Source organism: Thunnus thynnus, chromosome 19 (assembly GCF_963924715.1).
Source record: "Thunnus thynnus chromosome 19, fThuThy2.1, whole genome shotgun sequence".
NCBI classification, from domain to species: Eukaryota; Metazoa; Chordata; class Actinopteri; order Scombriformes; family Scombridae; genus Thunnus; species Thunnus thynnus.
In genome coordinates, this window is record NC_089535.1 from 8,721,748 (window position 1) to 8,793,836 (window position 72,089).

Below are 72,089 nucleotides of genomic sequence, written 5' to 3' on the forward strand. Positions count from 1 at the left end.
CCTGACACATTGACTTACATTCATTTCCTGGAGACACCGTGAAATTAAAGATTTACATTATGGCAACATGCTTTTTGTCCCCAAAAGGGGGGTGAAGCCCAACAATGTGACTGTGTAAACAGATTTATGTCCCACAACATGGATAATACCTGGTTCACACACACCCAACAGTAGCTCTATCTTTTAGAGGACCAAAAAGGTACCGTTTAACCCCAAAACCAAAACGGCCCTGCTAACCCCCACAGGTGTCTTCAATTATTCTAGCTGATGAGATCAGAAGGTTGGTGGAGCTTTGATGGGAATTACATGAGGTCACCGGACTCCATTTTCTGAGGGTGCATGGGCACAACAGGGCCACCACGTATAGCAACAGCATAGTAAACAATACACGCTGATAAACACTTATATGGCCTGTAGAGGCTGATTCAAAAATAGAGAAAGCACTGCACGGCCAACACTTAAAAAGCACCACTACCTGCTGCTGTTTGATTAGCTCATACCTGTCGCCTAATGACCTGCCTGCAGCAGTTTCCACCTCCCTGCTGCTGTGTAACAAGTGGCACACCTGCATCGGCAAATGGAGCGAAGCCCATTGATAAAGATGCAATTTGTCCTGCAACGAAGTTAAGAGGAGTGTCAGAGAAACATCCATCAAGCGCAGTCTGTAGACATCACACACAGTCCTGAGAAGAGGTCTAATCAGGCAAAATTATTAAAATGACCTCACTGTGTGGGTTTAGCTGAGCAGGGCCTTTAACCCTATTAGTCCCTTTTTACAGAATGATTAATATTATTAATTTAACCTGTGATTATCCTGCTTTAACAAGTCATAATCCCGTGAAAAGGGTCTATATGCTGGGTTTTTTATTTTTTTATTTTATTTTTTTGTATTTTTAAAATTATCCTCTTTTGGGAGGTCAGTGCTTATTAATTGTCCCTAAAATTTAAGCCTTTACAGGCAACTATATGTGGAACATGTACAGTAGAATAATTTGACAAACTAAAGTGAAAAGAAAGTAGATACTACTATATGGAAACATTTTTCCACTTACAGTAATGCATGAGCCATTATGGACTTAAATAGATTTAGAATCGGCCTATATATTACTGATTTATCCTGTAATTTCATCCAGCAAAGACTGTAAAATACTATTTTTTCCATCATGAAATAATGTAATCGAATCAATAATGGACTTGAATTGCTTTACATGAAAAACAAATCCAAACCTATATAGATTTTTTTTTCTACGATGACCTGAACTGACAGCGTATCATTTTGGAGAAGCATTTCCTTCTCTGTATTCTTGCCAATTTAAATCTCCCTCTCTCTGCGATGCAACTTCCGTTTTCAGCACCATGAACAGCGCCGTCACTCTCATTTTTTCATCGGGAGCTTATACGGCAGCTTGAGGCGGGGAGGTAAACTTTTGGCAATATCAGAGTGAAGGTTTATAGCCGTGTAGCTATAAGACAGGGTTTGCGCGTCTTGAGCCCAATGTTCACCACAGTCCGTCGCAGCGATAAATAAGTGCGGGCACGGAAGACCGAAGGGAGAGGCTCTGGAGATAGGCTCCCCGATATGAAATGAATATGCACAGAGACGATTCCGTGAAACAGATCGGTCGCTTTCTGCTACTGGGTTGCTGAGGGATTTTTTTTAAAAACCACAACAAAACAAAACATAAAGAATCGAGCGACTTGCAGCGCAAAAAAAAAAACAGAGACCCGGGAGGAAAGGACTGCTGTGCGGGGGGACGCAAAGGGACTCGATCTGCATGTGAGACCGCTGGTCCACACACACCGGAGGCAAGAGATGCAGCCTGCGAACAAGCTCCTGACTCTGATTCTCCTCATCTTCATGGGCACAGAACTCACCCAAGTAGGTTTTTTTTTTTTTTTTTTTAAACGCCATTTTCCACCTATTGTATTAAAAGCTAGAACCCGCGGTTAATTGGCTCCAGATCCACCGTGAGATTACCCGGTTACCTCGTATAAAGAGCCCCGGTGAATTAGCCCTCTACCCCGCTTAAACAGATTAACGGGTGGGATTACATGATGTGAATACATTGTGCTTGACGGGCGCGGATAGATCCAGCAGAGCTCTATTCAGTATCTTTACCTCCGGGGCTGACAAACGAGCCAGATATAGGGAGAATATTTGCATGATTTGTCAATTTCCTCGTCAGCAAATGGTCTGATTAACAAGTTCAGGGATATTTTGTATAAAATGTGCTAGCTTCCTCTAAAAAAAAAAGGTCCATTGTTCAATTATGGGCTGCTGCTGCTGCTCTTTGGTGTTTTAAAATCAGAGCTCCACAATCAAATGCAGTCTCTCTTAGAAGCTGTTTTGAGCATGCTCAATGACCACAATGTGACTTACTGTTGTGAGGGGAAGAGAACATTTAGTCCAGTAATATAAAGCCACCCAGTTTAGTAGTAGGACAAAATTACTGGTCAATAAAATGCATCTCTGTGATTCTTTATTGGGATTAGTAATTACTTCCTGCTATCTAAAAAGGCAATTTGCAGCAAAACACATAATAGTTACTGTTGCATTAAACTGTTGCCTTTATAAATTCTCACAAGCGGAGAGAGAAAGAGTGAGTGTTCTTATTTATTGCCAGGCCCTGCCACCACTGGTTGGAAGAATTTGATGATTTAATTGCCCTTGCTTGAAGAGAGTCATATTTCATGAGCTTCACTGTTGTGTGAATCCAATTGTGGTTGGTAATTGGAGACAAAAAAAAAAAAAAAGAAAAGAAAATGTGCCACCGAGGTACTATCAATAAATTAATCTGTGGTCCCAGTGTGTCCATGATATACTCTAGTCCAAGTGACAAACTTAATAAAATGTGCTGGAAGTAGGTTGCTACAAATCCAGTTGGCCCTGATAACTGACGTGTTAGAACAATATTGATGTAATATTGCCTTGACAGATATATGTCAGCCAATTGATTTCTGCAAATTTATGAGAAATGTCAGTGTGCTGTGAGTGGAGCATTTTTTTTTTTAATATTCACGGAGCAACAGCTTGCTTTTTGACATTCATGTGAAATGTGATTTGTAATTCGATCAATGCTGTAACCTTACAACACAGCTATCACTGGCAACGACTTCATCTCTCTACATTGATGCAGCAAGTTCTAAATGTGAAATGGGCATACAGTAGAGCGGCAGAGTGCACAAAAACGCTGACACAATCGAACAATGGGGCTATTTGCGCTGATTGATGGAAGCCATCAGTCAGAAAGGAGGGTGAGGGGGGGACAGAGGAAGAGAGAGTAGCGTGTTTCACTTCGGGTTTCGTGACAGTCGGTTCTGGACCTGCTCGGTGCAGGTCAGGGCCCACGTTACAGTGGCAGAGTCTCTGTCTCTGATGGCCTGAGAGAGTGTGTGTCCTCTGCTTGAAGGTAAGTCGATATTAGTCCTCAGCCTGCCTGTCCGCTTACTTCCAGGAGAACAGAAACACAAGATACACTGACAGGCTCTATTAATACAACCCCCTGCTATAGAAACCTACACTATATTTCAACGTAGGAAGGCCAGGACTCTTCACATCTCATCTCTGTTTGAAGACAAAAAGTGAGAGGTGTATCCAGAGATATGAAGATATAAAGCCTTTTATTACCAGATCACTCATAAAGAGAAAAAGCCATCCAGGCAGTACAGCTTCGACCTTTGATGTCGAACAATGATGCCCTTTTTAATGACCAGATTAACCACCTTGCTGCAAAAGTCTTACACGGTTTCAGACAGTGTGGGGGCCGCTGCTCTTTTCCTAACATGTGGCCAAAAGAGTGGGGAGACGCCTGATTAGTAGCACACTCTCCTCTGTAATTCTGCCTGCATTCCTTCACCTTTATCCTCCGCTGAAGGATTTGGCTACTGTCTGGTGTTCACACAGAGAAGAATAGTAAGCAGCCAGAGCGGCATCTGTTCCTCACCTAGTGGCTCCCCCATGGCTGCAGGCCCACATCCTACAGCATCTCACTGACACCTGACAAAACAGATGGCACTGCTATAGCAGCCCCTTTGACACCATGCAACCTACATACCATAACTAATGCTACAAACAGCCATCAATACAAAGAATTACTGTTAAGCACCAGCACACACACACACACGTATGCACACACAATTAATAATGTATGTTTTAAATCGATGTGTGGATTCTCACAGTTTAAAAAAAATAGCTTCTAATTGACATGAAACAACTGAATTTGAAGGACTGTCCACTTCTGCGCTGCTCAAGTTTAAAATAAGGATCCAACATGGGAACATTTTGAAACATTTAAAGGTTTTAATGCATGAAACCAAAAAAATCAATTTGGTTTTACGGGAGAAGCTGAGACGGAGTTGAGCTGAATTGCAATATGTGTGGTGTGATTGGCAGCTGGGGTTGAAGCTATTTATTATTCAGTATGGTTGGTTGAGCGACGAGGCAAAGGGGGGGTGGAGAGAGAAAGCGAGCAGAAGAGGAGTAGGTGGAGATATGGTGCATTTTGTAGTGCACTTGCGGGCTGGAAATGTGATTTTTTTTTTTTTTTTCCACTTTATGAACACTTTCTACTTTGTGTACTGAGCGTGTCAGTGTTGTTATCCTACTGTATACATACAATCTAACCACCTGTTCACTATAATACAATACAGTCCAATAGCACAGCTAAAAATATTGCTTTTTATGAATCTTTAATCCTCAGTTAATCATCATTTCCGACACTGCAGTTTGTTGGGATTCTTTTTATTAGATTGTAAGATGCTTGTCTTACATTCTTAAGTGCCTGCTTGTTCATCCATCCAGGTACATCTACAAATTACATCTACATTTGCGTCTTATATTGTAAAATGAAAAGTAAACAGCAGGTAGAGCACAACACCACAAGCCACATTCTCAATTTGATTAACACCTCTCTGACACAGTTTTATTCATGCAGGGAGCAGGGCTATTATATTAGACTGCATAACTGATAAGTGTGCAAGTGCTGCTTTCATTATGCATACACTCTTTATAAAAAAAACATTTGAGATCATGTAGACAATTATAAAGCCTCACTCCTTTGAGCCTTCCACAGTATAAGTACTGAAGTGCATTTCCAATGAAAGATTGTGGTTTTAACTCTGATTGACTGGCTGGTAACTGACTTGTTGATTGTCAGTGCACCTGTGTTCCTTATATCACTCTGTTATATACTGAGCACTTTATATTAGAGTTGGGACCTAAACTTTTGATTACTTGTGTCACCTATATTGAAACCGATTGGGATCGCTTAGAAAAACTCATTGTATCCATTCGAAAGCTGTGTCATCAGAGACCGCTGTGCTGCACTGAACTTCACACTATTACAGAACACTAGACTGGACCGGACAGAGGTGACCCCTGCTGATACTTCACAGTAATCTGTGGAGCCATCACTACTGTGAGCCCTCACCTCAAAGGTCAGAAAGAATTTGGAGAGATAAGAGAGACAGAGAGAGACAGAGAGAGAGAGAGAGGGGGGGAGAGAGAAATGTGAAGGAGCAGTAAGCGCAAACTTCTTCCTTCCATTTTTCAGTTTACCAGAAAAATGCATTATGGTGCTGACAGAAATAGCTGTGGACACCGTGGCACTCTTGCTATTCTGGGGACCTCATGTATCATGCAGTACTGCAGTTTTGCCTGTAGGCCTGTTGATGTGGACAGACAGATGAATAATTTGTCATTTCGGAACATTTAAAAAGAAATCCTATTTTATAACGTGCTATTCTTAACAAAAACATGCACCAAAAACTGCACTTGCTAATGCACCCACAATGTTATGTCCTGATTTAGTGCAATAACATCCCATGTGTATAATGTAAAGTAATTCTTTTTAATGGTGAGCTTTTTTAAAAAACTATTTTGTAAATATATATATTTTTTATAATATTATGTGCTCTCCCTTGCATTTTAATAGCCCTTACATTTTTATTTCAGCAACGCCAAAATCAGCTACACGATGGCGCCAGAGTCACGCGGATTAAACGCTCGCGCTCTGAGCTGAAGGCATCCAATAACCCATCAATAAGGCATATTCTGAACCCTATCAGCGCACTGTCATTGAAATGCGACATTTTGTGCAGGTTTAATTAGACACATGTGCTGTGCAGATCACTTTCAAAGGTTGTCTTAATTTATAGCCTATGAAAGCCTGATTTACCATGAGAGATCCGAGGAGGTTCGCTTCTATGTCAGCGAGCCCACCTCTCCTTTTGGAGCAGTGGAGAAAGAAATGTCACTGTCCGCTATAAATAATCCTTCAGCATCAGTGTCGACCGACCTCAGCCGCACTGCTCATGTCATTCCCTCTGGGGACAGTCAGTGTCGGGCAGCTTTTGGGCGAATCAGGCGCAATCCCAGATATTACCATGAACGAACCTCAACCTGGCTGACATCATTGCGTCTGGCGATATAGATAGATCCGTAGTACCTCCTCCTTCCTCCTCTCATCCATTTGGAGCAGCCTGTGTGTGTAGTCAGTTGCACTTAATCACAGAGCTCACCAAGGCAGGAGGCGGACCGTCGGGCGTGAACGAAATAGTAACGGGGCACCGGAGAGGCACCAGCGTGCGGGACAACGCAGACAGAGGAGCTATCCGGAGGACGCTTCCAACTCTCGGGGTTATCTCCCTTCCCTTTTTCCATCTTCCACTGGATCAAGTGTTGCAGTTCTATCCCGAAATTCCCGTTTCGGTCGACACTATCGAGTCCGACTCGTTCGCAGCCAGTGCTTCGTTGGAGATGTCCAAAAAAAGACCAGCCGAGCCGGAGTCCCGGGTGAAACAACAAGCTACTCTGGGCAACATGACTCGCCTTCCTTGTTTCTCCCCGGAGTCTGTAGAATGAAGACGGCTTGAATAAAGTCCAAGCAGCGCGCAAAGATGTCGGTGCCTTTGCTGAAGATCGGCGTCGTGCTCAGCACCATGGCGATGATTACCAACTGGATGTCGCAGACCCTCCCCTCTCTGGTGGGGCTCAATACCACCAAGCTCACGGCGGCACAGGGAGGGTACCCAGATCGGAGCACAGGAGTAAGTGCGCAAGTTTCGCATATTTCCTGAGGCTGGTTGTATTTTTTTTCTGAATGAATGACGACTGTTGCAATTAAATTACAATTCAGAGTTAAGCTGCGCAACATATGCGCTCTTTTGAGTTTTTGCTTCTTAATTATGAGGAGAATTTCTTTCAACGGGTGTTGCGCGTAAAGGCGCAAAAGTAAAAAAAGTCCTGGAGAGGCATCATATATCTTCCTCCTGGGTTTGATGTTGCTCCAGCTGCAAATGAGCTGCTGTCTCAGTCGACATGAGTAGCCTGCACTAAGTGGAAAGTTATCGGCTGGTTCTCTTCGCTGGCACCGATATAAATAAGGTGGAAAAATTGGGGGATTGACACGACAAATTTGAAGGCAGTCTTCTTTTTTTACCGCCAGAAACAGCGGGAGGGTGTGCGTAAATGAGAGAGGCGCACAAAGCCAAGGTGCTGTTACAGAGTCAGGATGAAGCGTTTCTTTGTTTCATGCTCCTGGCAGATTCAGGGCTGCTGTCATAACCGTCTCTTTGTCAGCAAAGATACACTGTGAGCGCTCTGTCAAGTGGATTTTTAGGCAGTTGGATTAAAAAATTCAGTGAGCTGATATTTACCCAGCTATCCTGTATGTTCTAGGTTTATTTCTTCTTTTTTGTCAGTTAGGTAGTTTTACATCAGTAGGACCTGAGATTTCTCTGAGATATCAAGACAGGTGCAGTGACAGTGGTTTTTGGCATGCGGTTGTCCGTGTCTGGCTGAGTAGCTGAGTGATGAAGTTACACCATTGTTCTTTGTCTTGTCAGCACGTCCTTTGGTAGAAAACTGTGCAGCTGAGTGACAGTCTGCATGCTCCTTTTAGATTTTGTAAACTCACTCCTTCACACTATAATTGAATCCATCAGCAGGTCTGTGCAGTGATTTTTATCGCTGATGCAGTGATGACTTATCTGTTTCAAAGTGTCAGTCTTATCTGATCAGCAGGTTAGAAACTGGAGTTCTCTTTCTCTCTCCCTCTCTAAAAAAAAAAAAAAAAGAAAAATCTTCCTGACACGTCACACTTAACACTTAGAACTTCCACACACCCAACCCACTGAATAATAGAAGTTGCTTCAGCTGACTCGATTGGCTACATCTTCCCTTTGTGTGGCTTTAAAATTATACAGTATGATGGTGCAAAAGGGGTGGAGCCTGGTGGTTGATGGTGTCCAGATGGTGATGCAAATGCAACACAGATTTAGCATCATATGGGCACAGTACACCAAAAGTGCAAATAGCTGCAAAGCATCCTCTTTGCTCTTATTGACCCGACCACCTACAGTGATGTATTTTTATGCTAAAGTGTCAGTCTTCTGTCTTTTTCTGTTTTTCTCTGAACTGTTTTTCTTCTCCTCCTCTCATGCTTTGCTCCTCTCTCCTCCAGAATCACTTTTCAACTGCCCTTTTTCCTCTCTATTTATCTTTATCTTTGTCCTCAGGTGTTGCCGGCAAACCCAGACGATGCGTGGCAGGTGTACAGTTCAGCCCAGGATAGTGAGGGAAGGTGTGTCTGCACCGTGGTGGCACCCCAGCAGTCCATGTGTTCAAGGGATGCCCGCACCAAACAACTGAGGCAGCTGTTAGAGAAGGTAATTACCACTTAACTCCTGTGCAACACGTGGCCCCCTAGCAATCAAAGTCATACATTTGCAAGAGCAACCACCTTTACTCCCTCTCTACCTACTTCACACACAAAGATATCATGATATCTTATATATATCATAGATGTCAGGCACACGCACAGGATTACCCAGGTTTGTGGTTTCCCAATCACCTCTCTGCCTGTGGGACAAGAGTAGGAATCATACTCTAATGAGCTCCCTGGAAACCCAACAGGCATCATGGGAGGCAGCAGTACATTTACTCTGTGCGAGTTTCTCTTGTACTGCACACATCCAACGCAACACATCTAATGATGCAACAGAGCTCAATACCCATAGACTAGAAGCTAAGAGTACCTCATTTACACAAAAGGAACATTTAAGCAAATTTATGGAAAAATACCCTTTATCCAAGGATGGAGATAATCCTAAATGTAGAATAGCCAGCTGATTCACATACGATGCCAAAAAAATACAGGCATCAACAGATCTCTACTGAATAAATAGAAAATGTGCCAAGTCTTTGGAGTTTCTGGACCAAAACAGTTTTGGGAAAAAAACAAATGTCTTAACAGTATGCATTCTACACTTGCACCGTGTGTGTGAGGCCCCTGACTAGTTGGCCCGATGTCAGAGTTTGTGAATCATTGCAAGAAGAAAGCCGAGCCAAAACAACATATTGAAAGTCTGTTGCGCTTTCTCTACATCTCATTGCTGTAATTACACCACGAGAGATAAGAGATTTGTTTCATTACTCAAGCCAATGTGTTCATATGGCACCTCAGGTCCAGAACATGACCCAGTCCATCCAGGTGCTGGACCAGCGGACCCAGAGGGACCTGCAGTACGTGGAGAAGATGGAGGTCCAGCTCCGCGGTCTGGAGTCCAAGTTCAGGCAGGTGGAGGAGAACCACAAGCAGAACATCGCCAAGCAATACAAGGTACGGAGTCCCTGATCTAAGAGCCAGTCGTCATGCCATCAACTCAACCGCCATTCTGTCATCGCTGTTCTGCAGCCCATCACACACTAGCTTACCCATTTTTTTGTTTGTGTGTTCCCACTGTGATGATGGTTCAGAACTGCCTGAACCACCACACATACCAATAAATTCATGATGCATGCATAATCAAAGAGGTTACATAATTGGATGCTTTGACTCAGCTGTGGTAATTCATATCCTTATTTCTCACCAGTTACAAACTTACGTTATAAAGCCGTGTGATGGCATCATACATCAACATGGAAATAAGGAGATTAAATAAGACATCTCGTGTTTATCATAATGACTATGTAATTGTGAAATGTTGTACACACTCAGAGTGTTAGCTTGAAGAGTGAATACAAATATTTCTGCACTTCCAGTATCTAGTGGGCACTAAATCATCTGTGAGTTTTTCTTAGAGGGCTTACTGTTAAATTAAAATAAAGTTATTTTGAATAAATCTTTTGCATATAGGGCAGGGTATCATTTTTAAAAATATTGCTGATATAATGTCTCTATTTAGGTTCAGATAATACTTTGGTTTCTTCATTTAACAAGGACAATAACAGTAATTTTAATTATATTATCTCAATTGATTAATTGGCCTATAAAATGTCAGGGAATAGTGTAAAACATGCACTATCACATGAACAATCCTAAAAAATACCTAAAAATATTGATTTTACTCAAGCCTTCAAAATGACTGACAGTGTGATAGGGTGTCATACTTTAAATCAGGATACACGACAAACATAAACTCATTAAATTGTTCCATCTATTAAAACTGCAGAGATGGAATTAGGTGCTTTTGATTGGGGTCCCACAGGACACCAATACATGAGTATTTTTAAAAAAGCACTAATTAAAACAGAAAATAATGACATGAAGTCATTAGGAACAAATTGATTGACAAAGTCATGAAAAATTTGAATGATAGAATAAAGCACCTGTGAGATATGACATAAAGTATATCTCTGGGGTCTACAGGTAACCCAGTCGATAGGATTAAGATTAATCTGGTGATTATTTTCTCAACTAATCGATTAGTCATTTTATCTTAAAAATGTCAGAAAACAGTGAAAAAGTCCAAGATGACATCCTTATATGTCTTGTTTTATTTGGCCAACACTGAGAAGCTGAAACCAACTAATGTTTGGCATTTTTGTGTAAAAAAGTTGCTTGATCGAATATTCAGTTGATTAATCATTGCAGCTCTAAACGCATCATTTCAGTGTAGACTACCTTTATCTTTGCATAGACACTGAGATCTAATAGCGGCGCTTTGTTTCAAAAGCAGCTTCAGTGTTCGCATCATCTTACCTGCACTGATACATCTGTGTGATCCTGTCACCTGCTTGCTCCAAAAACCTCACGCTAACCAAACGCCACATTCAGTGCATGCGTGCTATTTTCTGTAACGTGTCTTTAAGTGCGTATACTAAGTGTGTGTGCGTTTGTTTGTTTGTTTGTGTGTCTGTTAGAGAGGTTAGCAAGCTCCAGCCCCTGTCAACAGTTTGTCATTTTCTTGCTTGCAGGGCTAACTTTAAGACATGTAAAGAGAGCCACAGGGAAGAAGAGGCAGGTCAATTCCAGATTCCCCTGAACTGGGCCACAGTACTGAGAGCATTTGGGCGTCAAACAGTTAATTTACCTTTAGCACCATTAAGACTAAGAAACCCCACCCTTCTCCCAAACCAACCCACCACTGATCTCTTCCTGCATGTTACTGCTGTCAAAGTTTTCCATCTAAAAGCTTTTTTCAAACGTAAATACATTTATTATTATTATCATTATTATTATTATTACTATTATTATTATTAATTGCTGTTATTCATTTTATTTTCCTTTGGCTTTTGTCTATGCATATTTGGTTACTCAACAAATCTATACGTAAAACTATAGACGTAAAATTCGAGACACTTTGTTGTGTGTGACATGTAAAAGCATGTAACCCTTAATACGATGTTGCATTTTAAACGATGATGACCAATAAAGAGCTTTCCCAATTGTTGTCGGTGTACCGAGGGCTTGCTTTTTAACGGCTGGTCACTGCCAGGACGGAGCCACCTGCTCTGCTCGTCCAGCGGGCGGAGAATATTTTCCGGGTTTGTTTGCTCAGACACACACACATGCACAGACCAAACACAGCTGTTCACACACAAACACACACTGAAACATGGACACACTTGTCAGTAAAGAGGCAGGATAGAGTTAGAGTAGCCAGGTTCAGACAGATGTTTTTTTTTTTTTATTTCTTTTCTTTTCTTTTATGGACAGCGGGTCTTCCTTTTCTCGCGCATGACACTCAACCGAGCTTATTCTAATCCTTTCAGGCCATAAAAGCGAAAATGGAGGAGCTTAGACCGTTGATACCAGTGTTGGAGGAGTACAAAGCCGATGCCAAATTGGTATTGCAGTTTAAGGAGGAGGTCCAGAATCTGACGTCAGTTCTAAGCGAACTTCAGGAGGAGATGGGGGCCTATGACTACGAGGAGCTCCACAACAGAGTGTCAAATCTTGAGGAGAGACTCCGAGCATGCATGCAAAAATTAGGTAGGCACAGAAAGTTGTTGGCACACACCATGTTTCAAACATGTGCATGCACAAACACTCCCACTGACATACAGTTTTGTTTTGTGACTGGCCAGAAAGAGATTCTCAGGCATATTCACATGATACAGAACATCACAGGAACATTCTGTGTGGCTGCGATGCTCAACCACACGAAAAACACAGTCTTATAACACACTTGCCATTTATACTTTATGATTCTATTTTGTACATGCTAACCCTCTAATGGGCCATTTGTTTACCCTTACCTTGTTAGGATTAACAAATAATGAAGTCTGTTAGAGGGCTGTGCAGGTAGAACTATAGTTACATTCAGGTAACATCCATATCTTCTGTAAATTCTCCCTGAGAGAGAGAAACAAGGCACTAGTGCTGAAACCATTAGTCCATTGGCAGAAAATCAATCAACACCATTTTTTTTTAACTGATAAAAATATTTTCTGGGTTCCAGATCCTCAAATTTGAGGATTTTCTGCTTTTCTCTGTTTTATATGAGTGTAAACTAAATATTTTTGGGTACTGGGTAAAACAAACAATTAGGAGATGCCACCTTGAGCTTTGGAAAATTGTGACCGTTTTTTTTCACTTTCACATTTTACAAACTACATCATTAATCAAAAGAATAGTCTGTAATGAAAATAAGCATTAGTCGGAGCCCCAGAAGGCACAACCTTTAACTTTTAAGTTTAAGCTTTATGTGTTTTGACACTGAGACAAATTCCATTAAAATTCCATGGTAATGGTAAAATGAGTCAATGATATCTTCTCACAGAACTGACTTGCTGTCACAGAATAAATGGGATATTTAAATAACACATGAGGTGTTTTAGATGGTTACACACGCACACACACACACACACAATGTGGTGAGCAAACAGAGCAAGAGAGCTATTGCATCCTTCAGCTTACAAGCTCCCATCATAGTCTTATCTTAGCTTTTAGCCCCTGTCTCAGTCTCTTCACACCTCTGTCACAGCCCACAGTGCTAATAGATGCATACCCACACTATAGTGACTCAGATATAATGCAAGCGCAAAGACACTTACATGTTGCACATCACGGGTATATTGTGTCCCTATTTCAAATTATTCACTGTGCAAGACGACAGAGGGAAATTAGGAAAAGCTTTCGGTTACAATGCCGACTGTTCTTTTTTTTTGAAGGCTAGCGGAGACACTGATTGTATTTAAATTGAATATATATAGAATACGCAAAGCACACACCTAATCTCAGCTCCCCAGTGGCTTCTACTGTCATTCTTTCTCTTTATCCATGCACACACGGTTCTTTTTTTTTTTTTTTTAACTGGCCACCTCTGCTCTCACTACCTACCTGACTGGAGCAGGAGCCTTATCCATGTTTTCACTCTCAGTTCAGTGCACAAGCTGCTCCTCACATCTGGTGGTCAGACTGCCAAAGATAGGAGAGCAGGGAACTGCGGGGAGTTACTCCAGTGTGTGTGTGTGTTTGTGTGTGTATGTGTACGAGATCAGACCAGATAAAGGCGAGGTCACCCAGCAAGGGACTGGCTCAGACAGAACAGAGGGTAGCTATTCCTTTCATCTTCACACGATTGCAGGGGCACTCATGCATAGTGCACACAAACACACTCCAGCACACTCCTGTTATTAAGCTTAAACTTGGGAAGGTCACTAGTCAAATTTGCATCAGCAGCAAACAACAGGGTGGGAAAAAAAGGAAATATAGAGAGGGCAGGAGAAATTTGAGTGCTGAATAATAGATAGAGCAACAGGAGAAATTGATAGAAGGTGGTGAGGGAAATAAGAGAGAGGGTGATAGAGTGAGGGAGAGCAGAAAAAGTGAAAGAGAGTAACTAGGGTCCCTGCAGAGCTGTCCTTCAAGCTGTTTTGTGTTGGAGAGACTAACAGCCCAGCGGCTGCTGGGACACAATGGCCATCGATCAAGGGGACATGCCAGCTTGCTGGGCAATAATCAAATAAATAAATCACCCTGTGCTGTGTCCCAGCAATGTGGAGGCACAGAGAGCTTCAGGCAAATCCAGAGCCTTCACACCGAAATACTGATGAATGGAGCAGGAAGGTCATACCAGCACACATCGCCCTGATACTCTGCTCTGCTACCATCGTTATCCCCTTCCGTTTCCTCTGCAGAGAATAATATTACATAATATTACTGTATAGTGAGGTTCACATGTCAGTGAATCAGTCTTTCTCTTTTTTCTAAACAACCTCACTCTCTCTCTTGGTCTTAACCCTTACACATTCTTCAGGTCAAATTTGACAAATGTTTACATTTGAGAGAAGTGACAACACCCTAAACATCGTTCTTTTAGCCTGAAATATTAAAACTCTTCCTAAAGTGATCCACAATATACAAAAATGATTATTGATTATTGTGCAGCCGATGCATAAAGAGTGTTTCGGATTAAATTTGACCCGTATTTATTCAAAAACGCCAAAATCACCGTTGAAAAAAATTGTTGCATTCTTCACATTCAACAACAGTCATTGAAATCATGATGGCTGTTACGTTCTCCTGTTTTATGTAGCATTGGGTCATAATATAGTATGATTGTGAATGCTTTTTCTCCATAAACAAGTAGTGTAAAACTTAAAGAATACTCTCTCCCTTCTCTCTGAAAGCGTCATTAAGGATTAATCACCCATTTCTTAATGACTGATAAAGTGTTTATGAATGAAAAATAGATTTGTGATCAGAAGTTTAGAATAAAGACTATCTATGAGGAGATACAGTGAAGGGTCAGAATATAAACAGCATGTAAAGGTTAATTTTGCCTCTCTATTGTCTCTGTTGCAGAATAATTTGGTTTATTACAACTTGGGTGTTATTTTTGAGTATCGTTCCTGTTGATTAACTGCTAAGATCTGGGAAGACATTGCTAAAAAGAAGTCAGTTGGCAACAGTGACCAAACAACCCACTAATGACCTCCTCATTGGTGCAAAGAAATATGTGACATCCAATTTTTTCCAATTGAGCCAAGCCCCCTTCAAACCTATGAAAAGAAAACAGAAACAACCAAAACAGATCTAATTTTAGCAGAAAATAATGTGTTCATGTTGGACCCCATCACTCATCGTAAGAAGCTGGTTACTTCCAATTAAGGTGGATTAGATAATCATGTTTACAAGCTGTCTGATTGTTTAAGCACTGGTGGTGTTTCCAGGTCTCAGCAATTACTTTGGTTTGTATAACATCATCATTACGGATAGAATTGATGGCCAAAACTACAAAAATAAGACCCATGTTAAAATAAACAAAATTATCAATATTTCTCTTTCCTAGGAACTGAGTGTTTATTCAACAGTAGCCTATATCTGAATCCAGGGTAAAAGTTTATATTGTTTTTGTTATACCAGCGCCAGTTCCCATTAGGTTTTTTTTATTTGCTCTGCCCTCTGCTCCGTCGCCAGAAAATTCAGGCCAAAAGGGGATTAGACCCTGTGGTTGTCTCCAGAATTCAGATCCATCAGCTGGCTCCCCAGCAGCCTGCAACGGTAGTTGTCATCTAAAGATAGAGCCATGATTAGAGAAAAGAAATAAATAAATCAATGGACAGTGTATTACTGCAGTCTCTTAATCCCACTGAGGGTTATGTAAGGGACTCAACCCCGGCTAGGCATAGTAGATGCTGCTCATGTGACCATGTGTTTGTCTCTGAGCAGCCGCTGAGGTGTGATGCCCACACATATCCAACATATGTTGCACAAAGAGACACACAAACACATATGCAAACCCACAAGTTTCATTATATAAGTGAAGGAAATCTGGCAAGATGAGAAGATGGAGTGAGACTGATAAGCAGAGGAAACAAAAATGAAATCTGGATGTCATGCCTACAAGGTAAAATCTCATTTCACAACACTTAATGGCAGGAGAGATTATAGGGGTTATAAAGACAGAGGGAAGAAGAGTGTTATAATAAGGGGTTAATGGATGTAACACTTCACAGAGAAAGATGCTAATGAAAACCAAAAATGAGCCATTGTCACAGTCCCACTCGTTAAATTAGCATATCAGAACGACTCATTATATTCAGGGGGTAAAAATAACTCATCAAAACCATCTAATTAACCTTTGTCTTCCTGAAATACCCCCTGAAAAACGGTAAGCGTCTGAACGAATGGATGTACTGCAGCGGAGGTGAGAAGTATTGTTATTTGGGCACATTAGTCTGACCATCTCTCAGTCACAAAGGGACACAGAGCCCAGTGTTTGTGTTGTCAAATTCACATTAACACCTCAATCAGCACTAATTAACACTACAGCAGCTTACAAGCAGAATACACAGGAGCAGAATACACAGAGGCTCTCTCTTTCCTATTCCCTCTCACTTTCTCACACATCCACACAGGGGGAGTAAAACAGGCATTAGCAGGTGTGAATGGAATAATAAGCGTCTTTGTACATTACATCATGCAAAGAGAAAGGCATTAAAGACATAGCAACAAGCTGGACGTCAACTCCCTCATCCTCCAGGCAAGCTAATTTGGATTTAAAGTAAATGAAAATGAATCCCTTGTAATAAATTTTGAATTAGTCTAAATACCAAAATGGGCTTTGCTCTAGATGTTCCCATCTCACTTCTTTCCTTGCAGCATGCGGCAAACTGACGGGCATCAGTGATCCCATCACCATCAAGACATCCGGATCCAGGTTTGGCTCCTGGATGACTGACCCTCTGGCACCTGAAGGAGATACACGGGTATGTACCGCTGCACATGGTCACACAAAACGGAGGTGAATCATCTCTCCCTGATATGAAAATTGTATTAATTTCCCTACTCTTCTTGTTCTTTCTTTGATTTAATTAATCCTAATTTTGCAAATGTTAGTCTTTTACTTAATTGAGGCAAAGCTGTTGTATGGCTGCTTGTGTTCAAACATTTAACATTTCAGATTTGGCTTCTTTAGCCATGGAAAAAAGGGGTTTTGCAGAGAAATATGCTCATTTTCTCAAAGTACCAGAGGTCAGGCATTGTATCAGCACTATTTTTGGAAAGTTAAAACAGGAGTTTGACAACTTGGGAAATGTGCTTATTCACTTTCTTGCTGAGAGTTAGATGACAAGATCGATACCACTCATGATTGCATGCTGAATGAAGCTATACCCAGTAGACGGTTAGCTTGGCTTAGCATAAAGACTAGCAGGGGGAAACAGATAGCCTGGCTCTGTTTGAAGATAACAATATCTGTCGGAGGTGCTGGTAGGCAGGTTTGTAACTTTTGGAGAGATCCAAGCTAGTTGTTTCCCCATGCTAGTCTTTATGCTAAGCCAAGCTAACTGGCTACAGCTTCATATTTAATGGACAGATAAGACAGTGGAATAAATGTCTGTATCTAACTCATGGCAAAAAAGTGAATATTTCCCAAAATTTCCAACTATTGTTTTAAGGTGTTCAATCACAATGTGTTGTGATACTCATATAATAATTTGACTATGTATAGCATTTTTTGTGTAAATTATAGATACTTAGTTACTTAACTTCTGAAAATAATACAACCACTCTGCTGTAAACCAGTGCTGATACACCCCTTACCCTTTTTTATCTCTTTTTTTTAGAGTTGACCTTGATTGTAGATGAAGGTCAACTCTCGCTGTGAAATTTAATAACAGTCTGTGTTCATTTGTCACGGTTCCTCTTATCAGCTGATTGCATCTGATTTCGCTTTGTGGAGCAGGGCTTCTGTTGGCTCAGTAAATGGTTCTGCTTTCATTACTAAAACACATTAAAATGAAAATGCGGGGGATAAATCTATATGGTTTTTAACGGGAGGCAGCCTAGCAGACAAGGGAGGGTGGGCGCTGGAAATAAAGAAAGTTTATTTGGCTGCTAAACATGAGCTAGCTCTTCGTGCACACACTTTATGGGACACGTTAATAAAAGATAGAACTCTCAATGTCACAAAGGAGGGAAAAGGATAAAGAGCAGACAGTACAGTAGCTGTGTAATTTGTTGTGACAACACAGGCTGCATAATATGTATATTAAAAAAGTCTTACTGCTGACTAAGATTATATTTAGCATACTGTAAAGGCAACTTTTTTTAGAAACTAATACACTTTGAACAGGAAAAATGAAAGATGTGCTGTGTTATCAAAGGGCAGAAAGAGGAAGAATGAGTGTAATTGATGGGAGCAGACAAGCCTGCTTCTGTTCTTTTTTATGTCTTGGTTTCCTTACCTTGGTTTTTTGCCGTGCCCGTGGAGACCCGCTTCCTTGATGTGAATCATTTTTTAAGTCAATCACAGCAGCACATGGAAGCAGATAGGGGAAGGGCTTCAGGTGTCTCAGTCCCACTGAGACTGTGGAAGTGTTTGAGCCTCTAGCGGCTCCGGCATGAGAGCTCTCTGCCCACCACTGCAGGGGCCTGCAGGAAGCTGGGTCGAAGCAGCTGAGACAAGCCTTTTATCTGGAATGATGGGCATTATCCCTGCGGGGCCCGGCTCATGCCACCCCGCGGCTGTCATCCTGACTGTTTGTATTCAGAAGCTGCCGTATCTAAGCTTCGTCTGCTCCTTGAGGAAGTCTCAGTGCTAACTTAATTGGGATCCTTTTTGACGGTGTGATTTGATTTATTCTGTGTGTGATCTGCCTACAAGATTCAGATATTCACAAAGGCACGCTGATGAATGGTGACGGTAGGGGTTTTTAGCTCTGAAGTATCACCGCGTTTGATCCCAATTCTTCTTTCTCCCTCCTGTCATGATGTTTAGGTCTGGTACATGGATGGTTACCACAACAACCGCTTCGTGAGGGAGTACAAGTCGATGCAGGACTTCATGACGTCAGACAACTTTACGTCCCACCGGCTGCCCCACCCATGGTCAGGGACAGGTCAGGTGGTCTACAATGGCTCCATCTACTTCAACAAATTCCAGAGCCACGTCATCATCAAGTTCGACTTCCGTACCTCCTCCATTAGCAAGTCCCGGCAGCTCGACTATGCCGGCTTCAATAACGCGTATCACTACGCCTGGGGCGGCCATTCCGACATTGACCTGATGGTGGACGAAGGAGGCCTGTGGGCTGTCTACGCCACCAACCAGAATGCAGGCAATATTGTCATCAGCAAGCTGAACCCCAACACACTGCAGATCATCAAGAGCTGGACCACCAACCACCCCAAAAGGAGTGCCGGCGAGTCTTTTATGATCTGCGGCACGCTCTATGTCACCAACGGATATTCAGGAGGCACCAAGGTCTACTACGCCTACTCCACCAACTCCTCTACGTACGAGTACATCGACATTGCCTTCCAGAATAAGTACTCGCATATCTCCATGCTGGACTACAACCCGCGTGACCGCGCCCTCTATGCCTGGAATAATGGCCACCAGGTCCTCTACAATGTCACGCTGTTCCATGTGATCCGTTCAGAAGAACTGTAACCACGGAAAATGGATTACATACGTAAATACATATTGTCTGTGTAGAGATCTCCCTATATATAAAAATATATCTGTGAAAGAAAAAGACTCTATGGCAAGATCATTTTATTTATAATATCAAATAACTTTTACTGAGAGACTGCATCAACAGTGAATGCAAAGTGGATTGAATGTGCATATACATGACACTGAAAAAAAAAATCAAAAATTGAAGGGTTTCATTCCAAAATGTGATATATTTGTTATATAACAAAAAGAAGTTTTATCAGTTAATATCACAAAATCACAGATACTGTTAGAAAAAATGAACTGTTTTTGTAAATAAAGGTCTGAACATGACTTCTAACTTTAATAGTTACCCATAGTAGACTTTATTTTAATAGCTGCCATCATTTTGTTAAAGGTATTTGAGTTTGGAATGAAACTCTTTAATTGTTTGCCGCATAGAAAATGATTGTAAAAGTAGACTATATATCAGATTTAAAAGAATAAGAACAGATGCCAAAAAAAGAAAAACATCACGCCTTTTTTTTATATAATGGAGTACCATCCTAAGCTCATTCCTGAGGCTCCGGTTCTTCTGCAGAAACCCTCCCAGCTGAACTTTTCTTTTGGTCAATGGGGGTCCTGAAGCGAAGACTGTTGGGTAATAAACTGTTGGATCCCCAGGTCCCATGGACAGACAGAAAAGTGGGAGGTCAGTCTAGTCAGAAGACTTGATAGCCTAATGGGTGCAGTCTGTCATATCGTTTTTATCAAGTACAGTAGCAAATCAAAAGTCTGTAGAGAACAGCAACAACAATAACATCCACTAAAAGACCTGAAGGCACTGACTGTTGACAGCACTGTTGTTTGAGATGATTTTCCTGTGTTAGTGACTATATGTGAAAAAGGCTTTCTTTGCATGAGTGTTTTCTATCACTCTGGTCTGCTCTTCTGAATGTCTTTTGCTGTATGATACTATAAAAAAAAAAGGAGGTAGGGATGATAGATGGGAGGGGGGGACAACACAGAATAACTTTGGGATTTGAGGATTTGCAAAATATTTACTTTTTTTTCCTGCTTCTTTCTATTTAGTTCATGTTTTGTTTATTTCTATTTCTTTGCGATCATTTTATTTTTCAAATGTTCTTGTATCACTGTAATGTTGGCACCGGTTTTGCCTCTCTGTATTTGTTTATTTGGACTGCGTGGGAGGAATCTATCTAGATCACATCTCTGAAGAAAAAACAAAAAACAGAATGTATCAAGTATTGTATCCTGGGAATCGGGTCCTCCTATCTTCAATTCACATTATTCGCCTGTAGTTGGGAGAGGTTTTTTTTTTTTTTTTTAGAGGATAATCCCTTCTCATGTCATGTATCCCCCCACTGTTAGTGAAGGATAATGCTGTTTAAATGTATACCCTTGCAGAGGACAAAAGCTTTTCACTCTTTTTGCGCTTTGCTGGACATGTGTTGTATCTGAGATGAGATAGTTAATGATTCGTGTCAATAAAACAGAGAAATCTGACGCTCGGGTTGTTGCCTTGTAAAAAGCTACAAGCTGCCATTTGACAGCACATTTAGTGTACGGCTGATCATATGGAGATCACTTTTACATCACCTCCTTCTTCAATTCAGTTCACTCAGGGGTTGTGCTGCTACAGCCTTACTTGGTGTAGTGCGACCAGTAGCTGGTGGCTAATGTTAGCATCCTTAGCTAGATTGCCACTTGTGCCGCTGTGTCTGCTGTTCAGTGTATGTGATATATGCTTTAAGGTTTGAAAAACAGATAAAATGTCTGACCATGTACAGATTAGGATATACAATTTTCAGTCTCACCTTGTGGCAACATTTTCAACATGATCACAAAGTTTTATTAGTTGCGAAACATTTATTTTTCAAGGATTTTGTTTGTCACAAGCTAACAGTGTTACCACCTGGAATAACCCCTATTTGTGTTTCTTTTCCATCACTTGTCATGTCTTTTATTTGTATGTTCTGATGACTTGTTATCACCGCAAAATGGTCCACTTTTTGTTCACTCAACGTTCCTCTCTCCTTCTTTGATCTCCACTCAATTTCACTTAGCCCCCACCCTTCTTTTTATCCCTCATCCTTCAGCCAGTCTATCTTTCCCGCTCTTTGTTGCTCCTACTCACTCACTGCCTCTTAGTCCTCTGATGTTTCAATCGATGAATAAATGATTGCTTCTATTTTCATTCCCAGTACTTGGCCAACACATGCTGCTTTGCTCCCCAGGAAGAGTTAGAGATAGGATTTGGGAGACAGAGAGACAGAAAAAACAGGGAAAGAGACAGACAGAGAAACATGTTTGGTGGAAGGTCTCACAGCGTATGACACAACGAGCTGTCAGTCAGGAGCTGAATATATTTGCATATTTAAGCTGTGATTGGCGCATCAAGAGACACAGCAGTACTCCCTCTAGTCCCACTTACCCCACCCCCAACATCAACACGCGCGCATCGCCTGTGAACCTGACAGTTGCATTTCATTTCATCATTTTGCACATTTTATTTCTGCATCAGTGTCTGTCATATTGTATTTATTTCGCAGTTAAATACTGTAGGTGCAGTAGGCTAATTATATTTTGCTTACCTTGCCCTCTAAATGCCACAACTACTGCAGCAGCACTTTTGGGAGTAAAGGACGGGCGCAGTGAGAGGTTTGACCTTGCTTGGGCCAGCTGTAAGGTGCATCATTCCCCCAAGGACAAAACCACTTATCAGTGATAGAAAGCCAGTGCGTACGTGCCAACAAAAGGCTTGCAAAAATGTTGCATAGCACCGCAGTGACTTTATATTGCTGTAAAAAATTCAATGACATGTCACAATTGTAGACTTCACCCAACACCTCATTACATAAATTTCCTTTCCTCAGGCAACATCTCTATGGCCTCTTTACTTATTCAAAGGTTGAGTTCAAAACTTTGAAACGGTGACTGTCAGACTGTTATTAAAGCTGACACATACCACTAATTGGTATTCAACTTAACATGACTCATTTCTGTTGCTGCCTTTCCACATGAAAAGTGAAGACACTGCAAAGTTATGCAATGGGGCGAGAGGGAACCTCAAAAATCATGACGACATAATGTCAACAATACGAAGAGTCTAAACCATGCTGGTGACTCCTTGAAGTTGCACTGAGGCACAGGGGTGCTTTGAGCTAAATGCAAACATGCAGTATATTAGTTTAGTGTGTTAGCAGTAATCACAAACTAAAGCTGAGGCAGATGGGAATGTCATTAGTTTTGTGAGTATTTGGTCATAAACCAAGGTATTGGACAAATCAAAATTTTGATGCTACTAGACGAAAGGTTACAGGATCACTACACTTTAGTACAGTTCATCCTGAAGACATGGATATCTGTACCAAATTTCATGGAAATCCATCCAAAGGTTGTCTGGACATTTTACTCAAAATCATAAATGTCAACCTCCTGTCGGCACTACAGGAAAGGTCAGAGGATCACCAAGGTGTTAGGAAACAATATCTGGGGACCACGAATGTCTGTATCAGATTTTGTAACAATCCATCCGGATTTTGAGTTATTCCACTGGATGAGTGAAAACTTTGACCTGATGGTGCTGCCACAGGAAAAGTTATTAGGGTTTACGCATTGGGCACCAGGAATATCTTGTACCAAATGTCATGGTAATCTATCCAATAGTTGTTGAGATATTTAAGTCTGGACCAAAGTGGTGGACAGACAGACTGACATTACATTATAGAGCTATGCCACTAGCATGGCTAAACAGCAAGAGGAACAGTGATCATAAGTACATTTAAGTACACAGGATATTTACCTGAAACATTATATGGTGGAGAGTCGTACCTGCATTTTCTGACTGATGGGCATCAGCTGTTTCATTCATGTTTCACCATGAAACATGGCCCAATCATCAGCTACCTGTCTTTCAGCAAAACTGTTACATCCATATATATCATATTCATTAGGTGTTCAACCTGTATGAATATAAACTCACACTTCCCTGAAATACTCTGCTGACACCACCCAACCTCCTCCCTCTGAAGCTTTTGTTATTGTTGACTAAAATCAAATGTATGCTGGGAAGGTTTAGTTTTCCCAGCAGAATCCTCGTTGTTGCTCGATTCTTTGAGATCTCCCACACAGAACACAGCTTTTCCCACTAAAACTACACGCTATGTGTCTCTGGCTAAACTGTTGGCCAAAAGAATCAATACCTCTAACCTCTTAAAAAATACTCAACATTATAAGCCTGGTTGCTTCTTGTGTAAACACACAAGTGTGTTTTACCAGGCCAGATTAGGTTGGGTTTCAATTCATGAAAATTCAAACTATGAACCAGGTGTCTACAACATAAATGGACTGTTCAGATATGCAGCTGTTGTAATCAACACAGATCACCTCCTGCATTTAGATGTTGGGTCTACTTAGTGCCAAGAACTTGACTTGAAAAGAAAAGGTCAGACAGGTCCACAATTTGCAGGATAGCAATGATACTACTGCAGAATTAAAAATAATCCAGGCCTGTATTTTTGATTATTTCAATACAAACTGCAGTTTCATTTCATTTCTAACCAGCATTCGCATACACACTTGATCTGCTTTATGCCTTAAAGTTCTGTAACCCATCAAACAGTTAAAGTTTTTTCAAGATATAAAAACCTGATTAATCCCTAACTGTCAAGAGAGTCAAAGCAGTAATAACATTTCTATGGCCCAGGACCTGCCCTGCACTCAAGCAATTACTGTGAGCCCTATCAAATTTAATGCAAGATGACACATACAGACAGTTTCTCAAACATACCCCATTTTTTTTATTGTTCCATTGCAAAATTTTCTATTCAGATTCATCACACTGACAGGGGAACAAAACAGAAATAAAGTCAGGGTTCACGTTTTCATTGTAGCTGGGAGCAATCTCCGAACCAAAACTATTACAAGCCCATTGTGGGTTGGAATAACAGCCAATAATAAATCAATAGAACCATAAAGAATAGGTCTGAGAGAGAGAAACAACAGCAATAAAGACATTTCATTTTAATTATGGTGCAATAAAAAGGCAAAGTAAAACGAACTCAGACGTCCCCTTTGCGATTCTCTGTGCACTGATTTTGTTTACAGTTGTGTCCTTGTCAGCAATTCAAACACCTGCTGTCTGTGACAAAATGTCTCCTTAATTAGCATTTTCTTTAATGCGCTGTTGTCACAAGGGTGCATACACAGGTGTGTGTACTATATCACAATCCTGCTTCCTACAAAATATATATTTACTGATTTGTTTTGCTAAAACATTTGGGAGGAAATGTAAATGCTGCCTGGATTACATTCTCATGTTTTTTTCTAATCCAGGAAGCTTGACATTTCTTATACTGCACAGAAGTCATAGGGAGGCAGACACGGGGAGACTTTGACATCAGAGACCGAAGTTTTAGTCCAACACATTAGGTTTAGATTTGAATAATAATATTGAAAAAGGTAACAGGTTCTTATGGTTGAAGTCAGTGTTTACTGTCTCGGTATTTAAACCTGTATAAACTGACTTTTTTGCAGAAACAAGCTGGTGATACACAAAACACTGTGTATCACCTTTTAAGTTGATACCTTGAACTTGTTAGCAAACAGTTTCTTATTTACAAATCCAGCAGATACAGTCCAACATCAATAGTCATTTGGTCTGAGTCTTGTTTCTAGCCACGTGCCAGATGTAAGTTCAATATACACTCTCCTTTTAGCTCTTGGTCTCCACCAAATCCTGAGGGAAATGTCTGGCTCCTCGACCGCTAAATGCTTCAACGTTAGCTAGTTGCTAACTTTATCTGTCAGCTGTTTGGTCCTGGCAGGTAACGGCAGGTAGTGTACAGTGGGTTTTTAGAGCTTTATTGCTGAAAAGCCGCCTGCTGCATAAGAAAACAATGCTGATGAGAGCGAGTGGGAGTGAACCAAAACAATTAAGTTACAGAAAACCAAAACAAAGAGCTAAAAGACACTAAAACACTCCGTAGAGCTGAGGAGAACTGCAGATTCAGGTGATAATTTGTGGGTTTATTACTACAAATTACCCTTTCACATACAAGTTATTTGATCCATTGTTAATATAAAATAGCAGCTTTAACCAGAACTCAACCTTCCTTACATAGGCCTAGAGGGATAATCATGCTGCCAGGATCTGTTTGTAGGGAAATAAGTGAAATACGTTGACAGTGGGCATTTTCCAAATATGTTCAATATGAATATTTTCTTGTTATGTTGATAAAAAATGTAATCTGTTCAGCATTGTTTCTTATAGAGCTGCAATCGATTAGTTGACCGGCAGAAAATTAATCACCACCTATTTTGATAGTTGATTAATCGCTTTGAGTCATTTTTAAAGAAAAAAATACGAATACTCCTTGGTTCCTGCTTCTTAAAGGTTAACATTTTCTCTCTTTAGTCTTCTATGATAATACAATGAATATCTTTGGGTTATGGGCTGTTGGTCAGAACAAAACAAGACATTTGAGATTGCACCTTGGACTTTGGGAAACATTTTTCACCTTTTTTCTGACATTTTATAGACAAAACAACTAATCATTTAATTGAGAAAATAATCAACAGAGTACTCGATAATTAAAGTAATAATTAGTTGCAGCCCTGGTTCTTACAAAACCTGTTTGCTAATGCTACTGTAATTAGTTGCATATACAGAATCTTTAGGAGGCGGGGATCATTACTTGGGCAATAGCAATAGCAATGTTTACACTTGATCACATGAAAAGAAACCTCTGTGTGCATCATGTTTTTTGTATCTAATTTTTCCAGACCTAGAAAAGACTGAGTCTGCTTTGAACCTTTAAACCTCCGACTGCCTTTGGGCTTACAGAGGACTAATGAGGAAAATATTACCCACTATTTCTATATCTCAGTCAAAAGGCTTTGGGCAATGTGTGTGTGTGTGTGTTTGTGTGTTTATGGGTGCATGTTTTGTGTATATATGCAAAAGTTGTCTTATTGTCACATACTTCGGTGTGTAACTTAACATAACTGTGCTCCATCAAGCATACAGTACACTGGCTTTCACACTTAAGTGGCCACATGTAGCGATGACAGTTGTGCCGCGTACAGCACTTTGCCTTGACAATATGGATGTGTCTTTTGCCAAGGGTCAAGCCTTATGTGTGTGTGGGAGTTTGTGTGTACTTGCACATGCGTGTGTATTTGTGTGTGGGTATGTATTACTAACAAGCTGTGGTGACAAAATGTGTGCCATCTGTGCACACAGGAGATTTCACACTCTTGTTCATGTGTGAGTTGTGCCAGTATTCTCATCGGGGGGACGCTGGCCAATCATCACAGGGAAGCAAAGAGCAACAAGCTCCAGCCTGTTAGCCAGTCACATGTTCACCACACCGATTTTCAATAATAGATGGTCTCCACATGGGGGAAAAATTGTTGTTTGTCCCTAATGCGTGTTCATGTTAGATTTTAAAAAGTCTGTTGGAAATATTGATTTGTCCTGCCTGAAAAATGTTCTATCAGCTAAATAAAAGACAATTTTTCATCTTAGAAAATGTAGTTTCTCTTTTTTCTTGGCATCTGAGGCAAGAAAAGTGTATCGACATCTTGTGTAAGCAGATAATGTTTGTCATTCAGATGCATCTTTTGTAACAGAGCAGTGACTAAAATTTGAGATTAGGCTCTTCAATTACTTTAAATTGATCTTCTGTGAGGTATGATCTTGACTATGACTAGATGTAACCTGTGAGTGATGGTGGCTCATGGTTCTGATTCAGTACAGGCATTTCTAATCCCAACTTTCAGATGATATGAGGCCAGACTGTGACAGAACAATGAATTATTCAGTATCGGCTGTTCACCTGGAATGAAACCAAGGGACGAAATCAAACTGATGCGGGTGATTGAAATTAAAGAGTGGCGGTGACAAAGAGCAATCTCCAATCCTCACCTGTTGCAGAACCTGTCACGGAGACTCACAGATTTTTAAAATCACCACCTGCCTCTGATAAGGGACTTCAAACAGGCTCACACAGATTCCTCACCTGTGGAGAGGCTCATTAGAGCAGTGCAGTTTTTTGTGTCTTCCCTGATTTGTGCCTGTCTGGCGACTCCGCCATAAGGTGTCAATATCACAATTACTTTAATACCGTGAGGACCTGCTCACATAGCATGCCTAGCTATTGTCAAAGATGCTCAAATTGGATACGAATTCACTGCCGTGTCGATCCATTTTACTTGGCTGCTGTTCTGCAGGAGTTCTGTCAGCGTAGCCTGATTACTCTGTTTCACCTGACACCTCAAGTCTCAGCAGTAGCCATGCAAACAGCATTAGATGTAACCGGATCAATACCTCCAGGCAATTTGCCCCCTTTACAACATCAATGCATAATTATGTGCTCAGTCTCTACAGTCTCTGACCTGTGCTGTAAAGGTTACATCATGCACATAAACACCACATGTTGCTCTTTCTCATCTCTCGGAGAATCGTAATCGTGTTACTTGTCTCCGTCACTGACTCCCCACCACATTCTAACTCTTGCTGTCTCTCCTCAGTCGTCAAGAATGCAAATTGGAAGTGACAGAGTAATCGTGAATTCCATCACAGAGAGATAGAGTGAAACGGCTTGGCCAAGATCTATGAGAGAGAGTCAACCGAGTGTTAGTGATTGAACTCTTTGGTATCTGTGGCTGTATGTCATTCTGTGTGCACTCTTGGTGATGGGTGTCATCTACAAATTTCTATAAACTCGGTGTATAAATCTCAGACTACACTTAAAATCAGGATAAATATCAATCCTTATTCTAAGATTACGATGCATGATGCACTGTAAATGAACTTGAAATTAGAAATTCAGAGCAGTGCAGGTTTATACTTCTACAGTATCTACTGGTGCCTGAACATCAATCAGCTCTGACCCATCATTAATCCCAAACTGCTGTAACATTCCAGTCCAAATCCCTCTGATCTCTGTACATACATTTGTACAGATGCACATGCATAAATTGGGACGTGCACATGCGGATTTATGCGCGCATGTGTGTTGCATTTAGAGGTACTATGATGCGATTTCAAAACCCAACCCCACAACATCCACACACTGCCTAACGTGGCCCGACACAGCCCTCCCCACCCCCATCTCTGCCCCCAGGTGCACTGAGCCAGAGAGCAGAATGGAGCAGAGCCGTATGCGGTGACAGTGACATCCATCGCATGCAATGAATAATCAATGAACACCATCTGGTGCATACAACAGGGGAGCAGAGCTCCAATCGTTCACTCTGGGATGGCTCCCTCCCTCTCTCTCTCCCTCTCTCTCTCTCTCCCTCTCTCTCTCTTCATCCCACTCACTGTCTCTCACTTTTTCATTGACTCTCTCACCTGTTCTCTCACCCTCCCTTTCGCATGCACTTTTCCCACAAATATTACCACCACACACCCTCTTTCTTTCTCTCACGTCTTTGCGCATTTTTCTCCATCTACATCTTTATCCCCTGTTCCGCCACCACACCACCACTCCCAATGCCCCTCAGTGGCCTCTGTGACAGGCCAGCCATGGTATCCCTCATTCTAATTCAGCAGTACAATTCCCAGGCAGCTAATAAGGTGACCTGTTGCCCTTTAAAGGACATCCGCCTTTATGATTTATAGTAACCGAATAGCTTATTAGAGTGGAATAAAAGTACTGTAAAAGCACTCTAATTGTATAATCTAAAGGACACTTGGTTTAGGAAAACAATTTCTTACACAGAATTTACAAAGGTCTCACTTCAAGAGTTATCTTTTTATCTTCCGTTACCCTTTCTCTTCACTTCACGGCTTTTTCTTTTTACAGCTTCAGAAATTAGGCCATGATACCTGTACTACCAGCCTCCAGTGACTAGGCAGATTTGAATTTTTACATTTGCATCTGAGCCTGTCGTACCACAGATTTATATGCAGTTAATGTATCAAGAGCTGTCTGTGCAGGTCTTTAACTCCTTTCTAGCTTTGCTTTGCACTCTATTTAGCCTCATGCATTTCATCCACAACTGCAGCCTTGACTTGCCGACAGCCTCCCTTAACCCTCCGGTGTCACAGCATCCAATTTGATTTCCTCCGTGCGGATGCCTCCATCAAACTCAAAAACTCTTGGCAGAACTGCTCCTCCTAATCTGACATATCCATTTGTTTTAGCCGAAACTAAAAACTAAAAAGACTATAATCAAATGGCTGCTTTAGGATGTCCAAAGTCTTTTTGAACCAAGTTTTCCAAAGTTTTCTCCAAGAAACGGTTCCAGTGGTTTTGCAATGATAGCATATCAACCATAACTAGGTTTGGCAGGGTCTGTCAAGCTTTGGATTTCTTCACATGTCAAATTGGTGTGCATGGGGCATGAGATACTTGGCAAGTAAAGAGTTTGGAGGGTGTCCTGTTAACAACTAGCACATCCACTATTACTGTGTGGAAGCTCCATAATGCTGTTGGGGTTTAGGATAATCTTTGCAGCTTTGTCCTGCTCTTTACACACACACACATTACCCGAGTTAGCCAAACACATTGGATGTTCATCATCCTAAAATCCTTTTCTCTTGTAACTTCAGAAGTGAAAACATAATGTTCGAAAATACAAACGAGTATGTAATCTCAACATAATTTTCAACCAAATTATGGAGCTAACAGCCTCATTAGCTAGACAAATTCTGCTGGTGACATTCATTTCAGCTGGCAAAATCGATGGCCGCTGGCTTGAAAAGAGAAGCCTGCTTTTGTCTACCACATAGGCTGAAACTAAGAACCGATTGTTTTAGAAATTAATAAGACTCTTGAGTGGTAAATCTGCCACGTTATCATTATTAACTACACATAAGCCGTGTGAGAACGGACAGCTTGACGGGTGTAGCACCAGATTGGGCCGTGCTTGATGAACAGTTGATTTATGTATTGACATACCTCACACCATGGCTCATCCTTTCAATCTTGCTGAAACTCTCCGCTGTACTGCTGCACATGGGTCCCTTTGAAAGGTCCTTATTGTACACGGAGGTTTTTGTAATAAAGGGGAGCAGCACATTGCAGAAAATGCTCAGTACTCTCAGTTCTCTAGTGTGTGACCAGACTATTAAGGCCATGCTCCAGAAAATATATATCAAATGTAATTTCTATTTCATTAAGTTCAGTATTATCTCTGAATGCTGAGCGAGCCCCAAGGCTCTGGCTAGAAGTATCACTCAATCATCCCTTTGGCATTAATAGAAATGCAATAAGTGTTAAATACTTATTTGGATTTTTTTGTACCAAAACATATTTACTAATGTAAAGTGTGTTATTAATGTTAGGCTGGTATTGATCTAATTTCCTCAGCATCACCTAATCAATTTTCTGTACACATAGTAGAATAAAGGCTGTTTCAATTAAGGCTGTAAGTGTTCTCTTAATAGGAGATGGTGTTTCACTTCTGTAACATAACTTTGTCCTCCTTTGGTTAGTGACATATCCTCATTTTCAGCTGTAGTTGTGGGCATCTCAAGATTTAACCTTAGTACTTGTACACGTGCTCTATGAGGATCCATTTAGATTTGTTAAGGCTCTGTTCATTAAAGAAAAGCTACAAAGCAGGAGGAAGAAGACAAAAGGTGCATAATGCATACAAATAAGAGGAAAATTAAATTAAGGTTGGCTAGAGATATCCGACCAGTTGGAATGATCAGCCTCCCAAATTGAAAGCTGTGCAAAACGTGGGAAGGCATGGGCTTCATTAGCCCTGGGGCTGTGGAGAGTACTCTGCCAGCTACAGTAAAGTGCACTGAGAATTTTGTGAAAGCTCATCAAATAAACTTGCATAGGAAAGGCTTTCATTTCATCCTGGTATAGAACAGGTGTAAATTTAATCCACATTATTACAAATATATGTAGATTTTACATGGTTTTGGCTTCTCGATGAAGAGAGGAGGACTTGTGGTGGCACAACTGAGATCTGTCATATAGACGGTAATGTAGTAATGTAAATGCATGTAAATTTCAGCTCTTTACTTTGCCCTTGAAGTAAAACTCCATTCAGATGCAAGCTCCTACTCTGATGTTTTTCATTTGTGAATGGAAAGTACAACAGCCATGGCTGCAACAGCAAACTGTATTTGGACTGACAGGAAGATGGATCCACTCACATAAGTTTAGGGTGGGAAAGTCTTATAGATCATCTGCAAGCTGCAGATATACGTATATACAGTGTGTATATATATATATATTTCTTGTGGGAAGTTTATACTATACTTATACTAAAAAAGCTCAAGTATTTAGCATTACTGTGACTTTTCTAAGTGTGGATCAGTTTCATAACACAATCAAACTTTTTGAGGAGTGGGAGTGGAAGTCAGCACACATCACAGCAAAGCCTAATAACATTACATCAGACATACTTAAAGATCATCTGCAAGCTGCAGATATACGTATATACAGTGTATATATATATATATATATATATATATATATATATATTTCTTGTGGGAAGTTTATACTTCCCACAAGAAATATTGATTACTACTATAGACTCACAATGGAATTTGTTTTCCATGTTATATCGAGCACCCATGTAGCAATAACTGTCAAAGAAATACAATTATATTTATTCCTGAAACTGTGGATCTTTCTTTGTTGCCTCAAGATGTACATCTGGGACATTTCCCCACCCCTCAAAATGAAATTGTGTTTCTCTATACAGCCCACTGATTTACACTTAAAGTATTCCTATGTTCTACCCCAATTAATATTTCTCCAGTAAATACATCAGATAAAGTGAAAAATACTAAATAATATATAAAAATACTAATAAATACTAAAAAATACTAAAAAATACTAATCAAAATATCATTTGTTTGCTCAAGGTGTGTCCCATTATTCCTCTTTCTTTAATGACCCAGGAACTGATGCAATCTACCATCTCCGAGAAAAACAAGTTTGTTATCTTCCCTGAGGCGGTTTTGCCAGAGTAAATACTTCATTATCCTTTCAGAGTGTATCTTCACATGTCATGTTGACCAAATGCAACCTGCTGCTCCCAAATCAGTTTTAAGTTGACATAAGAAACAATGAGGGACAGCGACAAGCTCTTTTTTGCTCTTGGTTGGCCTAGACTCTGACATTATAGGCTAAACAATTTAAGATAAAATGTGTGCCTATACAGAAACTTAATCAAGGTGATCTTACTTTATAAGCTTCAGATTGAGACTGAGGTTTAGAGACAGAATGTTTGTTGACTATACTTTTACTTTGTTGTAGCTCAGTAAAACAAAAGACTATTGAACAGTTAGCAGGGTGCTTCTTAGATCTGCAATTGGCCCATGTCATCTGTAACTGACGCAGAGTCAGATGATGACAGGAGGAAGCAGCTTTTTCTATTTCTGTGCAATTCTTTTGACAACCGAAGAAAATGGCAGGGTGGAGTTTGAGATGGACGGCGACGGTCACAATTCATTAGAATGAAAACTGGAAAGTCCAATGATCATACATTTTGTGATGACAAAGTCACCTTGTTATAATGGGTTTGCCAACATGGATCAAAGCTGTATTTCTTGTAAAAATGGTCATTGTCACAAAACAAACTTGTGTACTCATCTGTTTCTGCACAGCATCATGAATCTTTGTTCTTTTCTTGAACTATTTTCTCTTTTGAGGTTCAACCTTATACATATTTTAACAACATTTTGAACAAATGGACTGACAGGCTTCATAATTCACTGTATGTCTGACAACAAATGGATGGACTCTCTGCAGCATTTGAGTGTGTGATACATAGCAAAGCTTTGTGTGCTGGTCGTGAGGTACTCTCCCAGAGAGATGAGGCTTTGCCTTTAATTAATCTCCTGAATGATTGAGCACAGTTTAACAGTCATTTCCTTGCTGTCCAGTGGTGATAACGATGAAAGTGTCACGCCCTCCACTTCTGCATCCCCCTCCGCCTAGTTTGCAGCCACTCTCTCTCTCTTTCTCCCCCTCCTTGTGTGTCTGTATATGTGTGTGTGTGTGTGTGTGTGTGTGTGTGTGTGTGTGTGTGTGTGTGTGTGTGTGTGTCTAATTCCATTGGCAACCAGCTGCCACTCATCGTGATTAGCTCTGCCTAAATACCTGGTTCAGATCCCACCACAGCACCAGATCCTAGATACTATTCATGCAGTCAGTCACGCTTCCAGCCTTTTTTGATTCTTGCTGTTGCTCTGTCGGTATGCAGCCTCTCCTTAATACCTGTTTCCCTGTGCCTGCAGTTTACCTCAGCCTGACTCCAGCCTCTTTCTCCAGACCTCCTGCCTGGTCTGTCTCCCCCCATCGGTTCAGCTCAGCTCCTGGCTCTCTGAAACCCTCTCTGCATGGCTAGCCTCAGCATTCCCCCTGCCCTGCTTGGTCCAACTTTATGCCCAAGCCGCAGCCACAGGATTCCAGTTACCTGTTCAAGCCCTCGCCCCAGTTTCCCAACTACCAGCCCTGCAATAAACTGACTTTGAACTTTTCTCATTGCTTCCTGTCTCTGTGTTCTGGACTTAGATTCACTAGCCTAGCTTTAACAGAAAGCAGCCAAATGAAAGGGAAAGACTATTTCTATAAAAAACTGCTCTATAAATTAAACTTGACTCTATAAACACTCAGAACTGACAGACATCACATACTACTTATATACCACAGAAAAGTGGATAAATTAAGCTGAGTAGCTCAAGATAAAATATGATTCACATGTATGTCAGTTGTTAAAATGGGAAAAGAAATTATAGCAAGTGTCAGTGGATCCAAATGTGTGACTTAACTGTGAAGGCAGCCAACTGTAAAAGACAGATCATGTCTTTATTGCTGCTGGGGGACTATGAACGTCACCCTCTGTGACCCGGTGGGACTTCTCTTTTGTAAGGCAGAACTCCCAGAAAACACCAGGGGGGGCTTGTCTTGCCGCAATATTCACTGGGGCGAAATGCTGAGTTGTGCCTCCGTCGGCCTATGCAGACTGATCTGGCATAAAGCCCCTCAATGGCTGGCACACACAAACCAAATATGGCTGGAAGACAGGGGAAGACAAACAGTCCTTTGTGTTTAGTTAATCCCAAATGTCCCATTGGTCTGAAATGATTTCAGCTTGTGGTTCTTGGCTTGAGATTATAAAGGGAGGATTTCCAGCTCCCTCGCCATCTGATTGCTTATGTTCTCTATGGAATGAAGTGACGCAGATGCCACCAGCCATACAAACACTCCATCATAATAGGTCTTCAATTTCATCCACATAATATGTTAACAAGACAGTGACATTTCTTCCTGTAGTTACAGAAACCTTATAGGCTAAAAAAAACAAAATACACTAAAGTTTTTGTTCCATTCACCATAAAATGAGAATAAAAGTGTGTCGCCTTTTAACTTCCTGTACCACACTCCCTCACAGTTGGTGCATCCATATTTAATTAAGGAAAGTTAGGGACACCCCCCACTGCTCCCCAGGCTGAGTGCTGCCACTGCTGCCGACCTCTCTGTATAAGGAGGGAAAGGATGGCGACAGGGTGGTAGGTTGCTTTTAATTAGATGGGTAGCACTAGGAATCAATTTTTTTTTTTCTGAAAATATCACATTTTCAAGCTCAAGGTTGAAACCTCTATGTCCTGGCGGGGATTCCAGTTTTAAAACAACAATGTTTGCTGAAACAAAGCAATCAAAGCCACCAACTTCTTCAGGGCTATCTGACATTATGTTAAAAAAAGAGCAGAAATGTTTTGATTGCTCCATTCTACTGTTTTAATCTCTCTCCAAGAAATAACCCTGATATACTTTTGCAATAGCAAGTATGTTTTGAGAGAAACGTAATACTGCCTGCATTATATTTTTTATCAACACAATGAGGAAACATTTAATGAACATACTTGCAAAGTTGCTTAAATGGCACATATCATGCACATTTCCAGGTCTATATTTATAAACTGGGGCTAAATTGGAATATCTTTGCATAATTTACAGTTCAAAATACTCCTTATTTATCTCATACTGGCCCTTTATTGCTGCACCTCAGTTCAGCCTCTGTCTGAAACAGGGCGTTTGAGCTCCTGTCTCTTTAAGGCCCCCTCCCGATGAGCCCGCTCTGTTCTGATTGGCCGGCTTCTGCCCCTTGGCAGACCATCCAGTAGAAATACATCCATAGATGTTCGAACCGGAATCCGATTTGAAATATGTAAGTGGACAACGTGAACAAACCATGAAACAACCTTAGCAACAACCTTAGCAACAAAGGCTACAGATGAATGACTGTTTGTGTGCTTGCATGAACAATCTGATATCATCACGAGGAGTGAGTACAGGTAACATTGCAAACAAAGCATTCAGAGGGTGAAACCTGAGCTTTTGACTCGCAGGGAGCATTTTACATACATTCACCTTGAGTTTTGGAACTTTGACCATATTATGATGTTTACCAACATCATGTTTACCAACATCATAACAGCATATAAATAACAGAAAAATCATAAAGCATGCTACATCCTCTTTAATGTTCATACTGGACATATCGGCAAAATGATGACTAACAACAGGCCTCTATGAACTGTCCTATGTCGTATCACCCATGTGACTTGACATCTTACTACAAGGCACACGGTGATAACAGCTATTCAGCAGCGGAGGATTTAGTAATTTGGTAGCAAACTCAGTCATGGGGCCTCCTTCAGGCCTTATTTTCACCCTTTCTCTAATAGAGAATGTTGGTATTGAGGGTGGTAGATGAAGTACAAACTCTAAACACAGAATATTAACAGTCCTGCATTCAAAAATATACTAAGGTAAAAATGAAAAAGTATTATTAGCACAATGTACCTAAATTTATTTAACGTCTGTTCAAGGTTGAGCTGATTTTAGCTGCTTTATATACTGCTAGATAGTTTTAATCTATAATAATGCATCATATTTTATTTGTTGATTTGTGTGTAAAATCTTAATCTATAAAGTAACCAGTAACAAACTGTCAGATAAATGTAGTAGAAGACAATTACAGTGTTTCCTTCTGAAACAGAAGGAATTCCTCCCAGTAACAGTGCAGCAGAAGTATACATATGCATAAAATGGAGATATTAAAGTAAAGAACAGTTACCTCATAACTGCAAGAATAATACCTGAGTAAATATACTTGGTTACTTTTCACCATATGGTATTAAGGGGGTTGATGATTTCAGTAACTCCAGTCATTTATCAGGTTTTTCCTCTGCTTCTCTGACATGAACTACTCACTGGAGCAGCCAGTGAAAAAATACTAAATTCATTTATTCAAGAGAGGTTGGTTACTTGTACTTGAATATCTGACTCTCCCTCTTCCTTGAATTGAATTTTTTCTTACATTATCATCATTCTCTTTGCCTGTTTTCATGAGGGTTTGGGGGGGGTAAGAGGGTTGGTGATACTATCATTTAACACAAATGAGCCGATGCGACAGGAAAATGTTAGTACTTGTGGTCCTTCTAGTTGTTTCAGGGGGAGCAACTGAAAAGCCGATTATGTTATGGAGTTTTGCAATGATTGCTTTATTTTTCATATTTATTTTTTCATTTGAAATGCATACTGTGATAACTCTGTTTCACTGTTTGATTTTGTGTTGAACTGCACATTACCTTGAGGAGTTTCTGTGTCCTTAGCAATTAGTCAAGAGGTGCGCAGCGGTAGCAGCTCCTCCTCTGAGAAGGGTCTATCTGCAGTCTTGCAGACTTACTCTTAACTCTACACGAAGACCCCTAACCCTGCATGACGACCCCCCCCCATGTTGTCACCCTAACAGCATGTTACACAACTACCACCCCCAAACCCCTAACCCATCCCCCTCCTCATGCCTAAGTCTAACCAAGTGGGTGTGTCATGTAGTGGCTGCAGCTGGATATACTGGGTATACTTGCCTCTAGTGATGGAATAGTCCATTAATCTGTACTGTGTGTGGGGGTGGGGGGGGTGGGGGGGGGTACCTTGCCTCATGGTAAAGTCCACCCCTGCAATTCAGGCTGGTAGGCCTCTTCTGTCTTTGAATAGGGTGCTCGTCTGGATGTAGGCATTTGGCAGAAGGTAGATCAGGTTTTATATATTATGGGTAAAAAAAGATGGATACCAACTTGTTACGTCCAAAAACAATAAATCACTGGTTGTTTGATGAAGGGTTCATATGAATTTGGCTTCTGTGCATTGAACGGACAGACAGTATTTGCATCCTGTTTTTGGTTGTAGATTTTCCTTTGCATTCATCTGCAGAATAAATTTTTGTCCTCTGCAATACTGAGTGGAAATGAATACATTAATATTTCTAGTAGAACATATTATTGAAGGACTCAGCTTTACAGATGCATCCAATTTTACATTTAATATTATTTTGGAGAAAGACTTTATTTTCAAAATTCTTTGCAATGTGCCTGGCAGCTGTTTTTCTCAGTATTAACCACAACTCAGCTCCACGGTAACACTGGACAGAAAGAGAAGCATTAAAGAGCGTGAAGAGCTGTAGACTGATGTGTGAAAACTGAGACAACCCCCAGAGGACTCACGCAGGAAATGAGCTGACGGGATGTACTATTGGCTGCTTTTCGATTAGTTCCCACTCTCCATGACTACTATAGTGCACAAATTTAATTGTAGAAGAGTGATGGGTTTCATGAGCACCAAACCATGAGTGTTATTTGCTACATTTTATAGCTCTGTGTTTGTTTAAAAAATTCCCATTTTCAATCCAACACCTGTAATCAGTGATCTGAATTTGCCCTTTTCTTGTGCTCTGTAGGGAACTGGGGCCAGAAACGGGTCTTCATCTCAAAGAATGAAGCGTATTAATGTACTGCATAGCTTGGAGCCAAGGCCTCCACTGAAACCTCCAACGACCCCAGACGGGAAATTGGCAGCACCTTTTTATGGCCTCATCTAGATCAGGCTTTAAACCAATGGCAATATACTTTGAGCATTCACAAAAAAAGTGTTATAAAGCAGCGACTGCATTTAATCGAATCAGGTTTCTTCCATAGATCACATCAGACCACATCCGATATACCTGCAAAACAGTGGAAACTGTTTAAAAAGTTTCAAACTCAGTGACTTTGTTGACTCCACAGTTATTCATGCATTATTCTTGTAGCATCTGTTTTGTCTTTTGAGAACCATTCAAAGGCTAAAAAATCAGAATGAGCACAAAAGACATTTATTTTTTTTTGCTACATTCAGGCTTATGCAAAGTAGAACAATCATAATTTCCGCTCTTTCTCTCATTTCCTTTCATTTCGTCCTCTTTTATCAGCAACACAGAAATCCTGGAATCCACATTTCATCTCCCCATTAATAGACGCCAGCTTTGCTCCAGTATGCAAATTCGTAACAAAGAGCTGTGGATAATCTAAATTGCCCATTTATTATGAGATTTCTCACATGATAGTATGGGGCGATTGTTCAAATTTTGAAGCAGCAGCAGATGCAAATACAAGTTTAGAGTTTCATTTTCCAACTATCTTTGCCCTGCTTACTGAAAAAACAAAAAATGTTTTGAGATTCTACAACAAACTGGCAAATGTTCAGAATGACAGAAATCAAACCTCACCAGTCTTTTACTCTCAGTGGAGTCATATTGCTGTCAGCTGAGGCATCAGGGTATGGATTTCTGAGCCAGGGACCTGGAGCGGCATGATATATACACAAAGCAGCTGACAAACAGAGAATGATGGTGAGACAAGGTCATGTTTTCTCTCCGGAAATGGGACGTGTCTGTCTCTTTACACAGAGTCCTGAATATGGCCGGTTATACTGATTGTCTTCTCATCTGGGGGACTGTGGCTCAGAGCAGAGTAAAGCTGTGGATGCACTCAGTTTTACAGTCGTATCAATCAAAGGCAGAAAAGTGGTAAACGTCAGATTTGTTGCAGTGGGGAGAGTGAAGCTGATCAAAGTGGGTGGATGCAGCAAAGCACCATTGAATTAGATTGTGAATCTTATGAAGCAGATACTTTTATCTTTATAAGAACCCTCCACTGATTACATTAATTCCCCATGTTGCCTAACCTTAAAGAAACCCTGAAAACTTGGCTTCAGATATTAAATATTTCTGTATAACAGTTAATATTCATAACTTAAAAAGCAACAATCACAATTAAAAAAAAACCTACACTAGGTATTATTTATTAAAGCTCCTGAACTTGTTTTAAACTTTTTCCCAACACATTAAAAATTCATGACAAAATATGCAAAAACTAGAGTCAAAGTTTTCTTTAAAAAAAAAAAACAAAAAAAAAAAACATCCTTTGGTATTATTTATTAGGAATAATTCATAAATAGTCAAAAACTGAACTTATCTACTTCATCAGGACTATGTGGGTGTGGTTTGATTGGATTTAATTGACAGTGGAAACATGAGCTAATGACCCCACAACTCTCAACTTTGATCTGGGATCCCATCACTCATAGTAAGACGCTGGTTGACACACACAGTTTTCAAGCCCTTTAAAGGGTCTGTCCACCCAAAATTACAGTAAAACATATTTTCTCACTTTCTGTACCTCTAGCAGTATCTCACCATTCAGACAATTTTAGTTTTATTCGCCCAGCTTTTGAGATAACCTCTTGAAAACAAGATGATACATTTCAAAGGGTTTATCCTGATATCATAAATTTGTAACATAGAGAAATTTCTACCTCCTCCCAAATAGCAGAGGTGAGGGGAATTTTATGTGTGGTGCTCACAATGTTAAAAAAAACATCTATAGCAACATGTCTGTCCAGAAGCACTGCTGTCATTACTGTAGATAATCCACAGACCTCATTGTGAACAGTTTTCTTTGGAACTACCAAATTGACTGAATACAAGATGACAGATGTTCTTCGAATAATCTTTGAATGAGAAAGAGAAAATTGCATTATGGGTTGTTATAGCCTCAATGTCGCTAAGCTAGAAAATTTCATCATGTCCATTTATAGTTTGTCCTTTGAAGTTAGTTTAGGATAACCTGTGGGATTTTTTCTGATGATTTGTGTTTTTGCTGTCACTGAGGAAATACATTTATAATAAGTGAAAACTGCTTCAAATTGTTTCTTAATGGTTCTCCTGCAGACACAAACCAGGGACCGAATGATCTATCAGGGATTGAATTATATATCAAGCAGCCAAGAATTACCAGTGCAACAGAACATCATGATGAGGAGCTCAAAGACAGTCTGCAAAATGTTACCCATCAGAATATTATGCTGACTGCTCCAAGAGGCTGTGTGAGTGTGTAATAAACAGATATGGAAAATTCCTGTACTTGGAAACTTGGACAAATGTGGGATTTACCCTTTAACTGAACTATGTTTCACTTTAATGAGAGAGAAAGTTTCAAGGATGAGGAGTATGTTCTCCTTGGTATCTCCGGGTGTTTTTCTGAAAACAGGTGTTGGAAAAAAGGGGAGGCTTGTCTTTTATTTGTGCTAATTTACTGAGGAATGTTTTTTTTTGTAATTTGGGTGAACTGACACTTTAAACTACATACATATCTAACCTTAAACTTTCTCCATAGCTTGATCATGAGCAATACCTGCCCAGCATAACCCCGGTTTAGACAGAAACTACTCCAGATCAATGCAACTGCGATGAAACCTAATTGTGGCTGATTACCTAGTAAACTGATTTGTTATAAATTAAAAAAGAATGATCTTTTCTCAGAAAGGAGCTATGTTCTCTGTATTAACAATGACTAACCTCTCTGCATCTTATTTGACAACTCAAACACGTCATCCACCATGACACACGATGGTCCAGATGAGTCAAAGCAGACTCTATTGGCTCCTTTGGTTTCCAGCGATGAATATGGAGAATAATTTAAAGAAGGTAGAAAAATAGACATACATATCATGGTGCTTACAGTATATGGGTGTAGGTAACGTTTTCCTCAGCATGTGTTGATGCACTGTACTGGTGATGTTCATGTCAGCTCACAAATATGCATCTAAAATGAAATAGAAAGTGAAAAAAACGTATTGTCACCTTCCTCCATCTGCAAACATCCAAGGATCATCCATCGTCTTTGTTATCACACACTGCTCCCTCCCACGACTTCTCCGTCTTCATCTTCTCCCCTCTGCGCTCTCATGGTATTCACTAATTAATCAGGTCATACATTTTATCCCAGAATCATGAATAATGAATTATCTGTCTTTCCTCTCGTGCAACCAAATATGTTCTTTTTCACACACCAAACGCCGCCGGGAGACAGACTATTCAGTGTGCACGGAGAGTATCCACTTTAACACCATGCCTGCATCAGAAGTCATATTTCATGGGGGGATTACAAAGTGAGGTCAACACACCCAATCTCATTTGTTTGTTCTGTTTCATTTTCAGGGAGGCACATTTCCTCCCCACATCAGCTGGGAAATAGGAGAGAAGCAGGAGGAGAGAAAGAGGAGGTGAGGTGGGGGTTGGGGATCTGATCAAAAGCACAGTGTCTTATACAACACATGAAGCTGTTTCATCATCTCTTGATCGTCTTCTGACACCTCATATGATGGAGTGTTTGGTTCCGGGGGAGGTTTGTGTGTGCGTGTGTGTGTGTGTTAGTGTGTGTGTGTGTATGCACAATGACTAGAGGATGGTTCAGATGATAATGCTGAGCCCATACAAATGTCAAGTCCCTTGGGGATCGTTAGTATTGTGATTTCTGGGAGGCATTTCTTTTTCATAGCAGTGTGACAATTTGCTTTATATAACTGGAGTTTTTCACCAGACTTCCATTAGAAGATGACAGTGTCTTTCACCGCACAAAAAGTAAAACTCAGTCAAGTTAAAGTTGAACTTGAAGTCAAATTACTTTGTGAAATCAAACCTAATTTTTTAAGCTATTTATGGTTGTATTTTTCTGCGATAGCCATTCAGTGTATTTATATTCAGTATTTCCTTTCTATATAGTAGTTTTCATTGTTAGTGGTGGGGTCCGCCATTCTCACGCTGAATTCAAACTGCCTTCACACGCATGTATGTGACGCAGCATTACTATTTTTCATTCTACCTCATTGATTTCAGTCTCACTCAAATGCAAACTGAACCTCTGAATTTCCTACTGCCCCTGCTTCACATTAAAAGCATTCAACTGAAGAAGCAGGGGGTGGCTTTTTATTGTCAAGCTGTCGCAGGAAACGCAATGTATTTGTCACGGACCATGGCTGTTCATCAGAAAAGCTTCTACAAAAAGAGACAACAGTCATTTTCAGCATTTTTTGACTACCACGGTGTCTTGCTGGTTGCAGCATGAAATCACACTTTGTTCACAGCTTGATGGAAAAAGGCCAATTACTGACTGTCTTCTATATTAAAACAGTCAGGTTGTCTGGCTGCACTTTTACCAGATACACCAGCTGCACTTCTGTTCTGAAAAGGTCGCTGCTTGAAGAGTGCTTGCTGAGACGTGTAGTATTACATGCGCACTTGCTGTTACCATAGATTGTAAAAAATAATGGATGTAGCCACCATGACATCACCCATTTGTTTGTGGACTCCCGTTTTTAAGCCTCGAATTTGCATTTTGACCGTTGCCATCTTGGATTTTTGGAGCCAGAAGTGACCATATTTAGACAAGAGGGTGGAGCTGACCCTAACACTAGCTAGCTGCCTAGCTGCTAGCTGCTATCTTGGTTAGCACAGTGCATTTACAGTCTATGGTTAACTTTAATAATGCGAATGCCAGAAAAAGACTGAACATCCGACTCCTCAGAGGGTCTTTTAGTACAACCAAACACTGAGCAAGACTCTTTTAGCCTATACTCTGCGAATCTGGAGTTAAGCCATGGTTATGTTACCTAACCAATGTTGTCGCTGTGGCAGCACTCGAAGCAGCCATGCCCTTAATTATGGATAACTTTAAGCCTTAATGAAATTTAAATGGGTGAGTTATATAAAAATTCATGTACAGTTGTCATGAACAGGGAAATTAGCTATAGAGACCAAAGCCGTTTTTCGTACCAGGCTGTAAACATGCCTATTTCTGCTGTAAAGTTGAGCATCTTAACATGGGGGTCTATGGGAATTGACTTCCTGTTGGAGCCCACCTTAATAATTAACCAGCGGCCTGTTTCACCGAAGTTACAACACGCAAGCTGCGATTTCCAACATGAGATAATGTCCTCTCCTATTGATTTTGACACATTAAACTTACCAAATGCAACCCCTCAAAAAACCCCTGTAGGCCTCAGAAATGTATCTGCAATTTGTGTGTGAAAATCATTTTTTAAACGTCCTTGCCACCACTTTTGTGAACGGTGCGAGCAAATTGCTTTTGTGAAACGGACCCCAGGACTGAAATCTTAACCTTCATTAAATGTGGTTTAAAATACAGTCATCAAGTAGATAAACACATGATCCAGGGGCCTAGCATATATAGATCTTGACTAAGAAAAACTGCCTCCAGAATCACTATTAATGAGTTTAAACTCATCAAGAAAGACAACAGACAATTTCCATTTTACTATTAATTGCAAGTTCTTTTGTCTGCAGAGAAATGAGAAGGTAACAGGCTTGCAGGTCTAGAGCAGTGTGATAGATAAATATACTTTAGACAGGCTGTCTGCTACAATGGGGAGATCATGTGACTGTGGGCTAAATCCCAATTAGCAAAATTGGGCAGCCACAAAAGAGGTCTGAAAATTAGAATTTTGTGTTATTTTGAGAGCAAAATGAGACAGGGCAGCTCCAAAGAGGCCAATTACCTGTGCCCAAACTGCAGGTGCATTTAATGGAGACCCTGACTGGTGTACATGTGCTGCACAGTGGAAGAGTTTACATGTAAATGTAATTCACTATGTTTGTTAAATACGATTGTATTTGCCAAAAACTGCCAGTGTGTTTGACACAACGGAGTCAAGTTCACTGATAAGAGAGTGAAAGGCCTCCACTGTGGCTTGTTATAATAAATGTTTTTTCAAGTACTGTACGCTGCTATTTTTAAGCAAACATCTTTAAAACCAAATGTAAGCCACTGTTATTTTTCCTCCTCCAGAAAAGCTTAAATGTGTAGTTGTAATCAATTCTTTTTTGTATATTTTTACAGATGTTTCATTGTATAAGAAGCATCTTTTAGGGTCTCCATTCTCCATTGGGATCTCCAACATTTTGCATCAGCTATTTTAGGCTGGGCTAAGTAAATTATGTAAAAATGATCAGTTTTGACTGTAGTAGTCCTTTAAGCAGTAAAAGGTATTAATATTAATATTTACATATGCAAAAGAAGTCCAGAACTGTGTTTTACTGTATATGACAAATTTGTCTGAAAACCTTAAAATTGCATAAATTGAGCTAGAAGCAGAGTATTAATGCTTTTAAAAAATTAACTCGTGTTATAGCTCATGTGTACACTACAGTCCTATACAGTGTCTAATGGACTCCTTAATCAAGCTTTTAAAATGAGAGATATGGTGATTGACAGGTAGCAATGAGGCATAAATCAATTCCACATGTTTATTACAGGACAGTGCTATCTATAGTACGTGTTCTTCAATTGCACCTTGATTAAAATCTTATTTTCTTTATATATAATTACAGAGGTGATTTTTTTTTGACTTGGAAAAAGCCATTCACATGTTTACTGCATCCATACCATATTCTTTTACAATGAAGCTCCTCACAGCCTTTGCAGCAGCTCCAATAGGCTTTTATTTATAACTAAATGATGGGATCATATATCTCCCACTTTCACTGCCTTACACTGGCTTTTAGAGTTTAGAGGACTTTATCGATTACTTTTAAAGCAATCAATAGCTTTAGCCCATCTTATTTTACAGACCTTTTAACGGAGCTTCTGTCTCACTTTTTTTTTTTGCAAAAAACAGTTTTTAACGTTGCAAAGATATCTGAAAAGGGGTCATTTTCATTTATAAACACTTATTTTAATCATTAAGACAGTTTTGTTTCTTCCTGTTGCTGTTATTGGTGTTCATGTGAGGATAAAAGCATAGTGAGGCATCACCACTGTCACCTAGAATTGCATGCTTGTGCTGAACTTAAACCAAAATTGGATTTTTGTGAACCAGCCAGTTAGCAGCATGTCTTCATTTCATGGTTTTCATTGAGATTTTTTTTTCACCACAGTGATGATGATGATGATAGTGTAATCCTTGCCCCAGTTTGTGCCTCTCATGTATTACCATTACATTCAAGTCACAGAGTTAAGCATCTCATTTTCAGAAAAAAAAAAATACTTGGCAATCTTTTGAAAAGTGCAGAAGGCTGTTTACTTACTGCTGTTCTGAAGGTATTTACAGAATCCTCAAAGACTCTTCAAACCATCTGGATGAAAAAAATATTCCAGTTGTTTTGCACAGTTAAAAGAAAAAGATTTTATACATTGCAACCATATTTCCTATCCAGGTAGCTGAAAGTAATTTTCCAGTGTATGTCCTTGCTATTCTTTATAAAATACAAGCAAAATATCAATGTTATAACATGTAACACCATTATATACCAACATAATAAAATGTTTATTTTTGGTTTATGTTTTACAAACTGAGCAAGGACATATGTCATATCTGGCTACCATCTTTGTTTGGATTAGGAAAAAGAAGCGCAACAAGAGAAACGGGTTAAAAATCTTTTTTTTTTATTGTGTAACATTTTTTCATCCAGATTGTCAGAAGAGTCATTGAGGTTTCTAGAAATACCTTCAGAACAGCAGTATGTTTTTTTCAAAGATGGGCAGACATATATTTTTTGGGAAAATTGGATGCTTAGCTCTGTGACTCAAATGTAATGCATGAGAGGCTCAAACTGGGTCTAGTGTAATCCCAATTTTACTATGTCACTGTATAATCAATTCATTCTCCACTGATTATAAATTTTGGGGAATACTCTTTGCTTATAATATATCATAGTAATATAAAATATACCTAATGCCAAAACACATTTTCACAATCACAATATACTGCGTAGTGATGTCGGCGAATGCAAAGTAATAGGATCATAATTGTGCCAATATTTCACAATATAGTGTCAAATCCGGCACTCAGCACTCCATCAGGATGGAACAATGAGCATCTCAATTTCTAATAGCTGTGAATGATTCACTCCCAACATAAGAAAGTCTATTTTCAGAACAACAGGGGAGGGTGGGAGGGTGGGGGGGGGGGATCTGAGATTCTTCTCCCAGTTATTGAATAATTTACAGGCCTTGCCAGTGTACTCATTAAGGCTCTACAGTAGGCAGACAACGAGGGGGGAGGGGAAGAGATGGGAAGGGAAGAGTGCTGTCAAATGGAGAGGGAGAGAAGAAGAAGGATCGGCTATTTGGTAAGACGGCCGTGAGGAGAGGGAAGCAGAGAGAGCAGGGGGGATGTTTAATACAAGAGAAGAAAGAGAAGGAGAACAGAAAATACCGGCATATCAAGGGAGATAGAAAGGAAAAAATAGTTTCTGTTTCAGTGTCATGATTAAAAGATTTATGGGAGCAGAAGGGGAGGGGGGGCTGACTCTTCCCACAGTCACTCTTCCTTTTGTCTTCTTTGAACTTGGGATGTGTCGACAGGCTAAGGGAGTTTGGTTAAACCCGACTGATCGCAGATATGAGGTGCCGCTTGGTCTTTGAATTACCGGGTCCCAGAACACGCTCAGGAGGAGGGGAAGGGAGGAGAGAGAAGACAGAATGAGAGAGGTGGGGAGGGAGTGGAGGATAGCTAGCTAGATAGCTAGATAGCGGGATGGATGGATGGATGGATAGATGATAGATAGATAGATAGATAGATAGATAGATAGATAGATAGATAGATAGATAGATAGATAGATAGAAGAATTGGCAGGCAATAGCACAATAGATTTTTTTTTCAGTGTGCTGGCTTTACTGTTACAATGCTGTCATTAGCAAACTCCACATAAACATGCAAGATGAAATGCCAACACTTTCAGGCTAAATTACCTTTGAGACTTTACTGTTAATGTTTCTGTTGCTGCTCTACACTTACACCAGGCGTTAAGTGTGTCATAAGAGGATTTTCCATGTCGTCCCCCCCTCCCCCCCTCACCTTACCCACTTCCTCCTCTTCTCCTACTCCAGTAGCTCTGTGTTCATGCTCTGTTCCACAGCTCAGCACATATACTGTAAAATATGGAGCACCCAGACCATGACAAACCACCATGTATCTCCCTCTCTCTGTGTGTATCCTTGAATATTTCATAAACGGCACACAGCAGATGTTGTTGTAAAGCACATCAATATTTGATGCGCTTTCTGTCTCACTTTCTGATATTTTGTATTCCAGTGACATTGGCGACGGCATTCATGTTGGCCTAACAGCCACTGCGGTTTTGTCTATTATGAAGCATTAGGTTTGAGGCATGTTCTCCTCACCGCTTAATGGCGAAAACAAGTCACAACATTGTGCGAACGATAGCGCGATGATCAGTGAGCCTGTTTGCAGGTGGCTAATTAGCGAGGCTTGCTCTTTTTTTTTTTTTTTCTCCCCTCCATCCCTCATTCCAGCGTGTCATAATTCTCAATGAGTTCCTTTTAACTACACCCTAACAGTGTTGATTAATTTCATCAGAAATTACAGCAGTGGTTGCAAGGAAAGCATTTGCATAATACACAAATTGTAGAGCGCTTTTTGAGTCACCCAGATGAATGGATTCAAGTTGGCAGTGCGACCGGCCATGAATGAACATGAGGTATGATTGAAACATATTTCCAAATGTCAAAGTATTCAGATTTTCTCAGCCTGTCTGGGCATGATGCGTAAACTATATTTGTCAACACTATCACATATGCCCTGGCATGTTCTTACGCCACACACTGCTTGTTTTGGATTAATACAGATTAAGAAGAGGGGGGTAAAAAAAAAAAATCCCAATATAATCTGGATTATCAGCGGCCTCATCCTCTCTGGCCATGGCAATTCCCTGGAGAGTCAAAAGCCTGTGTGCCGTGGCATTTTCTTTGACCCATTTGCAGCAGCGGTGGTATGGCAGGATGAAATATGGAAAATGAATGAGTGCCTCCTCCCCTAAGAGCTTCCATTAGAGATCACTTAAGGGGCCCTGGTCCATTATTGAGAGGTTGCAGGGGGGTGTGAAGCTGCTCTCTTTGAAGTCAGAAGTAGTGGTGAAGTAGTGGTGAAGTACATGCATTAGTTTGAGTATCGCATCTCTATATCATTACGTTCAAGTCACTGTATCTAAAAATGAGAGTGGCTTACAATAACAATCATTTAGTAATTAGATTGCTGTATGTGTGTTACATTGAATTGGTTACATGAGTGCAAAAGAGAGATAGATAAATGGGTGCATAGATAGTGACAATAACTACAATATCCCCTGTAAAAAAGATGTGCTGTGCTCATATGTGCATCTCTTCCCTGAACACGTTCTGTGGCCTTTCCCCTCTCCCCCACACATGAATCGAACTGGCAGCCATCTCTCATGGGAGGAGCCGTTATATAGCATGTAAGAGGTTATTAAGGTTACTGCGACTGGGGGAGGATGAGCTGTAACGGCAAAGACGACCAGCAGGCAGCAGCAAAATGGCCTCTTTTGAGTACAGCAAATCTAGCTTCAGGTGTATTGTGGTCCATAATAGTTATAACCAATAAGCCAGTACTTTGCGGTGTGTGTGTGTGTGTGTGTGTGTGTGTGTGTGTGTGTGTGTGTGTGTGTGTGTGTGTGTATGTGTGATTTGCCTCTGGGAAAAAAAGGGATTTCTGCTCTGTATTTGATTTCCATGCCTGTGATCATTACATTTTGTTGTTGGTGGGGATCAGCTTAATCCCTCCTCCTGGTGCGCATTTCATTCTGTCACAGTGAATCAAATGCATTAATTTTATTTATCTGACAATAGATGGTGCAAGCTACGTCTTAGAATATGCAGGTTTAGAAAGTTTCTCTCTATCTCTGCCAATTCGGCAGCACGATTTAGGAGAAAGCAATAAATAAACCAAGGCGATGATACAGTTTTGCTTGGGCTCCATAGTGATTCAGTGTTATTGTGGAATCTGAAGAGGAATGTAAACCATGAAATAAATGTCACACAATCACAAAATAAAATGAAAAAAACTAATAAAAGTACAGGAAGACAGATGCCATCATTGGTCTGCATTAAACATTGCTTTGCTAACAGGTGTTAGTCATTGCTATGAAATTGGCATAGGTAAATTACTTTGTTTACCTGTGTGTACAAACAGCACTCATTACACTCTGCTCTGCTGTAATATATTCAAAAGTGAATATTTTGGTCAATCCAAAAATATGAGTATGAACATAAGATAGAAACATTTGACTTTACTCAAAACCCATATCAACCTATACATGAAACATATAAAATTCGACCTTGAATGCCCCCCAGGCCTTGTTTTGTTTCATCCTCACTTCCAGCTGTAGATGTCCTTGATTTGAATAAAGCTCACCTCAGCAGGAATGCTACCCTCTGCTACAATTACCTGTGGCAAACTGCCTCAATAACAACTAGTTTTGATATACAGTAGTTGGTTTATGTCTCTTGTGCTAATGTGTCTGTGCATTGCTATAATTCCAAAACCCTGGCCAACTTTCACGCTTCAGTCCTGCTCACTTTCTTTTTAACAGCTATCAGAGAGGAAGCTTCCACTGATGTCTTTAAATTAAGGCTTTAAACCTTTATAGGAATGGTTTGACAATTTGTGAAATACGCTTATGAATTGCCTTTCTTGCTGAGAGTTAGATGAGAAGATCAATACCACACACATATGTCTGCAGGCTAAACATAAAGCTAGAGCCAGGAGATGGTTATCTTAGCTAGCATTTCTGGACTATTTCTTATCCGGGAGCAGTGATATCCTGCTTCCCCCTGCTTCCAGTCTTTATGCTAAGCTAAGATAATAATTTCCTCACTCTGACTTCTTAAAAGGCACCTTTAGACTGTGTGACAATGATCACAATTGTGTAAGTTTATTGCATGTAACATTGTGTGATACACCTATAAAAAAAGTCACAATCTGTGTTAGACTGTACAATATCAATTTGAGGCTGTCAGATTGTGTGCTGAATGCATGGTGAATCATAGCGCTATGATGTAAGTAGAAAAAAGTATATGAAGAGGCAGAGGCACGTCATTCATCTGCGCTGTTTTGAAAACAGAGCAAAGTCACAGAAACTTCTTTTTTGTTTCACCTCCATCATTTTATTTTTTGTGTACCATGGACATATCAAGGAGAACAAGTGTGTTTTGCCCCTTAACATCATTCAGAAAATTGCACTTGCAAAATGTCATGCTGGCCAGAGTATTCAGTGTCATTTCATGGCTTATTCTGATTGGTTTGTTTGTAGACATGGGTCCTAGCAGCAGATACGTTATGACACTCTGGTCTTAAATTTCCGACACTGTTGGAATTTTGCCTGTTAGAATAGGCTCCAGGTCCCCCGTGACCCTATACAGGATAAGTGGTATAAGCTGTTGATCTTTACAAATCAAGACTCGATAGTTTAACAATGGCATAGTCGTCAGTGCTAAAAAATGTTTAAATCGAAAACCTCAACCTTTTTCTCAGACAGCCCAATTGTGTAAAGGGGCCTTAACTATCATTTGGTCAACCTTATCATTACAAAATTACTCTTTACTCTTTTCTTATTGTAGGTGAGGCTACATAGCTTACACATGCTAGTTTTGTTTGTGGTGAATGAAATGAAAGAGACAGTATAAAAATAAAGTAATTCAAATAAAAAGACAAATTCATTCTTGCACATTTAACACTTGAACTTTCCTGCAAATTAAAGGAAACTGAGGTGCTATCACACTGATTTATGTGTTATGCTCAGCTAGTCAGTGCCATTTGTAGGGTATACAGTATATGCATACATCATATTGTTCTCAATTTTTAACTCCATATAGCTGTTTTCATTTGTCTCCCTTTCCTCTAACATGCTTTCACATGGGAGACACACATCAGAGCCTGTGTGTGATGTTTGAATCATGAAGATAGATGTCACGAGTTATTTCATAATGGCTGGATGACAGATGTTGTCAATTTTCATTTCATGTTTACACTCTAGTAATTTTCAAATTGAGAAATAACGAACAGGGCATTTGACAGAAGACCATTTTAAAAACCAAAATTCCATCTTGAGCTGTCCGGAGATAATTACTTTCAGAAATATTTATGGTAATTAACTGGCTGTTATGTATAATTCAAGGTCATTTAGCTTTTTAATAGAGGTCCAGGGTTGTCCTACTGACCTTAGAGCACAACGGCCTTGGAGACCATTACAACTTTCCATAAGTATTTCTCAAAAGAGTTCACTTCAGTATCACTGAGCAGGATCCAGTTTATCATTACTGCAACATGACTGTGCATTGAGTTTAAAAGGTCAGAGGAATTTTCAGCGCCTGGGTGCTTGTGCCACTCTGAGGAAGTTAGAAAATCAGCAATAAACTAGTGACTAAAATGACCACCTAGAGGCAAATACATTAGTAGCTGATATTCTTGTACTTGTAATAAAGTCTAGTCTTACTGCTAGCTTTCTAAGCAAATAGCATTCAAATACAAAACTAATCAATATCACATGCAGAGATCTGCTACTCAGATCTAATCATTACATGTGCATGACAAATTTAGAGTAAGCAGGACAGCTTTTTCTTTAAAACTGGATGAATTCATTCCCACTTGCTGAATGCTCATTTTCCTGCTCTCTCCTCAGAGTCTAAAACTGCAAATTAAATAGGACGTTTGCCAAGCAAGCCATGAGAATTATATTAGTATAGTAATTGTGCTGACATAAAGTAATTGCTTTATTAAAATGGAGAAAAAACATCTAATGATGATGACTAGATAGAGAGATTTATTATTCATTACAATGCTGTTATTTGCACATGTCCAAATACGGAATTTAGCTTCAGCGGTAGCTCCACTGAATGGTGCACACTGTGTATAGTAAGTAAGTAAGTAAGCAAGGAAGAAAGATTTTATTCATATAGCACATTTTTAAAACAACAGTACATAGTGCTTTACAGGATATGGATACAAAAATAAACAACATACATACGCAGTTATATACAGAAAAATAAATTACAGCCCCTTTGCAAGAAAGGCAAGTCGGTAGAGTTTTGAGAAATTTTTAAAGCCGTTTACAGACTCAGCTGATCTATCAGAGGAGGGAAGACTATTCCAGAGGGATGGGGCCCTAAAGGCAAAAGCACAATCACCCTTGGATGTATGGAGGGAGGAGGTTATAAGTAAGAGACCTTGGTTGGATGATCTGAGTGGCCTAGAGGTGGAGTAAGGATGTAAAAGTTCAGGAATCTATGGAAGGGCAAGACCATGTAGGGCCTGGTAAGTGATAAGCAGTATCTTGAAATCTATTCTATACTTTACAGGGAGCCAATGAAGGGATGTGAGGATTGATGTGATGTGGGATATACAGTTGGTTTGTTGATTTCTTGAGGAGGGTTTAAGATTGGAGGCCCGAGGGCCAGTACAGGGTTTCACTTCAGAGACAAACTTATTAGGACCAATACGAAGAACCTCGGTTTTGTCTGAATTAAGCTGAAGGAAATCGAGTGACATCCATTCCTTAATAGCAGCCAGGAAGTCATGGAGGGAACCAATATTACCCATATCATTTGGCTTAACTGAAAAATACAGCCGTGTGTCATCAGCGTAGCATTGGTGAGAGATGAGAGATGCAATTGAACTGGCTAACCAGGTTGCCTAGAGGTAACGTAAAGTAAGAAAAGGATGGGACCAAGGATTAACCCTGCGAGACAGAGTATAGAGGCAGTTGAAGACACAAAGTTGTCTATGACAACCTAAAACTCCCTGTTTGACAGATAGGATGAGAGCCAATTGAGAGCAGAGCCTGAGATACCCATCCACTTATTTAGATATTCAATGAGATGGAGTGAGTGAGTATCAAAAGCAGCTGTTAAGCAGGACAAGGATAGAACGTTTGCCATTGTCAGCCTGCATGAGGAAGTCATTTGTCACTCTTAGCTGGAATTTATTGAAAATATTGTCCTTCAATGGCCTCAAGGAGCTGCTGTGCAACAATTTTTTCAAGAATTTTGGAGATGAATTTGAAATGGGTCTGTAATTATTTGGTTGGGTTGGATCAAGGGCAAGTTTTTTTAAAATAAGTTGGACGCTCGCCATCTTAAAACCATCAGGAACACAGCCAGAGGTGAGAGAGAGAATAATAATAGAGAGTAGGCAAGGACCCAGGGTGGGCAGGACCTCTTTAAGCATTTTGGGGGGATTACATATAAGGGTCAAGAGGACAGGCGCTTATGAGATACATTGTCAGTGAGTTTGTGCAGAGATATAGGGGAGAAATCAGACAAGCGTAGGACAGTAGACTGAAGAATCAGAGGAAACAGTAGCATTGTTAAAATTAGATCGAATGTTATTGATTTTGTCAACAAAAGACAAAACATTTTCATGGTCTACTGAGGAGGAGACAGATACAGTAGGATAGGAAGGATTTACAAGCTGGTCAACGGTTTTAAACAGGAACCTAGGATTGTGTTTGTTGTCACTAATTAGGCCTGCAAAGTAGGCAGCTCTGGCCTTTTTGATGTTTTGGTTGAGCATGGACAGCAATTCCTTCAGACAGAGGAAATTGACCTTTAGTTTGGATTTCTTCCAACTACACTCCATCTCACTTTCCTTTTCAGATGACAAATGTTGTCATTAATCTAGGGTGAAGAGTTAGCTGAAGAAAACGTTAACTCTGGGGGGGGTACAAGAATCAGAAAACAGGATGAAAAAGTAGCTGCAGAGTGGGCATTGAGCAGGCGAGAGTGTACTGCACACCTCTGCAGTTGAGCAGAAGACTGAGGCATAGTGACAAAGACAATGCATTTGTGGTCAGAGACAAAATCAAATGTAGAAAGAGTTCAAAGGCAGGGCAAGAGTAAAAACAAGGGCAAGAGTGTGACCATGGTCATGCATAGATCCAGACACATGTTGAACAAAGTTGAAAGAGCTGATAATATTTAAAAGTTGGTTGCAAGAGAATTTGAGAGTTTGTCAATATTCATATTTGAGAACCATCAAAGTAAACAATTGAGAGAGTTCATATAAAAAAGCATTTAGTTTTGGGTGGTCAGTAGACAATCAAGCAACATACTGGAATTTCACAATCAATTTTAAAGGAAAGTGATTCACAGGTATTGGAGGTACCCCATGTAATCTGATTACAATTATTCATAAAAATGACTGCAATACCCCCACCATAACCTGTGAGCCTAGGGAGATTTGGAGTCTGGTAATTGGGAGGACAAAGCTCTATTAGAGGGCAGCAGTCTCCAGGTTTAAGCCAGGTCACAGTTAAAAGTAAGAAATCCAGATTGTGAGATAAAATTAGATTGTTAAGAATAAAAGTCTTTAATCGAGAGCTTATGTTACACAACACAAACACTGCTGGAGTGAAAGCCTGATGGAGATCTGAGTCACATTGTTTGTATTAAGAGCGATCTGACAGTGTTTGATGTGTTTTGGTGGTCTTTTGTTAATTATAACAGAGATAGGATGGACTTGAGGAGGACCAGGCTCAGCCAGAGAAATAGAGGTCTGTGTCCTGGCAGAGGGAGAGCCAGGAAAGTTGGTTTTGCAGACTAAATGCAAATCAACCATCTCAAGCTTTCTTTTGTCCCTACCTGCATAAGACTGCAGAACAAAGAACCTGTGTGATTTTTAATCTATCTAGTGAGTACAATACTATTTGACTTGTTTTATTTATTTTAAGATTTAATTTAATCTAATACATAATTTACGTGTTTTTATCTATCTGTTTTTACCTTTTAAATATGCTCTGCCACTTTAATGACCACTGATCACTCTGTTCTGTTATTTTAGGAATAGTGTAAACTCTATGTACTAGGGGTACAATAGTGTATTTTGTATGTGTCTATACACATGGATATTGTGTAACTATTGTGTTTTGTGTTTTGGGTATTTCTCTATATGCTGCCTCAGGGACAATAAAGTATATCTTATTCTATCTTGTCTTAACATTGTCTTCCCTAGAGCCATGCCACCAGCATTGCTAAAAACATTTGATACCTTATTTGTGTTTATAATCTCACATCAATTTATCTTTCAAAAGCAAATGTCTCCAGCTAACCTGTGAAGACAACAACTACCGTGACACTTGATGAAAACCACATTTCAAATAGGAATGTTTGAGAAATACAGATGAGGCCAATTTATGAAAGAAGAAATACAAAACTGCTCGAGCAACAGAAGGACACCTTGTGGCTTGAGTTAATTTTTTTCTGGGGGGGACAATGCATTATTTGTGGTCAATTGATCCACTCAACCTCTCTCTGGCCTTATGAACCAACACCTTTTTCATAATATTTATTATTGGGTAGCATTTTTGATATGGCCTACACTCCAGATATCACACATATTTTTCTTCAAAACATGGGATAAGAAAGATCTATGCTCCTCATCATGGGCGCCTGGTTATGTTTTAAAATGGGGGAGCAAACTTGGAAAGATACACAAACTTCTGTTCAATCCCACCTTTATGTTTTTTAGCTTTGTTATTCATGTAAAATGAGTCAGCAACAGTCCACTGCTCTCAAACTATTCTATGAATTTCAGCCATTCAAAAGACTGGCAAAGACTGCATGGTGTTTGCCTTTCACCCAGTGCATGCTGGGATATGCTTCATTCCCCTCTCCCTGCCCCTGTGACCCTGAATAAGTAAGGTATAATAGACATTAGTAAACAGTTGAGTTTCACTGTAGAATATAGACTAGTGTCAATATTGTGGCTTGACTCTGGATTCTGCTCCGGCTGATGCTGTGTTTGCCCCTCAGGTCTGTTTGACCCTGGGAGAATTTCATTTCTGTACAATGTCCACAAGGTGTAAAAATACAGTGAAATCGTAGTTTACTGTACCACTTGCAAATGTGCATTCTACAGCATCAAATTACAGATTACTGTACTATGTAGAACTGGAGTACAATTAGCACTCAGTCTACCTTTCTTCAGAAAGTGAAGTCACTGGACGCTGCAGTGAAGTGACTCAGGTTAGGCTGCTTTCCGCCTTTCCTCTGTCATTATTAAACCATGCTTGAGCCCATGTTCTACTCCGACATGTTTGTGGTACTTACTGTTCCTCCCCCTGCTCTAATTTCTTGCACCTTCACCCCTCCTCTTTTTCTCGCAGCAATGCCGCACTTTGCATTAGTATTCAAAATAAGTGAGCTCATATTTATTAGTAGTGTGAAGTGTGTGGCTGAGCGATGATTTTGATTTAAATAGCAAAGCAGAATTATTATCCTTTCATTTTTAGCCACATTTAACAGTGTTGTGTGGTGTTTAGGGATGTCACCACTTTGGTCTAGTCTGAAATATCTCAACAACTACTTGCTGGATTGTGATACAATTTTGTACAGACATTCATGTTCTCCAGAGGGTGAATCTTGCTAACTTTGATGATCCTCTAACTTTTCCATGAGCACCACCATGAGTTCAACATTTGTGGTTTTGAGGGAAATGTCTCGATGACTATTGGATGGATTGCCATGAAATTTTGTTGCAGACATTCATATCCCCCTTGGGATGAATTATAATAACTTTGGTGATCCTCTGACTTTTCATACTTTTAAATTTGTCCCATACTTTGATGTATGACCAAACACCTGCAAAACGAGGAACCTTCCCATGCCTAGCATATTAGATGGTGTACTAGGTGATCAACATCATACTAACTCAACATTAGCATGTTGTTATTGCGAGCGTGTTAGCATACTGATGTTAGCATTTAGCTCCAACCACCACTATGCCTAAGTACAGCCTCACAGACCAGCTAACAGGGCTGTAGACACTTAGTCTTGTTAGTGTTCTGAATAAAAAGCAGAAGCATTGTTTTTTTTTGGATTCATGGTTCAATATTTCATTTTGTAGGCACATTTTCTTCAATAGGTAGGCTAAATACTAATAGTACAGTAAAATTTAAATAGTAAAATTAGGGACATCACTCACACTGTCAATTAGATACAGCGTTATCACCCTCTCATAATCCATTTATTACTGTTATTACCCGCCTGTGATTCTTATCTGTCCTTTTAAGAGATTAAGATAGACATAACTAACACATGGAGTTTTAGGTTTGATTAAATTTGTTTCTCATTAAACACTTGTTGTGTTCCCTTAAGGTCTAATAAAATAATTTTTCAAAGCCTTTTATACTGAATATTTTCAAACCTACATTGCTTACTCTTCCTCTCCTCTTTTATTGGTGCGCTGTTATCTTTTTACCACCTTCAGATTACTACAGAAATGGATATCACATCACCCCTATACTCCATATGTGCGTCCTTGTGCACATGCTTGTAAAGCTCAGCACAAACAATACAGGCTCTACCGCACCACAAGAGGTCAAAAACTCCACAGGGTGACGTTAACCAACCAAGAAAATTGAAAAAGGATGTCGAAGCTAATATGGGCCAACAGATCAAAAGGATAACACTTGTGTATCTTTCTTGACTCTTGGATGTTATTAGTAATGCTATTGCCCTGGTTCAATTAAACTGAATGCTTACCAGATAGAAAATGACTACAGTTCAAAGCTGGAGAGGATGGGATTCATTTAGGATTGACGTAATGGGCTGTTCACTCCTTTTATAGACGTATAGATATATATGAATGAAAATGAAATTTGCCAAGTGGATGAAACAAAGGCTTTCTGCTTCTATTTGTATCAAGCTGAGCCGATGCTTTGTAGGATGCTCAGCTGAGCAGGAAGGCTCAGTCAGCAGGGTTCTCCTGGTGCTCCTCTCAGCCTCCTCTCCTTTTGTCTCTCCTGCCTACCAGACTGACACCTAAAGTGGCACTAATTGGCATGGGCTCTGACAGCTATCCAGTGTGCCTGTGAAACTTTTAATGACACGCCTTACACCCGGCAGCATCCAGACTATATCTTCCCTGTTAAGGGAAGCCTGTAAAAATATACTCAAGCTGTGCATGCTCACTATGTTCCCTCCTGCTTTCCCTTTCTTTTGCTTTTTCTTTCTCCCTCTTGCAAATACAGACACACCAGCCTACACTAACACACACTCACTAATCTAATGTTACCCATCGAAGCACAGATGGGTGCTGTCTGGCAGAGATGACGCATAGACCTAATCATTTATTTCTCTAACTTCTGGACTGAATATGAAATATGCATGGATAAAGGAGACTAAAATATAGCACATGCCTATGAAATGCAATAAAACTCTTATTTTCCAGCGCATGCAATATAATCTGTAATACCTCCTTTTCTTTTGTGTATGGACTATAAAGCATAATCTGTCTTTATATTTTTTAAAGCTTTAATCCATATTTTAATGTTCCTTTCTTGAAAGGATTTGTGCACAGCAGAAGAGAATACCTCATTTATCTTCTGGAATACTGCGTATAAAAGAAGTTGCTCTGCAAATGCAGATTGCATTCATCATTAATCATGTGCCGGGGCACTTAGACATGCATGTGCATAGAGGCACATTAACACACAAACAAGGATGTATAGACGCAGACTCATGCATGCAGACACAAACACACTAACAAATACATACCCAAGCACATCTACACACATACACATACAAGTGAGAACACAGAGAAGGCAAATATAAAAAGAGACAGACTTGGCCTAATTATTTCTTGCTCTTTCTTCCCCTGTCAGTTTCCTCTTCTAATACTCCTGTCGCCTTTAATCTAGCTTTCATACTCCCACATTCCCAATATCACCCTCAAAGTGTTAGCACTCTGCAGCACTCTCCTTGTGTCAGTCACTTAAGCTTCTCACAGATACTCACACTTTTCTTTCCTTCGTCTGACACACAGACAGTGAAGCAGAAAGCAAAAGTTTTGGGCTAGATATTAAATCCAGTCAGCAAAAAGCTGAGGATGTTATCTCAAACATTTCTTATTCCCTTCTTCCCCATGGACAACAGCAGAAGATCTGTCTGGCGTATGCTGTAGCATTTTTCCACATTGGGACTGAGTTTCTATTTACTTATGCTTTGCTGTATATGAGTACATATCATTTCAGCTCTTGAGATGGGAGATTGTTGCCGAGAATAACCACTGCAAGGAAAAAATAGAACAAGGAGCAAGAGAGAGCAATAATATGAGAGGTATACAAGAGAGGATGATGGAAGAGAAACAAGAGGTCTTCAATCCACCACAGGTGCTTAAATTACCTCCTTCCTCTCACTGTTAGCCTTGGTTCAATCTGCAACAAATAAGAGCAGCTGGAAATTGTGAGGGAACACCATCTCTCTTTCTCCCGTGCTCTGGTCTTACATTAAGCCTGCTCTCTGGCATTACTACCATGAAGTCCCTGAAGGCGGGAAGGGGAGGTAAAGAGCTGTCTCAGCAGGGTCACCTTGTGACCATTCTGTAGGTGGTAAACAAGCTGTGTTACTATATGTGAAGAGTCCAGCTAGTAATTATGGATTGGTAGTGGTGGAATAAGTGCCTTCTTAGCAGCACGTCTAAATCTCACTTATTAACACGTTATATGTTGTTCGTTTAATGTGTAAAAATGCCAATTTGTGTTTGTGTGAACTATTTCTTGGATGGGCACAGTGACTTCCTGGAGTCTGCATTGTCAAGATGTGTCAAGATTTAGAGTTGCTGGTAGGTTGACTTTGTTACCTTTAAGCCAGGCTAGCTGTTTCCCCCATTTCCAGTCCTTATGCTAAGCTAACTGGCTGCTGGCTGTAACTTCACATTTAACAGACAGATATAATAAGAGTGGGATCAATCTTCTAAATGTACTTAAAGTACAGAAATGAGTACCCTGTCAGTGTTTTATTATTACATATTTTATTACTGGATGAAAATTGCTGATTCTTTAATAGTAAGTAGCATTTTACCATTGAAGTTTTCTGAGGTGGGTTTTATTTTATCTGCCTTTGTTGAATATTTTAATCTACTTGTATGTGTTAATCTTACTATGCAAAGTAACTTGTCACTAAAGCTGTTGAATAAATGTCATGGAGTAAAAAGTTCAGCACTTGCCTCTGAAATGCAAAATGACAAAGTCTAAGTATAAAGGAGTATAAATTTATACATTTAGATAAAGTACAACTACCTATTAATTATACTTAAGTAGTGCTTAAAAAACATAATTAGTTACTTAGACCACCAATATGTTCTCCTCTGTTGACACAAAACTTTCCGATTTCCCTACCCAGTCTGTGACACTCAGTCCCAAGCCCATTCAATCCTACTGAAGACCTCTTTAAAAATGTCTTACAAATATATAGTTCTGTTTACACAAAAAGGCTAAGTAATTTCCTTAAACAGCTGGACACAAATGTTTCTCAAACAGGAGTAAATAGAGCATTTGTTGGAGACTATTTTCATCTGTGACTTTCATCTGCAAGTGAATATAAACTACAGTGCCTATGTTTATTGTAATGACGGAACATTTCACCCAGTGTAACAGTGTGTCTCACCAATGTGTTTTTCATTTTTGGACAACGATGGAGTCTATGGCTCACGGGAATAAGATATATCAGGCTTTGGTTACATTGGTATTATTTTTTTGAGATAATAAGAAAAATACAGATTATTGCTAGCCTTATCTTTTGCAAGGTTTATTTTCTGACAGCTCTGCCTTTTGCAGGTTTAATGCTGTTTTACACGTTATGTAAAAATATAAACATATCTATATATAAAACATGGTGAAACTGAAAGCACTCCATGTTGCATGTTTGATTTCTACTTTTTGAAAAACATGTATTGTGATATTGTGACCATCATTATGGTGGTCATTGTCACAGTAGTATTGTGAGCATACTGCAGTCCTGCTAAGTATTGTATTGTCGATGCAATAATCCATAAATCCCCACAGTGTAAACTGATTATGGATATGCTGTATGTGGATATACTGAATAAAAACTTAATCATCATCTTCTACACGTCTATTATCTCTTATGCTGTATCAGGATTCCCTCATGAGTAGGGGGAAGTAGGGTGAGACCGACAGAAAGCTGTAGCTTACCAGAAATCTCGTCTGTGTCTTAGTCCACCTCAAAATACACTGTATTTTTATCTTTCTAAATCTGTCACCGCCGTATCACAAACACACCCTACAGTATATCTCTTTCCGTCTCTGTTGTAGCTCCTTCAGCAAGGGCAAGAAATATTGATTGTCATGGGGTTCTGAGGACTTGGAATTTAATTCAAAATGGCTTCAGATAAATCTGCTACTGAACCCGTTTGATTTATTCTTTGTCTCCGACTTTGCTGTTATCTTCCAGCTTCGACCAGTCAAATATGTTCTTTGAGATAATATGGCCAGAACTGGAGCCTCTGAGGCAGCATCTGTGATGGGGTCTAAGCCACCGAACTGTTGCCTGATAGGATCTCTGAGCAAGGATCAGGGTCAGTCATTAAGCTCTGCTCACAGCAATCTATAGATTATAAATGATAGGAATGGGGGGCTTCCTCTGGGCTGTGCTGTCAACCTCCCAAAAGACTTACAGGGAAATATACTGTGCATTGTTCTAATTCGTTCATGAATCCATTTTATAGACATTCTATCAACAGCTGCTATCTGTGTAGAATCTGTTTGTGTGTTTATGTCTATTAATTGAAAGGTCTGGGGGCACAGAGACCGGCATCATCATGGCCAACAGTGAAGCCCAAACCTTGGATTCAGATCAAACACTTTCTGCATGCAGGCTGTGCTACCAGCTTACAAACCCATCACAACAACATGCACACATGTCTGCAAAACCCATGCACATGAGGTGGGGATATAGCAACATACATGAGTCTGCAAAATTGCAAGAACAACACTCTCTATTCTGATGAAAGTGAACTTTGTATTGCAAAAGATCACCCTAGGATATTCACTAAGCTGTCAAATGGTCATATTTGGCAGAGTACATAAACATGGATGCGCATTACACACACATACACACAGAAAGGCACATATTGCTTGTTTGTATGTATTTGAGAATGACTTAATGCTGGCGAGCTAAGGCCATGTTTCCACCGTCTGAAACCAGTAAGCGTTTGATCTGACTCCAAGGTTCCAGCTGGCTTTGAGGATGGAGGTCTCCCTCTTCTTGGCCAACCTTTAAAGCCACATGCTTGGTAATTAACATGAAGCACCTTCTACATCACATCACCTTCTATGTGGATAAAATAAATAAACAAATAAAATATGTGGAAACTAGGACTGGCATCAACATGAGCATCATTATTTCAGTGTCTTCTGGGTCTTGAAAGCAAACCACCGGCTATGTTAACAACTGTGACCCAAATGGTGTTAAACCTTTTGGATATAACAGAGGTGAGTTTTGTTAGCTATGGTTAGTTTTGCTTTGTCCCTGTGTACCCTGTCATTATGGTGGGATCAAAATTGCATTTTGTGCTCGAGATGGAACATAATGTGTTTATCTGAGATCGATCGTGAGGCGAGGTTTAATATGCGGCCCCTAGAGTGGATAGTGCAATAACGCCACTGGAGGGGAATAAAAATACAGATTTTTGGGGGGAAGAGAAAGAAAGGGAGAGGAAGAGGAGGAGGAGGGGTTGGGAAGAGGAGGGCGAAAATGCTGAGTGGGGATGGCTGTGGTAGGTGTAAAGTTAGAAGGAATACTGTGGAGTTGATAGCAAATAGTGGCTATTAAAACAGTTAGGAAGACATACTGTTCCAATATCCTACAGTATTTTATTTCCCACCATATTCCTTCTCCTTAATGTTCCTTGTAGCTCGGTATTTGCACTATTGCCTCACAATAAAAGCAACCTGGGTTTGAATCCTGGCCCAAGCTTAATAACTGTACATTTTTCTCCATATTCTTGTAGATTTCCTTCCATATTCCAACATGCAAACCAGGTGAAAAGCAGACACAATTGCCAATAAATGTGATTATATTTTTCTATTATAGATAGACAGGTATGTTTAGATATCTAATATATTTACTGTGATCCTGAATCGGTATGTGAAAATGGGAAATTAATAGACTTAAAGCTACAGTACACAACTCCATATTTTTATATTAATATTTCAGCATCTTTCAGCTCATTGTTTTGTTTTGGGGTTTTTTGCACAAGCAGGTAGTTTAAGTGCCTTAAACCTGCATTCTCCTTAATGGCCAGCAGAGGGCGACTCCACTGGCTCCAAAAAGAAGTCTGATTGTATGGAAGTCTATGAGAAAATGACCCAACTTCTCACTTGATTTATTACCTCAGTAAACTGTTTCCTAGTGAGTTTATGGTCTCAATCACTAGTTTCAAGTCTTCTTCAATACAGCATGATGTTCATTTAGTAAATTATGGTCCCATTTAATTTAAACGTGACAAGAAAGCAGGGTATGCTTTAGGGCGTGGCTAAGTTGTGATTGACAAGTCGCTACCACGGCGACAACGTTGGTTAGGTAACGTAACCATGGCGTAACCCCAGATTCACAGAGTATAGGCATAGCCGTCGCTGACGCTATTTCAGTGTGTTTTCAGTTCATGAGAGTTAATTGTAACATATTGTTCCCCTCAAAAAGTCTTGTTTGGCATTTGGTTGTACTACAAGACCCTTTAAGGAGTCAAATGTTCCGTTTTTCCGGTAAGCATATTTTGTTTTAATGGTTTTAAGCCCGTTTTTCACTAGTGAAAATTAGCATTGGCATTATCACAGTTAACAGTACACTTTGAATGCACCATGCTAACCAAGCTAGCAGCTAGCATTAGGGTCTGCTCCACCCTCTCGTACAAATACGGTCACTTCTCATCACTTCTGGCTGCAAAAATCCAAGAAGGCGACGGTCAAAATGCCTTCAAAACGTGAGTCCACAAACCACCGGGTGACGTCACAGTGGCTACATCCATTATTTTTATACAGTCTATGGTTTTGCAGCCTGTAACTCTACTATTTTGGTTTAGTCTCATCAACCTCATTTCTCAATGCAGCAGTTTGCAGTGAAGAAGCTCTTAAACCCACTGTACACTACCTGCCTCTCTTCTCATCAAACTTTTGACAAGAAAACAATTAGCCCTAAGTGTATTTCTCAAAATGATGATGTATTCTGTAAGCATACTTTTGACACTTCATATTTACGCTAATTATTTATTTTTCAGTAGCCTCTATATGAGAGATAGTTACTTGAGATATATACAGATACATTTTAATTATAGTTGGTGGCTGGGATATGAGAAAGACATAAAAAAGAATTGGGTAAATAAAATGCATGAATGGAGCGACTGTGAAGATAGATGAGCTTGAGGGACAAAAGCGACAACTGTTAGATGTCACTTCCATCTGGAGACGCCAGCCTGTCAGTGTTCAGTAGTCCTCAATAGACCCCGCCATACCAGCTGACCACCTGCTGGCCAACGACACGACTCATGTTTAGAGCAGCAGACACAGCTTACAGCCAGGCTACATCTTCTCTGTCTGTGTTTTTGAAAATCTACCCAAGTTTTGTATCGCTGAAGTATAGGGCACTGTCTACATGTATAGTGGAGATGACACACTGCATCAAAATTCAAGTTGTAATTGCGTCAGGGAAACTCAGATTTTCGGGTCTTTGGGCTCAATAATACAGCAGTGCCTGAAACATAAACAAAAAGGATGCTTCATGTCAGCTAAAGTCCATCACTCAATGTAATTAAACTCATATTTAATTAATATAGTGCTATATTTTCATTGCACAGTATTTTTAACCCTCACATAACCCGGCACTGCAATCATACGACCTTCTTAAGTTGTTAAAACTACCATCTATCCCATATGATGTGAATGTAGCTTCCATTCAAAACAAAGTGAAGGAAAGTGCCTCTTTTATCCACAGTACTGAAGCAAAAGCACTTTTGGCATCCTGAGCATAACATCAGCAAATGAACAATTCAGTCATCAATTACGAAACACACAGTGGCACAGTGTGAATGATGAACTCAATTTATTGACTCTACTTCACCTTCAGTTTGTCATCTCTGTCATTGGAAACGTTCAGATTTGATCAAATATGCTCTCCTGCAGGTAAGTGATGAACTTTTCAAGCAGCCTCAGGATTTATGAACACACAAAGACAGAAAGGTACAGTACACACACACACACACACACACACACACACTCACACACAAACACACACTAAACTACAATTGGTTATCGATCTCTCCCAGATCATCATCCCAGTGAGGACGGCTGCTGATGAAAAGAGCGCATATGCACGCAAGCAAATGCGCATGCTGGGTAAGTGTGTAGGCATACATTCACAGACACATCATTTTCTCAGCAGCGTCTAATCGCATTTCATATTTAATCACACAGCAAATTGCTTTGATTAGAGAATTGGCTGTTTTAACACTGCGTGAGCAAGAGAGAGAGGTGGAAAGAGAGATTTGCTGGCGTAAGAGAAATGTATTCCCTGTAATGTAATTTGCTATCTTGTCTCTCTCTCTTTCTCTCTTATTTCTCGTGTGCACTGTGTCTCATGTGAGCTTTGGCCGAGAGCTGCAACAAGCCTCACGATGTTCATGCTGCTCTCTCCGCGCTGTGTTATTTATATCTACCCACGGACAAATTTGGAGAAGCTCTGGCCTGAAAAACAAAACTGCACATGCAACATCCTGGGATTTTTTTTTCTTTTCTAGTGTCTGGAGTCGAGACCTGCCAAACGGCTCTTGTGTGTCTTCAAACAGGGCTGGTTGGCCAGTGAAAAAGCACTGACATAAATGAAAATGTGTCTCCCCCACCCTCCTCTCTGTTTGTGTGTTGGCAGGGTCCATTAGTAAATGAGCAGTTGACCATTAGTTTCCTTTTAAAAGGAAAATAATGGTTCTTCCTGGAATATAACCAACAATTTGACCAATTTCTGATAGTACTTCATGCTCTATTTACATACTGTGAGTCCTTTGCTTTCCTTTGTATGCTTTTCTTTTCGCTTTGCTCGTGAAATTAACTATAGTGCAATTAGGAGACTTTAAATAAGTTCCTTTAATATTTAATAGTTCACACTAGTATTGAGCCTTTCCAAGTACTGTGGCTTATTTTTATCTAAGTGATGATCTGTGCTATATCAGGCCACAAACAATTTCATTACTTCTGTCTTATGCTTTTGGACTGTTTTGATGCTCTGCTTTGATGCATTTGTGTTTGGTTTAAATCCTCTTTGTTCCTCTAATATCACTTTTGTGTCTTAGATCTCTCTCATCATCTCTCTCCTTTTTCCTCTCTTTGTATTTCCCTTGCTCTTTTTTCCGCTTTGGCACCATCTGTAAACATCCTGATGAGCCACATACTGGAGAGGCGAGCCCTGATTGAAAGCACGCAACGAGGCGAGCAACAGTTCATGCATATCGAAGCAACAAAGATGGATGTGAAACATATCAATAATGAATTTATAAATCAGCTGCTGCATCGCAACTATATTCAAATGTATTACCCTTGTCATTTCACGCATCTTGATGTTATTTTACAATTTCCCACCATGTGTTCTGTTGTCATTTAAGGTTTTGTTAATACATCTCAATGTAAGTATTAAGTATTTATTTAGTTTTAGTTATTTCCTTGCTTGTTAGTTACTTTCTTTAACTTGCTCTGGAGATGTCTCGCCTACACAAGTTAATTTACATCTTCTCACTGCAACAATTCAAAACAAAGCCAATAAGACAACCTAAAGATTGTGTCTATTCATAGCTGCATACAATATAATTTAGGTGCCTATTGACAGACTCAGGCAGGTGTCTTTTTTCCAGCCTCTCCCTTGCTAGGAGCATGCTTTCGAAAGGTTATTATAGCTGCTCTCTGATCGATGCAGAGAGCGCCGTTGCCAATGCAATGATCCAGCTGTATCTCTTCAGCTCACCCCCCCCCACCCCGGATCTGACTTTCGCCTCCCCCTGACTGCACCCTCTCCTACTGGAGCATTGCATGTTGGAAGGGTCAGGAGGTTAAGAAGGGCTGTTATCCATAAATCTACAGTGGATTTTAAAGTCAAGAGACGCTGTTACATGATATAAGCAAGGAACGTGATCAACATAAATCCTGGGTTCAGTGGATGAGCGTGTGTGCGATTGTAATTTCCTTTATTCTTATTGGTCCGAAACAAAAAAGCTGATCCGACAAAACCTATTCACAGCAAAACCTAAATAGGCTGTAAATCCTATGCATCACATTTTTGTTTGTTGCCACCTATATACAGTGCATGAGAAATGTATCGCTGGCAGTAGGCAATCAAAAATCTAACATGTGGAACTTCAGTTCTGAATGACTGAACATCCTCATTTTCAGAAAAGCACAGACCTTATGCATCAGCTATTTTCTTGTTACTCCACAAAAGCCATATTCTCTTGACATGTACTAGGTGTGCAGAAAAATCACTCATTCAATATATCGAGTCAGAGCTCAGCCCTAGCAACAATCACCCATATCTACGGCACCACATTGGTCCTTTTACACGGCTAATGTGAGTGCTGATAGGTAAAAACGTTCAGGGCTGCTGAGAACTGATGAGGTATCAAGCTGCAACAGTCACATTGCTTTATTGTAATTATGATAAATCTCTAATCTGAAATAACTGCTTGTTTGTGCAGCTGATAAATGAGTTGGCTTTAATTAGTTATTGAAATAGTGTTTTTTTTGGTTTGTTTTTAATTTTGCAAAGAACCACTGCAGACATGAAAAAGCTGATAATAAATTTGATGCAATGTGGCAACCACGATAGGAGCTGTATGTTATAGCAGGAAAACTGCTTTTCATTTATATTACCTGCCTGAAAACACAATCCATATTATAAATTTGATGAGTCACAATTTACTACATATTTCACTTTAAGAAAACGGCATTGCATCTATATCATATTGTCATAAACTGACAGAATGAACACTACTCTTGTTTCCATTTGCTTCTCCAAGACAACAAAACAGTTTCTGCAGAGCTGGCTCCTGGGCAAATCTCTAGTAATGTGTTTACAATAGCTGGCAAGAAAATACAAAGCCACAATCCAAACACGTATTACCAACTGGGACCTAATGTAAGGTCAATTACAATATATGAAAGTCAAATGGTGTTTTATTCTGCTGCAGAAAGTCATAATGGTAAACAACATTTGGAGGAAAAACGAATTACATTCAAAAACGTAATAGTAAAGCAATGAAAATAAACTGCTGATATGGTAGATAGTGGAACTGGGTCTTGCCACAGCACATATCTTGTGTGATGTGCACACATGTATGTATGCATGTGACACATTAAATGGAGATAATGCATCTGAAGGAGCAGGACAACACCTCAGATGTAGATTTTTAGTTGAGTGTGATTCTTGTCTGTTCTGAAATGCTGCTTAGTGGCTGAGTAGAGATGTGTGGTTGGGAAGAGCAGTAAGGTTTTCTCGCACATATTGCTTGTACTGGCAGGAGGTGGTGGCTAGAGATATCTGTTCTTGTCTGATAACATCTTTGCAGACTGGTAGCCAACACCGTATCGAGTGGTACCACTTCACAGTTCTATCTGACATTAAATCCTCACATAATTTACTCACAGGTGCATAAAAAATACCACAAGAAAGGAGCACACATACACAGAAAACACCATGTCCAGACCAATCATGTCATAGGCGCAACTTTATCTTTATTGACAAAAGATGAAGTCAACCACACCGGCCAGTACAGTTACACATATAATACTAGCAGTTTAATTTGACTCTCATTATTTCTTAAAGAATTAAGTCATTGCATACTTAGAAATGCTATGAGATAACGGTTGATACTTTATTGTTTGTTTGAGACTTCCCTGAACTTTTGTTGTTTTTGTAGACGCTAAAGACTATAATCTATCTAATAAAAATCTATTCTTCTTTATGAGGTCTTCACCTCTAGTTCAGCAGGAATTCTCGGTTTCTGCTGAACCAAGACCCGACTAGGGACCCTAGTCAGACTAGGTCTAAATTATACTCTAATCAGGTAGGGCCTTGTTTTACTACCATTGGTCTTTGATCTGTGTGTCAATACGTCTAATGCATGAGTGGATCTGAGCATACTCAGTATCAGCTTTGGTCACATGGTGGGTCATAATCACAGCTGGAGAATTATTTCAGGAAGTTTGTAACATATGTAAAAAAATATGCTATTAAATGACAATTACTTTTGGAATACACTATGGTTAAGGTTTGGTTAGGTTTAAGGAAGGATCATGGTTTGAGTTCAAATAAGCACTTTGTTAAACCTGCATTAACAGATGTTTTTTGGCCACTCATGGGGGCATCGGAAACAAATTGTGTGATATATCATCACTTTTTAAGTTCAACCAGTCAAAGCAGATTGCCGCCCACCTAGAGCCGGGCTCTGCTTTAGGTTTCTTCCTGTTAAAGGGGAGTTTTTCCTTACCACTGTCGCCAAGTGCTTGCTCATGGGGGAATTGTTGGGTCCCTGTAAATTAAAGAGTACGGTCTAGACCTGCTCTATGTGAAAAGTGCCCTGAGATGACTTTTGTTGTGATTCAGCGCTATATAAATAAAATTGAATTGAATATGATGAACTTATGCTTATTTACACATCCAGCAGTTTCCATTTGGTGCTGAGCAGGTAGTGTTAAGTGGGATTTTAGAGCTTTTCCTCCAAAAACAGCTACCTGCTGCAGCTGAAAAGACATGAGAGCAGTGAAAGTGATCCAAAACAGTAAAGTTGGAGGCCAGACAGCTAAACAATGACATGAAACTTGCTATAAAGCTCCATAAAGCCAAGGGTCGTTGCAGAGTTGCTGATGATTCTCTGTAGGTACATCACTACAAGTGACGCCTCTGACATCGCACTCATTTGACACATTGTTATTGTAAAAAATATTGATTGTAGCTGCTTTAAACTTTGAGAAACGTCATGGTCGGGGTTAAAATGACTCCTTCGTTTATAGAGAACATTGGGAACATTGTTGTCCTGGTTACAGTAATAACTATGCAGTTAAGGTTAGGGGACAATCATGATTGTGGTTTAAACACAGTGTTTTGTTGACCCATCTATCCACCCCAGCATCCTCCCTTTGTCACTCTATAATAACATCACCTGGTTTCCACCTTTGCCTCCATCGTAATTGGTACAGCTGCTGGAGGGTTTTGTCACTTGAATGTAAACATGTCGTTTGGGGCACTCCTTAAACAACTGATTCTGTAGTTTTTCTTGGAAAGACAGTCTCTTCAAAGTGACTATATTAGAGGCTTCAGGGCAAAGCTGCAACTTGTGCGAGGAAAGAGAGATGCAGAAGCACTGATTGAACATTTCCGCCTATTATTGGCTTACAGAGACAGCGGCAAGATGGCCCCACAGCGGTTAAACATGCCTGACTGCACACGCACACACAACTGGCTATTGGAACAGATTGATCAAGCGCAGCTGGAACAAATCACATAGCCAACCCATCTCTAATCTTCTCTTCTCTCTTTCTCCTTCACATCCTCTTCTCTCTGCATCCGTTTACCCTTGTTAACTCTTTCTTTCATTCCTCTCCTTTTTGTCATTTGTCCCTGAACCTGTGTCCTCTTCATGTTTAACCAATTCTACCTCCACTCCCATACAATATTCACCTGCTCTTTTTACCCACCTCACCCCTTCTCTGTATGTATTATCTCACTTCCTCTCCAGCTCCAAATTAATTCTCACTTCATTTTAATAAGATAGATTAAGGGGAAATATATATGAGGATGGAATCTAGGACAAGACCTCTCTGATAAAGTTACAGTAATAATATGCAGTATCACACTCATATAGTGCCAGCCCTGCTGACATTATCCGCAATCACCTTTTCCATGTTAATGGAATCACTGATGGATGTCCCAGCTCACCTCTTCACTACACACAGCACACCTCTGCTGTAACAGATGACCAGAGCATATTATACATTTGTTGCTCCTTTTGATTTGCTTCTCTTCGTGACAGTGCAACAGATATTGAGTTGTGAGGCTTCTCATTACCCATGCTGCAACCACCTTAATACCTCTGTTTATCTCTTATCTCCCCCTAACAGTTCCCCCTTCTCTGCAAAAGACATAATGAACATCCCGACTGACGGCGTCTGGGCAGTAATTAGTGTAATAGTGTATCCTCACCCTCTGTGAAGGTTATTTCTGAAAGGAATCTATGTTATGAAACAGCAAACCTTCCTCTATCTCAACCGTATGTCAACCCACAAATTTGTAGGCAAAAGGAATCTCAGCTGATATTCTCACAGCTGTTGCTGCACAGTGAAGAAAACAACTTTTTCTATTGATTACTTATACAGTCAATAGTAGCCCGAGATTCACACCAAGAAGATTATTTTGAGGCCACAAAATACAAATTTTAGGATAAATATAATGCTGCCTGTTTATGAGTTTTTGCCTCTAGCCAGACTTGGACTCAAGAATACTTATCATTTCCATATTTTAAATTCAGGTCCACTCTTCATTACTTTGTGTGGAATATTTCTGCAGAGGTTGTGAAAGTTAATTATTTTTATCAATTGTTTTCCTAAAAAGCTTGTGGTTCATTTTTGCTCAACAACAAAGTTTCAAACTGATTTGTTCGACATAATTGCCATTCAGGTGTTTTTTGCAACTAATTAAATTAATGCAA

General features: G+C 40.0%; 1 protein-coding gene across 2 annotated transcripts; it reads left to right on the top strand.

Moving 5' to 3' along the window:
• The first annotated feature begins 1,327 nt into the window (after positions 1-1,327).
• Positions 1,328-21,138, top strand: olfm1b (olfactomedin 1b). 2 transcript variants are annotated; one of them, XM_067574651.1, is made up of 6 exons: positions 1,328-1,879; positions 8,518-8,667; positions 9,465-9,620; positions 11,996-12,215; positions 16,833-16,939; positions 18,952-21,138. In XM_067574651.1, exons 1-6 carry the CDS (start codon positions 1,814-1,816, stop codon positions 19,624-19,626), a joined length of 1,374 nt encoding a protein of 457 aa, XP_067430752.1. In that variant the 5' UTR covers positions 1,328-1,813; the 3' UTR covers positions 19,627-21,138. The 2 variants fall into 2 exon arrangements, with proteins under 2 accessions (XP_067430752.1, XP_067430751.1); XM_067574650.1 differs by lacking the exon at positions 1,328-1,879 and adding an exon at positions 5,912-7,047.
• Positions 21,139-72,089: the final 50,951 nt, after the last annotated feature.

Excerpts from the sequence above, each read along its gene's own strand:
- olfm1b (XM_067574650.1), top strand. The coding sequence starts at position 6,898 with ATGTCGGTGCCTTTGCTGAAGATCGGCGTCGTGCTCAGCACCATGGCG. Across the intron at positions 8,668-9,464 it reads TGAGGCAGCTGTTAGAGAAG|GTCCAGAACATGACCCAGTC; the intron begins GTAATTACCACT and ends ATGGCACCTCAG. Across the intron at positions 9,621-11,995 it reads ACATCGCCAAGCAATACAAG|GCCATAAAAGCGAAAATGGA; the intron begins GTACGGAGTCCC and ends TAATCCTTTCAG.